The following is a 71,665-nucleotide window of genomic DNA, read 5'->3' as shown; positions in this document are numbered from 1 at the left end:
AGGCAGAGAATCCAACATTGAGCAACACACTCAGCCACTCACTGGGGAGTTCTGGGCAGAAGCTCTACTAACAAGCAATAACCCAGGCCCTTTGCAAAAGCACTCTACTAATAAACTACATCCCCAACTGTTTTATTTTAAATTTTGAGGCACAATCTTACTAAGCTGCAAGTTGACTCTGAGCTCCAGGAAATCATGGGATTTGACATTTTCCTATCTCCCAGGTAGAAGGACTACAGACTGACACTGACTGACATATTTAACATTTTAACAGCAGGATTCTGGTTTCCAAAGTTAACTGAGTGGTTAACTTAAGCAAGAATTACAGGATTTTGAGCACCTTACAGTATGCAAAACTAAATACCAAATTTAGAAACTGGGTCACAACTCAATAAAACAATGTCAGTAGAACCACTGCCAAGTTTCCTAGGGACAATCTCATTTGTTAAGGGCCAAGGCTGTGACATTGGTACCAAACTCTTCTTTATGTCATTATAAAGTCTCAGAGTGAGTTTAGCGTGACCTCCACATTGGCCATTAAGCTCCCTAGTGTTGTGGGTATCCAGGAGAAAAGACTGTTTGGACATGAATTTGACCCAATAAAAAGTCTTTATTAGCTAGCTAGTAGCAGCACTGGGTGTTCAGGATTGAGTGTACCCCTTGAGCCTCTATCAGAGTGAGATTTTAAGCACAAAACAAACAAGAAACAAAATGAACCACAACAAAACAAAATATGTGTTCTAGGTTGGCATACTTCAGGTAACAAAACATTTAAAAGAAACATAACTACCAGATGTCAAAAAGCAATATTAGTACATTTAGAGACTTTCCGAAAACTATTGGCTTTGATGTATTAGTCCTTTGCTTTCATTTTGGCAGGTGGTATTATGTGCTGAGTTTTATGGCTTGAACAGCACTTGCATCATGGAGTCAGTTAAGATAAGCTCTAAGCCAGGCATGGTGGTACACATCTTTAATCCCAGCATTCAGGAGGCAGAGGCAGGCAGATTGCTGTGAGTTTGAGGCCAGCCTGGTCTACAAAGTGAGTCCAGGACAGGCAAAGCTAACACAGAGAAACCCTGTCTTGAGATAAAACAAAAAAACAAAAAGATAAGCTCTAGTAAGGTCTAAGGCCCTGATACATGCCCCACTGGTCTTAGTGAATGAATCAACTTGTGGGCTCATCCTGCTCTAAAGAGGTATAGTTGGTCCTAAGAATTTTTATTTTACTGATAACTGGCCACATAGTTTAAGATGAAGAAGCCAGGCGTGGTGGCACATGCTTTTAATCCAGCACTCGGGAGGCAGAGGCAGGTGGACAAATGTGAGTTCGAGGCCAGCCTGGTCTACAAAGCGAGTCAAGGACAGCCAAGGCTACACAGAGACACCCTGTCTTGGAAAACAAAACAAAACAAAAAAAAGTTAAGATACAGAGTGCTGCCTGTAACTAATCAGACTAAGAATTAAAGTCCCTTCCAGTGCTGATAGCAGTGTATCCTGGCAAGAAGAACAAGAGATCAAACACTGGCATCAAGTATTTGATTATGCCTTTTTCCCTTTATACTTTTGAGTTTTTTTCCCAACAATGACAAGTTCCTTTTTAGTTAATTTTTTTTCCTATTTACTCATGATTAATGGGCATAGAAATGGCAACTTTTTCCCAAAGCCATACATACCTGGGTGTTTTTTTTTTAATCTCATAAGAAGTAATTCTAACCTTCATTAATTTTATAGGACCATTTCTGCAAGGAAATCTAACTATAGTGTTAAGGGAGAAACTGAAGTTTTTGATCCCTCTAGGTCCTTATCGACCTATCTACTTAGTTTGGAAAGCAGCAGAAGGAGAACATTAAGTCTGTCAGTTATTACATGCCCACCAAGTGTTCTCTTCCTTGATTTGATTGCTGGAAGAGGCCGAATCAAGGCACTAGTTCTTGGATGTGGTGATTTGAATAAGAATGGCACAGATAGACTCATATATTTGAATTATTAGGGAGTGGCATTAAGAGATATGGCCTTATACCTTACATAGACCCATACAATGACCAGAAAACTAGCTTTAATTGATCTGTGCATCCTGCACACCTCATACAATTATGTTAGAATTGTATAATGCTTGTGAGAAATTATGTTTTCAGAACAAAATAATCAGCTGAATCAGACCTGACAGGAATCATTCCTTCCTGCAAGATGGACACTGACACCGTGCATCCTCCTAATTCCAGCCCCAAATGACTCTGTTGCTTTTACCAATTAGATTTGGACAGCTTCCTGCACAACACTATAGAAAACTTCTGATCCAATTTGGACCACCATTTCAATCTCCTACTAAGCCTGAAATCTCTGAACATTTAGAAACAGAACCACAAATGCAATCACTAGATTGATTAACCATTCCCTCCAATTTTGGGGGCCCATTCCAAGGTATTGCTTGCCCCAATTGAACCTGAAGACACCTTAAGAGAATAATGCCCCATTCCCTCAAGGGGGGGATTGTATAGGTTGATGTTTGCTCTCTTGGTCTACAAAAGCTTATTCTCATAGGGAGGTAGTCATAAGTCATTATTGGTCTTATACAGAGAAAAAAAATTAGAAGAAACGCAGGAATGTCTCTCTTTGCCTTTATCTTGCATACATAGGTAAGGAGATGGGAGCTGAAAGGAAAGAAAGGGAGATTTAGGAACATAGAGGGAGGACAGAACAAAAGCTAGATGATTGAACCTTCTCCTTAACTCAAGGCCTTAATTGTTACTTATAAGGAAGGTTATGTCTAAGTCATGGCTATAGAATTTAGTATACTGATAGAAAACATGGGCATGCCAAATACTTGGCAGATTTTAACACAAGAATATGTATCCTAAGTCTAACAGATAGATATGACTCTATCGATATATGTGGTAAATTAGTTGAATAAGGTCTTCAAAAGCCTCACACACACACACAGAATATGGCATTTAAAGTTGTTCTCACAATCCTAAACTTCTTCAACAAGACAAATTAACTCCTGACAACACCCAGCCAACCTCAAAGAAGATGATGAGCATCAAAGAACCTCCTTATGGACATGGCTTCAAAGGTGGAAAACCAGCCACTGGGTAAAATGTCCTTGTCCCTGCCACAAACAGATTTTGCCTAAAAATGGGCGACTTAGATGCAGGCAGAGTCAACAGCCACACTCTGCCAAGTCAGGGTAAGCAAGTTCTCAATAGTTCCTGCCCTGTGAACAAGTCTGGCAGAGATATTAGGCCAGAAAGCTGAAGATGAGGCTCCAACATTATAAAGTGTATTGGGTGACTGGTCAGGCAGTAAACTGTCTTAAGTCAACTCATACATTTTGGAAGCTGCTAACCCATACTGCTGGTTCACTCAGGAATTTAAGTTTTATTCCTTCTCAAGTCTCTGAGGGGCATTGAAGACAATATAGTTTTACAACCAAGCTTAGTTGGTTAGGGGACAAAATCATTTTAGATCAAGATAAAGAAGTTAAACTATTAAAGTTGAGATAGGATAGATATTGAATCTCATTCAGAAATTTAGACCCAACAAGACAGAAAAGACACTTATTTCAAATGGGACGAATGCAGATGGCCAGTTCACTATGAATGTAACATGTGTAAAACTCATTATTCTCGTGATTGTCACATGGTTCTCCCTGCTGTATGTAGTTTGTTTTATACATGTGTAATAAAAGCATAAAATTTTTAAAAAGGGATATGGCCTTGTTGGAGTTGTATAGCCTTGTTGGAGGAAATGTGTCACTGAGGGGTAGCCCATTGTCTCTCTCTTTCTGCTGCCTGTGATCCAGAGGTAGAACTTTCAACTACCTCTCCAGCACTATGTCATCCCGCATGCCACCATATTTCCCAACATGATGATAATGGACTAAACCTCTGAAACTGTAAGGCAACCATAATTAAATGTTTTCCTGTATAAGAGAAGCCATGATCGTGGTGTATCTTTATAACAATAGAACACTGACTAAGACAGAAGTTGGTATTAGGGATTGGGGATTTGTTTTGATAGGCCTGGCCGTCATTTTGTTTGGAAGAATATGGAACACTTTAGGACTTTGAACTAGAAAAGTGTTTGGAGATTTTAAGTGGGGCTTACTGAGCTGTGCTAGTAGGAACATGGAAGATAGTGGTGCTGAGGATGATTTGAACTTAGCAGGCCTGGCTTAGGGGTTTCAGAGGAGAAAGTTTGTTGTCTCGAAATTGTTCTTGTGATATTTTGGAGAAGAACATGACTGCTTTTTGTGCATCTGAAAGATCAGCTTGAGGATAAATTGAAAAGTTTTGGATTAATGACATTTGGCATAGGAGATTTCAAAATAGCCTAGTAGTGACTATATAATGTGCTTAAGTAGCCAGTCCTATGCAGATCTATAATGAAAATGAGCAATCTGAGCACTGAAAAATACAAAATGTGTATTACAGAAAATGGAATTAAAGAAAAATTTAGGGCCAAGCCTGGTGGCACACACCTTTAATCCCAGCACTTGAGAGGCAGAAGCAGCTGGAGCTCTGAGTTCAAGGCCAGCCTGGGCTACAGAGCAAGCTACAGGCCAGCCTGGGCTACAGAGCAAGCTGCAGACCAGCCAAGCTTAAGTAATGAAGGAAACCATCAAAACCAGAAATCAGTAGAACTTGGCAGCTTCAGCCACATGGCTCTGACTTTAGAGTCAAAGATATAAGAAAGATGTTATAGACTCTCCTCTCACAACTAAGGAAAGCCTCCGGGGTATGTATCAGGAGTTTAGAGAAGCCTTTGCCTGAAGTTGAAAAGGTGAAGCATGAATTTCCTTGGAGACCCTAAGATGCTGGAGATTCCAGAGTCATGGGATACTTGCCAAGGAAAACTGCTAACAGGTAGTGGAAACAGCCCAAGAGAAAGAAGTATTCTGCAATCAAGAAATCTGGAATAAATTGGAGAACCTGTGAGCTCTTTGAGAGCAGACATATAGGTGTAGAGTTTGGATTTTGCCCAGCTGTTTTTCTGCCTCGATTTGATCCAGTATTTCCTCATTATGGCCCCTTTTCTCACATTTGGAATGGTAATAGATATCCTGTGTCACTGCATATGGGAAGTATATGATCCTCCCTTTTCATATTGATTTTACAGGGTGTTACACTTAAGAGATTGCCACGTGTCTAGAAGAGACTTTGAGCTGTGGACATTTAAACAATGTTGAGACTGTGATGGACTGTGGGGACTTTTGAAGACAGACTACTTCAGGAGATGAACCGAACAAGCCTAGGCGGGGCAAGGGAGTGGAATGTGATGTTTTAATAGGAACATCCTCCATAGGCTCACGGATTGAAATGCCTGTGACCAGGTAGTGGCACTATTGGGAGGGACAGGCTCGTCCGAGGGCGAGTGCACTGAGGATGGGCTTTGGGTTTCAAATGCTGAAGCCGCTCCCAATGTCTCTCCTTCTCTTCCTGCTGCCTATGATCCAGATGCAGACCTCTCAGCTACCTCTCCAGCACCATGTCTGCCTGTGTGCCACTATACTTCCGCCCATGATGATAATAGGCTAAACTTATGAAACTGTAATCCAGCTTGAATTAAATGTTTTTCTTTGTAAGAGTTCCATGGTTATGGTGTCTCTTCACAGCAATAGAATACTGACTAAGACACTGCAAGAGCTGTTACACTATGATTTGAGCAGTTTCAGTCTGGGTGCGGAACACTTCTACCAACTCAGAAAAAGATATCTGTAAAAGCTAACAGGAAATTGCATCCCGTCTTGAAGGATCTTGGTGAAGTCAGTTTTTCCAGAGTTCACCTGTGTATTGGTCTCTCATTCAGACCTCTTCCTGTGTAAGGACTTTTTGTTTTAGATTTACTTGGGCACAAACCTGGCATCTGGCTGAGACAACCTTGAAGTCCAGTCTAGGTATAACATACCTTCATCTGAGCAACTCAGAAAATTTTGTAGACTCCCCAGATAAGTAGCTTGGTGAAGTCAGTTACCAGAGTCCTGCTGGCTGTTTCTGGGAGAATGATCTTTCCCTCTGGTGTCCTCCACTGATTTACCTGTGGTTTTGAGCTGTTCGTCTTAAGCATGATGTCTAGGCAGCATTAGATCAGGGTGTGTCAGCAGTATACCAATAGGCCACACTATTGAGCAACCAGGTCAGCATCCCAGAAGTGGAGGACACAATTCATAAGGAAAGCCAAACAGCCTCTATGAGGGACAAAACTTTTGTTGTTGATTTTAATGGCTTTCCCCCAAGTGGGGAGACACTCTCTTTCTCTATAAATACTATGGATATGCATGATAGATGAAAAAGTTTTGAGGCACCTGGAATTGCTAAGGCTGAAGCCAAAATTGGAGCTCTTTATAAAGCCTCAATGCCTTTTGGTTAGTCTATCAAGATTAGGGGCTGAGTGTTCCTCTTTGTGCTGGTGTATAGAGGCCTTGCTATGTCCATAAACTATGGTAGAGCAGCATGTAGGAACTCAAGAATGTGTCTCTTAGTTTTTGAGTTGGGATCTGAAGTATGGCAGCAATCCTAGACTGAGACAGGCTCCTTTTGCCTCCCCACAGCTGGTAGTAGCCAAGAGAGGGAGCTGATGTACAAAGTTGTATTTTCTTGCCCAAAATTCTGTAGCCTCACTATCTGTAGCTCTTGTAGCAGTCCCTTAGTGCCTCTTTTATAATCCTTTTTCACAGGAAATCTCTGATGGAAAGGCCAGAGAGGAGGTCAGCATTTAATGTCTCATTAAATGGGCTTGTAGAATGTTTAAATCTTTAAGGCAGCCCGGTCCATGTGATTTGTCTGATGTAACCCATCTCTAGGTCTGTCCACTTAAAAGCAAAGATAGGTTGACTTGCCTCTGCCAATGAGAGGCTGAAGACTACATCTTTCAAGTACAAGGCAATGTTTCACCTGCTTTACTGCAAGAATCAGACTCATGAGAATCAGAAGTCCCAGGTTTCTTTTTTTTTCTTTTTTTTTTCTCCTTTATTAATTTATTCTTGTTACATCTCAATGGTTATTCCATCCCTTGTATCCTCCCATTCTTCCCTCCCTCCCATTTTCCCCTTATTCCCCTCCCATATGACTGTTCCTGAGGGGGATTACCTCCCCCTGTATATGCTCATAGGGTATCAAGTCTCTTCTTGGTAACCTGCTGTCTTCCTCTGAGTGCCACCAGGTCTCCCCCTCCAGGGGACATGGCAGGCAGGAGAGGTGTATTTTGGGGTAACTGGTAGGGCACCAGGATGCCTGTCTCTCCAAACTAAGCAATATAGAATGCAATTTTCCCTTTTTTGTCTCCAGGGTCAATGGGTATTGTTTAATATGGACACAGGTAGCTGAACTGGTTAATTGAACAATTATTGGAACATCATGTTGGTCCAGTCCTGGGGGTATTGTTTTTATTCCATTCCCCCTTGGAATCATTGTTGACAATCTGAGAAATAATCTAGGTTTATCTTTTGATTGGAGACACAGCTTTCATCTAGATGACATTCTTTTCACAGAAGGGGAGACACCAAATATTTTCTGGATTTAACTGTATCTCACCATCAGAGAATTGGTTGGTGTCTTTCAGTTTATGCAAAAGTTGTCTCTTAATCAGTTCTCTGTTGTTAAACACCTTTTGAGCTACATCCAGGCACTGCGAGCTACTTATATCTTTAAATATTTTTTTTCTGAGTAACAAAGGAAGTCTTTTAGCAAATGTCTCTAATCCTTCAAAAAAGGACCTAGGGGAAATCATTTAAAATCTCCTTGGTCAGTGTAGCACAGAAGGGAAATTCCATTCTGTACAGGCCAAATGGTCCAGCAGTGATCATCTCTGCCTGGTCCAGGGTTTATTGTACTTTTTTCAGAGAATGGTGAGTTTATTGATAATTTGTTAATAAGAAGATATAAATCATGAAAGAGCACAAAGTGGAACTTCCTCTTTTCCCCTTTTCTGGGACTGCTTAGAGCAGGCAGTGGGGCTGAAAGAATTCGCCCCTCAAGAGAATATTCCTCCCTGTATGTATTCTGCTGAGATGACAGGGAGCCCTGGATGAGAGGCTCAGCCCCTCTCCAACTCCACAGACTCCACACAAGGACCATGAGCCAGAGTCAAGTGACAACTGAGTGCTCCAGGAGTTGAGATGGGCAGAGGATTATTTGAGTTTCTCTGGATGACCTGACAGAGTCAAAAAGATTCAGATCCCAAACAAAAAGACACAAGTCTTTTTTTTTCTTTTCCTTTCTTCTTTTCCTTCTTCTTCTTTTATTATTATTATTATTATTATTATCATTATTATTATTAATTATTCAGTTCACATCCGAGTCACAGTCCCCTCTCACCTCTCCCCCCACTCCCAGTCCTACCCTCCCACCCTGTTTCCCCCAACCCCCTTCTCCTACTCCCAAGAGATGGAGAACTCTACCCCAGCATATCAAGTCATCAAGACTAAGGGCATCTCCTTCCCTTGCGGACCAGCAAGGAAGCCCCACCAGAGGAAAGTGGCAAAAAAAACAAAAACAAAAAAACAAAAACAAAAACAAAAAAACAAAAAAAAAAACCCAAACAAAACAAAACAAAAAAAACAGGCATTGAAGACCATATCAAAGTCAAGCCTCACTTCCCTCACTAGGATACCCACATGACTGAGCTGCCCATGGGCTACATCTGTGCGGGAAGCCCAGGTCCAATCCATGCTTGGGTCCTAGCTAGAGCCCCATTCTCCACAGGTTCCCCTGTATCCTGGTTAGTTGGCTCTGTCAGTCCTCTTCTGGAGCTCCATTCCTCTCTGAGCTCTCCTTCCTTCCACCTACTCTTCCCAAGACTCCCCGTGCTCCTGCCTTAGTGCTCTAGCCTTAAGCCAGTGTGTGAGGTGGTACTTATGCTAGAGAAAGCTACAATTCAATACCAGAAAATAATATTGGCAGAAACAAATAGAAAGACACAAATGTACACAAAGAAACATAGCAAAGATCACCTGGGGTGGCCAGCAGCTGCTATTTCTGATCTCTCCTATGCATCCAACCAAAGGTACCTGCATTCTCTAGAGTAACAGAACTTATGGAGTGAATATCTCTCTCACACATTATATAATATAATATATAATATAATATATAAAATTATATAATATATAAATATATATATTATATATATATATAAATATATATATGTAATATATATAAAGGGTATTTATTAGAATGACTTACAGCAGTGATTTTCAGTTTTACATTAGTGTGACCCTTTAATACAATTCCTCATGCTGTGGTGACCTTCAACCATAAAATTATTTTGATTATTACTTCATAGCTGTAATTTTAATGTAAATATCTCATATGCAGGATATCTGATATGCATACTTTATGAAGGGGTCATTCACACTCCAGAGAGGTCAAGGCACACAGTTGAGAATCACTGACTTATGGTCTGCAGTCTAGCCAATTCAACAAGTTGTGCCTGTAAACAGGAAGTCCAGGAATTCAGTAGCTTCTCAATCTATGAACCTGGATGTTTCATCTGATCTTCAGTAGATGCTGCAATCCTTAAGCAGGGGGCTCTAATGCTGGTGAAGGAGTGGACTTGCCAGCAAGGAGAAGGTAGCCAAACAAAGAGCAAAAGCTGCCTTTTTGCATGTCCTTATATAGGATTCAAGAAGGTGTAGCCCAGATTAAAAGTGTCTTCCTGCCTCAAGGTCTAAGTTAAAGCTGTGTTTCTACCTCCTACCTCAAAGGTCCAGAATATAAATGGATCAATCTACTTTTAATTAAGGGGAAAAGAAGGGAGGGAGGCGGAGAGAGAGAGAGAGAGAGAGAGAGAGAGAGAGAGAGAGAGAGAAACAAGAGAAAGAAAGAAAGAAAGAAAGAAAGAAAGAAAGAAAGAAAGAAAGAAAAAAAAGAAAAGAAAAATCCCTAGTGGACAACTAAGAACAGCCAGCACAGTACCTTAAACACACCCACCTCCTCTCTAGGTAACAGACCCAGTGCCTTTGTAATTTGTTTCCTTTTGAGGTGGAAGTGTCAGACTCCTCCCAAGAGTTAAGCAACAGTTGATGAAAAGGAGCACTGGGGGCTCTGAAACCTCTCAGGTTGCACATGCCTTGGAGCGTCTTAACGACTGGACTCTCCCCTGCTCTGTGGAGCTCTGAGACCCTGAATTTCTCAAGGTCTGGTATCCAGGATCCCAGTGGGACCTCCAAAAATTGTATGGAGTATCCACCAGAAAAGACTGTTCTGGCAAGGGTTTAATCCAGAAGGAGGAAGTCTTTATCAGTCACCCCCCTACACATTGGTGTTCAAGATCCCAATGTAGAACGATACAGAGAAGATTAACACGGCCCCTGCACAAGAATGACACGCAAGCATTCCTGAAGTGTTCCATATTTTTAGTGGTTTACTGCTGTCATTGTCCATGCCTACAGATAATTTATTTTGTATTTTTGAATTAAGACATTTGTACATTCCTGAAAAAAAAAAAAAGATCCCAATGTAACCCTGAGCCTTTGTCAGGATGAGATTTTAGCACACACACACACACACACACACACACACACACACACACACACACACAGTATTCTAGGTTGACATACCTCAGTTAGCAAGAACAGTTAGCCACAAATGGAGCTTTCAGAAGCCAAAAAGAAATGTTAGTACTTTCCCAGGACTAAGGACGTTGATGGATTAGCCCTTTGTCTTCATTTTGGCAGGTGGTACTGTCTGCTTGCTGAATTTTATTGCCAGAATGGAACTTCCACCATGGAGTCAGTTGTGCGAAAGTCTGGAAATCTACTAAAGTCTGGAGCCATGTTATACTAAAAGCCAAATATTGTTTGTTTTTTTTTTAATTATCTGTATTACCTGTATTATCAGTAGATCCAACTAATAATCAAGCAAGACACAGACACTTGTTATATTTTAAAAATAGTCTTAGTTAGCCTGGAGAAGGGCAGATATCAACCCTCTAAGCTACCTCCTATAGTGGGGCAGGCATGGGACCCCTTCCTCAATCCATTGCCGTCTGTTTCTAATAACTTCTATCAAGCTACCTCCCATCTATAATCCCAAATACTTGCTAATATTCTTTATCTCAGCCGGATTCTCCATCCATGCTGGCCATGTGCTTCTCCTCCATCTAACCCATGGCGGCCTTCTTCTCTTCTCTTCAGGTCTCTCTGCTTTCTCCTCGTGGCCTTCCTTCCCTCTTCACAGAATTCCTCTCTCTCCTCTAAGCTCCACCTATCTCTCTGCCCTGCCCAGGTGGGATGGCTTTTTATTAAGCAGAAGGTGGGTCACAGACAGAAAGCAGTAATTAGCATCCAAATACATCAGACCATCCCCCAACATCTCCCCTTTTCTGTCTAAACTAAAAAAAGCCACGTTTATATACAGTAAGTGCAATTATGAAAAATTATAAAAACCAATAGTAAGACTTATACACATAATTTTTAATCAAAATGTATTTAGCATCTTTGCAGAAAATAGTATGTATTTTATCTAGGTAAATCTAAAGTTTTGAACTTAAATCAACGTCTATTAAAGTTTAAATCTATCAACCTAAAATTATCTATCTAGATTTAAAAGTTTCTTTTTAACTTTAATTTTAAAATTAACTATCTGTTCTTTAACCCCATCAGAGACTTGAGAAGGAATAAATTTAATTACCCAAGTAAACAGGAAGTGCAGGTTAACAGCTTCCAAAATGAGAAAAATGACAGAGACAGCTTACTGTCTGAACAGACACCCACCACTCTATATCGTTGGAGCATCATCTTTAGTCTTCTGGCCCAATATATTTGACAGACACATTTGTGAGACAGGAAGTACTAAGGACTTGCTTACCCTGTCTTGACAGAGTGTGGACGTCATTTCTGCCTGCATCCAATCTTGCCCATTTTCAGGCAGAATTTTGTCTGTGGGAGAAATGGATATTTTTGTCCATGGCTGTTTTGTCACACTCAAAGCCAGCACTACAAGGAAGTTTTTCAATTTTCATCATCTTTTTTGTGTTAGGCTGGGTACTGCCAGGAGTTAACCTGTTTTATTGTCAAAGAATCCTTAAAGTAAAAATATTTTAAATGCCACATTCTGTAGGTCTCTGAGGTTTTTGAAGACCTTATCTAACTATTTTACCATATCTATCTATAGAATCATATCTGTTAAACCTTGCATGTATATCATTATACTTGACAATTGGCTTCTATTACTTAATTATCTTAAACAGCATACAATAACACTATAAAACTATGGGAAGTAAACTATGCATTAATTGAGCTGTATATGTACAATACCTCATACTAGAGTAGAAATATATGAAGAACAATACCAAATTTGAAATCCATTTTAATGCATCAAATTAAACCTACTTTGTATCAATATACAAAATTTTATATCAGTGAATCAAAATTAATCGTATTTGTGAGTAACAAGGCCTCAAGTTGAGTAGATTCAATAATCTACTTTTTGTCCTATCAAACCTACATATCTCTATACTCCCCTTTCTTTCTTTACAACCCATATCTCCATACCTCTTAATAACAATATACATCTATACTCCAAGAAAGCAACCAAAAACCTACCCAACCCCCCTTAAAGGAAAAGGGTATCTTTCCTTTAAAGTTTCTTTAAGCTGATTTTGGGCAGAGAATACCTGTAAGGGCCCCCCCAAAAATGGTTAAACAAGCTGGGAACAGTATTTCCGGTCCAGTCTCCAAAATGTTGAGAAATTCCAGGTTTAATATTAGTCCTATGTGGGACAGTCTGAAATGCTGGACCAATTTGGATCAGGAGCCTTCTTTGAAGCTGTCCTTCTCTGATGAGGAACAGCAACCAAAGCACTTGGGCTGGAACATGAAGGATGCAGGATGCTAGTGTCTCAGCATGCTGGAGGAATGAATCCTGCCAGGTCTGATCCAGCATCAGTGTTTGATTCTTTTATTTTAAAAACATATAATTTCTCACAAGCATTATATAATCTTAAAACTATGTATGTATTAGGTGTGCAGGATGCACATGTTTCACCCAGTCTTAGAGGTATTCTCATGTAGTGGAATTACCAATATAAGTTAACTGTTCGTTTTGTAGTTTGAATTTATGTAAACATAGACTTTTTAAAGTTAGCAGTCTCTCTTTTATTCAGGTCTATTTCATTTTGACCTTTTTAAAAGATGAAATATAATATCACCATTAACAATGAACATACAATTATCATCATATTGGAATCAAAACAAGATTGTATAGTTTTAAATGTACTTTTTAAGGCTCTGTGGTGCTTGGTGTATAAGCTACGCTGAAACCTGTTCCCCGAGAAAATGTTTCTCATTTTAGAAACAAGTGGGTTGATGGAACTCACCATGCACACAGCTGCACAGCACAGAAGCAGAGGAGAGGAAGAGAGGAAGCTGACCAGAGTTGGCTGTGTGCCGCAGAGCAGCTCCACAGAGCCTTCCATGTGCACTGCTGCAAAGCTGAGAAAGAGACAAGAAGCCGAGGAGAAGCAGAGAGGAAGCCAAGCAGAGTCTGCTGCGTGCCAGAGAGCAGCTTCACAAAACAGAGCCTGCTGCCCTTCCACACCCTGCTCATAGTGTCACTGCTCCGGAGCCCAAGACTCAGCCCTCTGACAAGGACTGGAGATTCCAAGATGGCAGTGTCTGATCTGCAGGGAAAAGAAAAGTGTCTGGTAATGCAGTGTCTGATCTGCAGGGAAAAGACTGCAGAAACTGCCAGGAGCAACGGACCACCACAGGAGCTGGAGATCACTGGGTGAGAGAGATCTGCACAGTGCAGATCACAGCCCCAAAGGCAGGTCTGACCTCTGGCCATGCAGAGGCACACAGAGGAGGGCAGACTAGTCCCCACAGCCTGGACCAGAGCCTGCCTGAGAGCTGGGAGCTGTGGCCTTGCTCAGCAACACGAATTCAGGAAATGGGACTGAAATCATCCTGGCAGTGAAGCATTAGAGCTCCTGGCCTAGTGAAGTCTCAGGAAACAAGTGGATCTCTCCTCAGACATCTCCACCGACCCCGTGCCAGTCCACAGAAAGCCTACATGCCACATGGAGCCACAGAAGGCTGTGGTCTCTGTGACCAGATTTAGAGCGTCATCTGAGACCTAAGACACTACCTGGAGCTACAGACCAGGGGAGCAGGGGATCACTGTCTGAGAGAGACCCTTATGGGCGGGTCTGACCTCCTGCCAGTCAGAGGCACACTGAGGAAAGCAGACTAGTCCCCAGAGCCTGATCAGGAGCCTGCTTGCGAGTTGGCAGTTGTGACATTGCTCGGCAGTGTGAACTCAGTTAATGGGTCTGAAATCATCCTGGCACTGAAACATCAGAAGGCCTGGCCTAGAGAAACTTTGGGGAAACAGGTCGACCTGTCCTCAGACTCCATCCACCCAACATCAGAAGTTACATTCCAAATCAGAGACAGCAAAATGACTAAAGGCATAAACATATGCCTTTAAAAACATAAACAACAACAAAAAACAAACCAATATGGCGTCTCCAGATCCCAGCTATACCAAAGAAAGCAACCTGGAGAACTCAAACACAATTGAAATACAAGAAAATGACCTCAGATCCTTAGTAATGAAGATGATAATGAAGGAAACAAATAAAATACATAATCAAATGCAGGAAGATGCAGCCAAACAGGTGGAAGACATAAGAGGCCAAAGAGAGGCACTGGGGAAAAAATTCAAGAAAATACAAACAACCAGATGAAGGAAATCAATAAAACAATTCAAGATCTGAAGGCCTATAAAGAGACAATGGAAGAAATTCAGGAATACACAAATGATCAGATGAAAGAAATCAATAAAACAGTTCAAGATCAGAAGATGAAAATGGATACAATGATAAAGACAAAGACAAAAGAAAAATAGGAATGAGGGAGCCTAGAGAGGAAGGCAAGCAACTCAGAGGAGAGCTTCTCTAACAGAATCCAAGAGATTGAAGAACAAATATCAGGGCTAAATGATGCAAGAAGTTGAAATAATACCTTGTATTCTATCAGATCACCATGATCTAAGGCTGGACTTCAGCAATAGAAATAACAAAAAGCCTACATACACATGGAAACTAAACAACTCCCTACTGAATAACACCTGAGTCAGGGAAGTAATAAAGAAATTAAGGACTTCTTGAACTTCAATGAAAATGAAGGAACAACATACCCAAATCTGTGGGACACATTAAAAACAGTGCTAAGAGGAAAATTCATAGTACTAATTGCCTTTATATAGAAATTGGAAACATCCCACATAAGCAACAACACAGCTGGAAGCCCTAAAGAAGAAGAAGAAGAAGAAGAAGAAGAAGAAGAAGAAGAAGAAGAAGAAGAAGAAGAAGAAGAAGAAGAAGAAGAGAGACCCAAGAGGAGTAGACATCTGGAAATAACCAACTCAGGACTGAAATCAATAAATTAGAAACAAAGAGAACAATTCAATGAATCAACAAAACCAGGAGTTGGTTCTTTGAGAAAATCAACAAGATAGACAAACCATTAGCCAAATTAACTAAAAGGTAGAGAGACACTTTCCAAATCAACAAAATCAGAAATGAAAAAGGAAACATAACAACAGGCACTGAAGAAATACAAAGAATCATAAGATCCTACTTGAAAGGTATATATGCCACAAAATTTGAAAATCTAAGGGAAATGGACAGATTTCTTGACCAATTCCATTTGCCGAAATTGAGTGAAGAACAGATAAACAAGCTACATAGTCCCATTTCCCCTACAGAAATAGAAGCAATCATTGATAGTCTCCCAACCAAAAAAAGCCCAGGGCCAAATGGTTTCAGTGCATAACTCTACCAGACCTTCAAAGAATAGCTAATACCTATACTCTTTAAGCTACTCCAAAAGATAGAAATGGATGGAACATTACCAAATTCATTCTATGAGGCCTTAGTCACTTTGATACTTAAACCTCACAAAGGCCCAAGAAAGAAAGAGAATTTCAGACCAATTTCTCTTATGAATATTGATGCAAAAGTACTCAATAAAATACTCAAATATAAGAACACATCAAAGATATCATTCACCGTGACCAGGCAGGCTTCATTCCATACATGCAGGGATGGTGTAATATGTGGAAATTCATCAGTGAAATATACCATATAAACAAAATGAAAGAAAAAAACCATATGATCATCTCCTTAGATGCAGAAAAATCATTTAATAAAATCCAACACCCATTCATGTTTAAAGTGTTGGAGAGATCGGGGATACAAGGCACATACCTCAGCATAAGAAAGGCTATATACAGCAAGCCAATATCCAAAAATCAAATTAAATGGAGAGATACTTAAGGAAATTCCTCCAAAATCAGGGACCAGGTAAGGCTGCCCACTCTCTCCATATCTTTTCAATATTGTACTGGAAGTTCTAGCCAGAGCAACAAGACAACAAAAGGAGATCAAGGGGATCCAAATGGGAAAGGAAAAAGCCAAATTATCCTTATTTGCAGATGATATGATAGTGTATATAAGTGACACCCAAAATTCCACCAGAGAACTCCTACAGCTGATAAACACCTTCACCAAAATGGCTAGATACAAAATTAACTAAAAAATGTCAGTAGCCTTCCTATATACAAAGGACAATCATGCAGAGGAAGAAATTAGGGAAACTATACCTTTCATCATAGCTGCAAGCAATATAAAATACCTAGGCATAACTCTGACCAAGGAAGTAAAGGACTTGTTTGAAAAAACTTCAAATCTCTGAAGAAAGCAATTGAAGATGACATTAGAAGATGGAAAGAATTAACATAGTAAAAATGGCCATCTTATCAAAAGCAATTTACAGATTCAATGTAATCCCTACCAAAATACCTACACAATTTAACTATTTAAAACTATTTTAAAAAAATAATATGTGTCTGTGTCTTGATTACTAGCTGGACCTACTGATAAAACAGGTAATACAGATAATTTTCAAAAAACAATAAATGGCACCCAATGTGGGACATGTATCCATACTCTTAAAAATCATATTGTCATAGTCTGAAAAGGGTTAATAGCTCCCAGAGAGCATCCAGGAACCAAAACAAAGATGGCTACATGCAGGTGGCCAGTTGGAGAGACAGACCTAAGAGACTGACAGTCTTCTAAACTAGCCTGAGGAATGGAGTTAACTGCCTAAAATAATAGTAAAATAAAAACTGCTATGGTCCCTCTCTAAGGCGCCATGACAAAAGGCTCTTGGATCTTTTTCGGCTTTTTTTTTTTTTTTTTTTTTGGTGTTTATGAATTTTTGTTTGCAATGGGCTTAGTTGTAGTCACACTTCTCCTTACATTCTCTAAAAAAGTTCTGGGAGAAAGACAGAGAACGGAGAAATGTGAGACTAAATTACTAACAACTAGAAACGGAGAAGGAACTGAACTCTTCTCCATAAAGGTGGTAGCAGATGGAATTCTAAGCTCCTTAGTGGCAAAGTGTTTATCAGGGCTTGCTGAAAAAGGTGCACCAAAGAGAAACACCAACTAAATTCCAAGGAATGGTGGACAGGATTTCACTAACTAAAGCTTAAATAGGCACAAATGACCCAAGGCTTAGACCTTTCTGGCTTCTTGGCTTAATTTTTTAAAATAAGGTTCTAAAATTTTTGACTAAATTGAGATGAAATAGGTTAAAGAGGGCGGTGGTGGCAACAATCCTTAATCACCACACAATAGAGACAAAAGCCAAGTGGAATTGCTGAGTTCCAACCTGCCCTCCACAGGCTTGACTCCCTGCTGATAAGTTACTTACAAGAGACTGCTTAAATTGACATTTTTTGGTACATTCCTTTTTCTTAATAATGAATTATATGTACTTACTGATCTAAAGGATCGATACATCATCAATCTGAGATTTATATTTTTATAAAGGTAATAAAAATGCTTTAAATATGTTTTGTTGGTCAAGGTAAAGACATAGGTTGAACGAGAAGACAGATGTGAAACTACAGGGCTCCCTCTTAGAGAAAGGGTGAGACAAAACCACCCACAACAAATGTAAAAAGCCAGGAACAATATATCTATGGCCTAAAAAATATATTTTGTTGGTCAAGATAAGGACCAAGGTTAAAAAGAGAAGCACACATACCAACTGCCTACATAGGTATAACAAACCTACTATATACATAAATCCTAAGATAAAATGAAAATCTATCTGATGTTTATTTAAAACTTAATCTTTTTTTTTTTTTTTTTTTTTTTAATGCTCAGGGCAACCGGCTTGTTTCTCTTTCATTTTCTTTTTCTTTCTTTCTTTTTTTTTTTTTAATTTGTCTACTTTAAAATTTTTTTATTTGATTACTTTATTCATAGTACATCTCAATTGTTTTCCTATCCCTCCTGTTCCTCCTTCCCTCCCACTTTCACCCTATTCCCCTCCCCTAGGTCTGTCACCGAGGAGGACCTCCTCCCCCACTATATGGTCATAGAATATCAAGTCTCATCTTGGTAGCCTGCTTATTTTTTCTCTGAGTGCCACCAGGCTTCCCCACAATGGGGAAGTGATCAAATATGGGGCACCAGAGTTCATGTCTGAGTCAGTCCTCGCTCTCCACTCAACTGTGGAGAATGTCTTGTCCATTGGTTAGATCTGAGAAGGGGTTTGATGTTTACTACAAGTTTTGTCCTTGGTTGGTGCAGTAGTTTGAGCAGAACCCCTGGGCCCAGATCTGCCTTTCATAATGTTCTTCTTGTAGGTTTTTAGGACCCTCTGGATCCTTCTGTTTCCCCATTCTCCCATATTTCTCTCATCTAGAGTCCCAGTAGGATGTCTTCACGTCTATCCCAATCTCCTGGTAAGTGAAGACTATCATGTGACATGCCTCTTGGGCTTGTTTCCAACTATAAGTGAGTACATAACATGTGAGTCTTCCTGCGTTAATTCACTCAGTGTGATCATTTCTCGTTCCATCCATTTGTCCACAAATTTCAGGACTTCCTTGTTTTTAATAGCTGAGTAGTATCCCATAGTGTAAATGCACCACAGTTTCTTTATTCATTCTTTGACTGAGGGACATTTAGGTTGTTTCCAGGTTCTGACTATTATGAATAAGGCCACTATGAACATGGTTGAGCATATATCCTTATTATGTGGTAGAGCACCTTCTGGGTATCTTCCAAGGAGTGGAATAGCTGGGTCTTGAGGAAGCCTTATCCCAGTAGTCTGAGATAGCGCCAGATAGATTTCCAAAGTGGTTGTACAATCTTGCATTCCCGCCAGCAATGAAGGAGTGTTCCCTTTTCTCCACATCCTCTCCAGCATGTGGTCATTTGAGTTTTTGATCTTAGACATTCTAAGATGGAATCTCAGAGTTGTTTTGATTTGCATTTCTGTGATGACTAAAGACATTGAGCATTTCTTTAAGTGTTTCTCAGCCATTCAATATTCCTCTGTTGAGATTTCTGTTTAATTCTGAGCCTCTGCCTTGAAAAACCAAAAAAAAAGTAATCAATTGAGAAACGATATTAGTAAAATATTTTGTTCATATTTTAGTATTAAAAATAACAGTAAATTTTGAATACCTTTGTATCAAGTTGATTCACTATAAAATTATAATTAGCGCAAGGAACTAACATATTTTACAAAATCAAAGAACCTAACTAGGAACTTTTAAATGTTTTTTGTAAAAAAATTCAATATTTTTAGATAGTTGATCACACTATCTGTACAAGGTGAAGATGTGATATTTTACTTCTTTTTTTTTAAATTAAAGTATGTGTGTGTGTGTGTGTGTGTGTGTGTGTGTGTGTGTGTGTATGCTCGTGTGTGCGCGCGCGAGTGCGTGCGCACTAACATGTACACATACATAAGCCATGGTAGGCATCTGAAGGTCAGAAGACAACACCTGGGAATTGATTTTCTCTTTCCATCATTAGGGTACTAGGATCAAATTCAGCTCTTGAGACTTGGTGGCAGCACTTTCACCTGATGAGGCAGCTCTAGGCCCCATGATATGTTAAAAAAATTTTTTTCTGTCTCAAATTAAGACTGTTGGCATACTTTTCTCCCTGTCCTGTTTCTTTTCTCTGTTTTTGTAATTTGTACCCTCTATTTCCTCATCATTCATTATCTTAAACACTATATTTTGTACACCTAATACATCTGTGAACCTAATTTGGTTATGCAACCCTCAGGTAAAATATCAGAATACACTTTCATTTAGACATATCCAGTATCTGTTTTCTTTTATTTAAACATATTTTTAAAGTCTCCTAGCCATTTTTATTATTTTAGGATTACCTAAATTATTACCAATAGTGAAAAAGGATGGAAGGCGGGTAAAGGGCAGAGGATTGGAGGAGATAAGTGACACAGCCATCTTGGTGATAAAGGCCACAAAGAAACTCATATGGTGAACTGGCTGCCTCTCATTGACTTGAAGATCAAACAAAATGGAAGAGATAATGAGCAACCTCAGCACTCCCAAATTTAGACATGGTCTGGAAATACAAAAATTCTGTGACTGCCTAAAAGGATCTGCTACCAGCAGGTCAGCTAGAGGCGTGGCCCCTCTGGATCCTGTACATTACAGAAGGGAACTTACTGCCTAGTGTGACTGAAGCAGTTGGCTCATTGCATTGCTGAACTTTCTTATTGCAGGCTAAGGGAGTACACTCACCTGGCGAGGCTATGTAAAGTCTAACAGAAGAGTGTGGCTTTAAACCACCACACAGAATACAGTCCCAGGGCCAGAGTACACAGTGTCAAGTCCAAAAAGTGGAGGGCTGGCCTTTCTTACTTATCCCGCCTGTTAGATAAAATGATAAGGTTAGTTTGACTTGTCAGTTTGACATAACCTAGCAGCCCCCCACCCCAAGAAGGAAGCCTCTTCCTTAAGGAACTGTCTCGATTATATTGGCACATGGACATGTCTGTGGGGATTGTCTTGACAGCCTTAATTGATGTGGGAAAACTGGCCTGAAAGAGGATGACACTATTTCCTGGATTTGGGCTGTGGCTTGTACTCAAGTAAAGAAAGCTGGGTTAGTAGTAAGCATGCATGCAGTTATTCTCTCTGAATGTGATGTGACTTTGTGCTTAAAAGTTCGACTCTGACTTCACCAAAATAACACACAATAACCAGAAATTGTGAGCTAAAGTATACCTTTTCTTTCCTAAGTTGCTTTTGGTCAGAGCATCCTGGTGTTTGTTTTTATTGTTTTTTTTAGACAAGGTTTTTCACTGACCTGGAACTCGCCAGACAGGTTAGGCTAGCTGGACATAGGGCCTCAGGAATTCACCAAACTCTGCCTCTTAGCATTATTTTATTTCTCTCTCTTCTCTCTCACCTCTCTCTCTCTCTCTCTCTCTCTCTCTCTCTCTCTCTCTCTCTCTCTCTCTTTCTGTGTTTTTTTCTTTCCTTCTTTCCTTCATCCCCTCCTTTCTTCTCTCTTTAATGTTAACATTGGCTCTAGGGACTAAATTCAGATACCGTGTCTGCAGCAATCACTTCTCAACTGAGCCATGTCCCCTTTTGTGGTGGTTTTTAGTGAGAAATACTCCTCACAGGCATTTGAACACTTGAGTCTACAATTCATGATGGTATTTGGGGAAATTTAGAAATCTACCCTCAATGGAGTGAGTGTATCACTAGAGGTGAGCTTTGAAGTCATATCTATTCTCCTCTACTTCTGCTTTGCTCTTTCTTATTCCTGCTTGTTTCATGCCTGCCTTCTGCCTTGTCTCCCAAACATGATGGACTTGTAACCATCTGGAACCATAAACCAAAAGAAACTCTTCCTTAAGTTGACTGGTTCATGGTGTTTTATCACAGCAAAGGAAAGTAATAAATACTTTTCTTTTTTTGTTTGTTTGTTTGTTTTTTTGTTTTTTGCCGTGATCTTAGAGCATGCTCAAGCCCTAATTTTATTTAATGAGACATAGCATATAAATAACAGGAGAGGACCTTAATTAAGCTGTGGCTCTGTTTGATTCAATACTAAATTTATGCCCCAAATAAGCAGATAAAATAAGTATTTTAATTCAATTTATTTATTTTCTTTTATTAATTTATTCTTGTTACATCTCAATGGTTATCCCATCCCTTGTATCCTCCCCTTTTTCCCTCCCTCCCATTTTCCCCTTATTCCACCTCCCCCTGTATATGTTCATAGGGTATCACATCTCTTCTCGGTAACCTGCTGTCCTTCTTCTGAGTGCCACCAGGTCTCCCCCTCCAGGGGACATGGTCAAATGTGAGGCACCAGAATACGTGAGAAAGTCATATCCCACTCTCCACTCAACTGTGGAGACTGATCTGACCATTGGCTAGATCTGGGTAGGGGTTTAAAGTTTACCGCCTGTATTGTCCTTGTCTAGTGCCTTAGTTTGAGCAGGACCCCTGGGCCCAAATCTGCTTACCATAAAGTTCTACTTGTAGGTTTCTAGGACCCTCTGGATCCTTCTACTTTGCTATTCTCCCATGATTCTCTCATCCAGAGTCTCAATGGGATGTCCTCCCCTCTGTCCCAGTTTCCTGGTGAGTGAAGGCTTTCATGGGATATTCCCCTTCACCTTCCCTTTTTTATTTGTTTGGTTTTTTGTTTTTTGTTTTGTTGTTGTTGTTGTTGTTTGGTTTGTTTTTTTGTTTTGTTTTTGTTTTTTTTTTCCTCTTGAAAGTACTTCTAAGAATCACAACTTGTGTACACTTTAAAATCCCTCATTTTTCATTTGTGAAAATGCTTGATAGTATTATACAATCAACTTGATGCTTTTCATTTAAGCCTTTATCTTTGATATACATGAAACTATGAAGAACTACTCATTTAATTTTTCTAATAAAATCAATTTCTCTGAAGATTGCTTAGTGAGAGACAATATGTGTTGGGGGCAATGTATTGCAGTGATGTCTTGTTTTCCCTGTCTCTAAATTCACTTTGAACAAAAAATAATAATAATAACTTACCACAGAGATTTTTACACATAATTTTATTTCCACTTCAAGAAATCTGTCTACTTTTTTCAAAATTCATCCTCATAGATGTGAAGGCTTTTCAAATAATACCTTTTCTTAAATGACATATAGCTTATATGGAATTAAATGATGAAAACATTAAATAGTTATTAAAGATTATTTTCGTTAATGACATGAAAGCTATAAGCCAAGAAGTTCTACAAAGAAATTTACTTATCATAAAATCCATCTCTATTTCTATCTTTTATCTTCTTTACAGTTTTATTCTTACAAGTTTCCTACCCTTTCATAGTCCCAAGAGCACAAAACATTCTTATTAATGGTACTTGTTCTGAGCTTATCATGGTGGCATAGGCCTGTCAAGCTAAAACTCCGGAGGTAGAGGCAGGAAGAAAGAAATTCAAGGCCATCTTCAGCTAATTAGTGAATCTGGATATAGCCTGAGCTACACGAGACTATGACAAAAAACAAACAAGCAGAATAAAGCAAAATTTAAAAAACAAGAAGTAACCATATGTGTCAGACATAAAGTCAGTTATAGGATGACAAATCGATGCTCTTCCAAAGAACAGATTTGGTCCCCAGCATCCACAAGCCAGCTCATAACCCTCTATAACTACAGTTCTAGGCAATCAGCACACTCTCCTGGCCTCCATGGACACTTGCACATAAGTGGTGCACATATATACACTCAAACGCGCACACACACACACAGACACACACACCCAGAAATAATCTTTTAAAAATAAAAGAATGAAAATTGTCTCTGGAAACGATGGTGGGAAGAGAGTAGAAAATGCTGATCAGAGGAGAACAGGAAGGATGGGCTGAACACACAGTATTTAGCACATATTAAAACACACCTATAATAAAATAAGAAAACAGAGGAAAGAAGATAAAAATTTATTCCTCACTGTTTGGGAAGTCCTATGTCCAGGATCGTAGCATAGATATTTTTGCTGCTAAAGCCCATGTGCAAGACGAGAGAACACAAAAAAAGGCCAGGTGTGCTGGGGTACGCCTTTACTCCTAGCACTCGGGAGGCAGAGGCAGGTGGATCGCTGTGAGTTCGAGGCCAGCCTGGTCTACAAAGTGAGTCCAGGACAGCCAATGCTACACAGAAAGACCCTGTCTCAAAAAACCAAAAAAGGAAAAAAGAAAAAAGAGAGTGAAAGAGAGCAATTGACTTCCTGGCCCGAAAATGCTCACAAGCTAATCAATTCCCATCCGCCCTTTCTCTCAAATACGTCTATAAGGACTGTCTTTCCGGCTTTACCCATGAAGCTCCTCCCCCTATATCTGCCTGTGTCTTCCCTCTTTCTAACCTGTCCCCTCAGTCTTATCCATGAGCCACGCACCCCTCTTGGCTTTGAGGCTCCTCTTCGAAGTCGTGTCTGTAAGGTCTCACTTTGCAACTTTGTTCCTGAGACTGTTCTTCCTAACCTAGTCTGAGAAATCCCATCTCCCAACTCTGTCTACCAGGCTGCTCTGTATAAGGTCATTAGGTCTTTCCTCACAGCTTTGTCCTTCAGGTCTCTCCTCCCAACTCTTTTAGGCCTTTCAACTCTGTCCATGAGTCCCTCCCTCCAAATTCTATCTTTATGTTCCCCCATGCAACTCTGTCCATGAGGGCCTGTCTCCTAACTCTGTTGCATTGAAAACTGAACTTCAAAAAGCAGATCTTTACGTAGGTACTTATTTGCTGTAGCACCAACTTTGTGTGTGTGTGTGTGTGTGTGTGTGTGTGTGTGTGTGTGTGTGTGTAAGCATTTTTCCAACAGTTTCAGAAACAGAAGCTTTGCTTTTGTTCAGAGTGTGAAGCTCCCTGCTTCCTACTCCCTGCTGGGTGAAGCTCTGCAAACTCTAGTTCATAGCACTACCTGATGCATAGGCCATTGCTTGTTCAAATGAGAATCACTCTTTCAATTTGTCAAGGCCAGTGACATGGGTCAGTGTGTAAAGCTGCATGCCACCAAGCCTGACAACCCGAAGTCCATCCCTGGAAATCACATAACGGAAAGAAAGAGCCAACTTCTAAAAGTGGTCTTCTGACTCCCACACACAGACCCCTGCATGTACACACACACATGCACACATATACCCCTGTAAAATAAATACAATATTTTGATATGTCTTAGCTTATTTCATGTGTGTACCTTTGTGTGCTCGCATGTGTTAGCTTTTATTTATTTTGTATGTGCATACATGTTCATGTCACAATGCTCCTGTGGAGGTAAGAGGCAAACACTTGGTTGTATGCTCTCTGATTCCAGAAGGTGGATCCCAGGGATCAAACTGAGGTGATCAGGCTTGACAGTAAACATCAGTAATTACTGCCTGAATAACTTCATCGGCCTGGTTGTTTTCTTAAACAGTCACTGGGCAATATTCAGACTCAATCTTCTTGTCAAGATCCAATGCAATCCCTCAGGGGAATGGATAAAGCCTTCATTGTGACTGCTGGAAAACTCGGTTTCCTACTGCCAATCCTGCTCCTTTTGCTCTGCCCCCAACCTGTGAATCTAAGAACTGCCCCACTTAATCCCATAAGTAGAGGCAGGAAGATTCGATATTCAAGTTTCTCATCAGCTACCTGATCCTGAACATAGGGTGTTCAAAGCCAGCCTGAGCTATGTAAGTCCTTATCACAAAACAAACAAACAAACAAACAAACAAACAAGTTCCTGGAAAAATATCTCAGACAGTAAAGGAACTTTTCATGAAGCCTGACAACTTGAGTTTGATACCCAGGACTGACATCATGGAAGTCAGTTTCAGGATAGTGGATGAATCCGAATGTCATCTTGCTAAACAATATTGCCATATTTGGAAGACAAATATTGTAGCTTTCCACTGATTCAAAAGCATATATTAAAAGTATAGGGTGAGAACACAGAAGGGAGAGTATTTGAAAGAGGAAGAGAGGGCAGTGTCAGGTGTGACATACATAGCATGTTTTTTTACATATGTACTGTACACAAACAGTACACACACACACACACACACATGTGACATGAAAGTAGAAACAGGGATTGTTTAATGATAGGTGAAAATTGAGAGGAGAAAAGGCTAAAAACAATAAAGTAGAGGTAGGTATGAACAGAGGAAATATATGTGTTATACCATAATTACATTGTATTGTACCTTTAAAAGCTAAAATGGCAGGAGGGGCTGTAGGAATGGCTCAGTATTTTAGAGTAGTAGCTGCTCTTGCAGAGGACCTGGATTTAATTCCTTGGACCCACCTGATGGCTCACAGTGGCCTCTGGAACTCCGTTCCCAAGGATTTGATCACTTCTGAAGGTACCAAGCATTACATGTAGTACACAGATATACATGCAGACAAAACATTCACACACACAAAATTAATTATTAAAAGGAAAAAATTAAGTAAAAAGGGGACTCAGGAGATAGCTTGGTGGCTAAGTACTTACTCTGCAAACCTGAAGAGCAGAGTGTGGATTCCCAGAAACATCATAAATGCCCAGTGGGCATGGTAACGTGCCTATAACTGAAGCCTCAGAAGGCAGAGACAGGGCATCTTTAGCACAAGATGTTGAGATTAGCTGTTTTTGTAAGCTCTGGCATTCACTGAGAGATCCTGCCTCAATGAACAAGGTGAAAGAAACATAAATGATAATTCCTGACGTCAACTTCCAACCTCTGCATGCACCCACACACATGCAAAAACACATGCATGAATAAACGGATAAACCTAAAAAACAACCCAAACCACTAGGAGGAAATGAGGTGATAAGGCAGCCAAAGAGGGCAACAAGGTGGTGAATATGTGCAACACATAAGGCAAATCTAAATGAAAATAACACCAGGAAACAGCCTTTTATCCAGCACATGTATGCTAGTTAGGAAATAATACATACATGTGTGGAGTGAGAGGATGTGAGCAACCAAACCTGTTCATATAAGTAAAGCTATGACACTGATCTTGTGTCCACTGCATCCATAAAAACTGGAGTCCAGAAACAACTTTCAAGTGGATAATCAGTGAACCCATTTCAAGAGACTTGGGTGAGGTCAGTGTACACAGAAAAGATAAAACTGGAACAAGACAAAAATTATCTTTATTTTAAATTTTATTTATGTACTGTTATTGGGGGGGGCACTGATGTGTCCACACATATCAGAGTGATTATCCTTTGTTTCCTGTCTGGCTGTAAGATTGCTAAACTACAGTTGTGAGATATCACATTTGTTTGTTTGTTTGTTTTTAATATGGGCTTTGCAGCTTGAGCTTGTCATCAAACTTGTATAGCAAATACTTCTTACCTGTTGAATATTTTTGACAGCCTTAATAAATTTATTTAGAATTTAAAGTACACTAAAAATCACTTAGGTATGTGTATATATGAGTTGTGTGCGTGGGTATGTTTGGTGCCATCTCACAGAATGGCTCTGGAACTCCAGGTTCTGATGGGAGTGGCAGATCCTGAGCCCCAGGGGTTGGAAATGGAAGCTCCTGTCTCTAAGGGTGATACACATAATGGGTCCTGAGTTTCCAGGATTTGAGGAAATTTCAGGTATGGCTTTAGGCTCTGTGTGAGTTGGAAGTCCCCGAAACAGACGACAAGAACAGTTGTCCCCATGACTTTTAGATGAAAATAAAGGCCTCATGTCTCAGGAATTATGTTCCCTTATCCTACAGGCTTACACAAAAGTAACAAACTAATCTCTAACTAGCCCATTTGACATCAACCCATCCCTCCATTCACATATTTAACAAATAGATTCCTGATCTTCTCTGTAAGCCATGCCTGTGTTGGGTGATACTGAGGACCAAGAGGTCACTCAGAGCTCGGCTGTTACCTCAAAGGTTACTCAGAGTCTAACACGACAGAACACAGCTGAGCCAAGCCAGGCCAAGAGGTCAGTAGGGCTGAGAATGACTTCCAGCAATTCCGGACAACTAGTCCATGTGCAGTGACTGAGAACGCATGAAAGTATGTGCAGAAGTCAAAATGTGCTAACGTATTTTTACAGACACAGCACACCTCTTCTGGCCTTCTCCCTATTGGGAACATCAAACCATAGCTGATATTTTAGCTCGTGGGTAGAGTGCCTGCCGGGCATACAGGCTTCTACTTCCACCATGGCAGAACCTGGGTCCTTTACCAGCACAGGGAGAATAAGATTTATTGCTGACAATAAGATGGATGTCAAATGATATTCTCTACAGCAGTTCTTCTCCATCTTCCTAATGTTGTGACCTTCTAAACAGTTCCTTGTGTTGTGGTGACCTCCAACCATAAAATTATTTTCACTGCTATTTCATAACTGTAATTTTGCTGTTATGAATTGTAAGGAAAATATCTGATGTGCAGGATGGTCTTAGGCCACCTGTGTGAAAGGGTCATTCAGTCCCTAAAGGAATCATGGCCCACAGGTTGAGAGCCACTGCTCTGTAGAGAATACTAAATCCAGGAAATACTAAATCCAGGAAATGCTCTTGTATTCTTTGTTATTTTTTAAATTTCAATTTTAATTAATTCATTTTACATCCTGATTGTAGCCTATCTCTCCACTCCTCCTGGTTCCACCTTCCCTCTCTCACCCCCCCTCCCAGCCTACCCTAGTCCTTAGGAAGGGGGAAACTTCTTACCCTATCATCTGTCCCTACCCTATCAACTCTCATCTGGACTGCCAGCATCCTCTTCCTCTGTGGCCTGGGAAGGCCTCCCCACAGGGGAAAGTCATCAACGAGTGGGTACCAGAGTCCATGTCAGAGGTAGCCACTGCTCCCCATGTTAGGAGACCCACAAGGAGACTGTGCTTCCTATCTACTGCATGTGAGTAGGAGGGTCTAGATCCTCACCAGGCATGGTCCTTGGTTGGTGCATCAGTCTCTGTAGGCAGCGCCTCCTCAGGCCCAGATTTGTTGTCCCTATTAGTCTCCTTGTGGCACTCCTGTCCCCTCCAGGCCCTTCCATAAGACTCCCTGTCATCCACCCCAAAGTTTGGCTGTGAGCCTCAGCATCTGCTTCAATCACCTGCTGTTGCTGTTCCTGTTCCTTCGCATCAACTCTTAGGTGTCTATTCTATTCACTCTCATGAATAAGAGTCCTCCTTGTTATTTAATTTCTTTAGGTCTGTGTATTTTAGTGTGGGTATCCTGTATTATGAGGCTAGTATCCGCTTATAAGTGAGTATATACCGTGTGTGTCTTTCTGGGTCTGGATTACCTCACTCAGGAGGATCTTTTCTAGTTCCATCCATTTGCCTGCAAATTTCAAATGTGTGTGGTGATTGTGAGTGCATCAGTACCCCCATTTTATTGGTAGGGAAATGAGGTATGCCACAACATATTTATCTGGAACCAGTAGTACTGAATCTCACATAGAATATATTTATCCTGCTGTCACATATATTTATGACAAAGTTTAATTTACAGTGTAGGCACAGAAAGAAAGAAAAACCTAGGAGGTGGAGGCAGGAGAGTTGTGGTGAGTTAAATGGCGGCCTAGACAACGTAGTGTGACTCTCTCAGATTGAAAATACGACAGGCTGGAAGTGCTGCTTGGTGCTTTAAAACATGCATGGCTCTAGAACACAACTGATGCTGAGTTCTCAGCACCCACCCTAAGTGGTTCCCAGCTTCTTGTAGCTCAAAATTAGGATATCTAATGCCCTATGTGGGCCTCTGCAGGGACGTGCATTTATATGCATCTTAGTCAAAGTGTGTTTCTGGCCATAGTGAGATCCTATCTAAAAGCAAAATGAAACCGAAAAGCTATGGCAAGAGGCGGGGTGGGGGGGTGGGGGGGGGTGGGGGGGGTGGGGGGGATTGGGGGATGAGGGTGGGGGATGGGGGGTGAGGGTGGGGGATGGGGGGTGAGGGTGGGGGATGGGGGGAGCAGAACTCTTCCCCAGAAGGCTTGCCATTCTGTATTCACTTCACAGTACTGGGAAAAAAAAATAACCCTAGAATATTTGAACAGGCATGTATCTTTTAAAAAAAAATTAAAAGCTCAGTCTCTTGTTTGATTTCATAAATTATGGATAAATAAAATGTCAAACAGCCATTAAAATGAATGGACATGAGGGAACCTTTGGGGGTATGCTATTTAAGACGATGAAGATAAAAGTGATCCTACCTGGAGAGAAAAATGATATTGCACCGTATGCTTAAAAACGTACACAATTCCCTATCTACTCCACTAATGTTCTTAGGTTCGTATAGGCTGCCCACAGTATTCTTCCTACTCTCTGGCCTCTCCTTCTGGTTCGAACCCCCCACTTCCATCCCTGCCCCACTTCCACACATCTCTTTTTCTTTTCTCCCTCTACAGCCCACCAACCCTTCAATCCCCACTATCTCCTTACATTCTCCTCTGCACTCCCTCCTTGGTCTTAGCCCCTACAAAGGAGAGAAGAGGCCTCATTCTTAAGAGTATACCTTCTTACCAGCTCACCCAAGGCCCCAGAGAAGTCTGACCATCAGCCCTGACCCATCTCCTCCTCTTTGCTCCTAGACTCCTGGTCAGCCTCAGGCAACTTGTTTCTGGGTTTGGCCTTGAACACTCTCAGAATTGCCCGCCCATTCATGTTAGCCTCCGCTGTGCTTTGTGGCTCTTGGTCCCTAATCACATTGGACCGCTTTGTTACTCTGGCTATCACTGTGGTTCTTGTCTTTGGGTTTTTGCCTAAGCTGTGCCCTCGGATGGCACCTTCCTCAGAGCTGTCCGCAACAATTCAGGTTTAACTTCTGATTCTCTTGAAGTCGCACCAACAGCCACGCCTTCTTGGCGGATGGTCTGCTGACTGCTGTAGAATCCGCCGCCCCACTCCATCCGCCGCCCCACCCATCCCTTATCTCTTGAATCTTCGGTCTTGACACCCCGAAGTCACACTCCATCACCCTGTATTGGGCAGTTTGTAGCTGGGTCTGATTCCTCCAGCAGACCCTATGCTCGTGTGCAAGGGCAAACATACGGGTCTAATTCACCTTTGAGTTCCAGTGCCTGGGCGGGGAGGAACACTGCGCAGGGGGTGGGGTGGGGGCGCTGGGAGAACCGAAAGGGGTGGGTGGGACTCCAGCCCCTGGTTGAGGAAGGTGCAGAGAGAGGAGAGGAAAGAGAGAACACACCCATCCAGAAGAGAAGAAAAACAGAAAGAAAATGCAAGAATCTTCGCTAGCGAAAAGGCTGAAGATGCAGAAACAGGGAAAAGCAGAAAGGACAGAAGGGAGGCCAGAAAAAAAAAATGACACGGCGGGGAGGGGGCCAAGAAGAGGGAGGATGTCTTGAGTCTGGAAGGGAGGGGAGATGGAGGGAACTGAGGGGAAGAAAGCTGCAGAGATTGAGCGGGCAGTAGCCAAGGAGGAGGAGGAGGAGGAGGGAGGGAGGGAGGGAGCCTGCCTCCACTGCCTCCCAGCCTCTCTTTTGTCCCTTCCCTTCTCCCTGCGTCACGCTCCCCTAGCCCGGCCTCCCCTCCTGCTCCCTCCTCCGCCCTGCTCCTCCTCCCTAGGGCTGGATGGAATTTTTTCCCTTGGACCCGGGCCAGCTTCAGGGCAGGGGGGTGGGGGTGGGGGGGCAAGGCAAGCCGGACTGGGCTGGGCGGTGGGGAGGGGCCGGGCAGGGGCCCCCTGGGGAGGGGGCCGGTCCGAGGCACTGCAGCCCGCGGGGTCTAGGGAGGGGGAGCTGGGGCGCACAGTGCCGGGAGGAGGCACCGGCAAGAGGTAGCGGGAGACCAGGGGCGGGGGCTGGCGGCGCTGGCGCGGCTGGCGGGAGGAAAGGGAGAGGCCGCGGGCGGCTGAGGTGGGAGAAGATGGAGAACCTGGGGCTGGGGCTGGAGCTGGAGGAGGACACTGGGTCCCCGCGACGCTGGAGCTGCGGAGCGGTGAGTCTGAGGAACCAAAGGGGGATGGGACCTGAGCTGGACTCCAGGGTCCCCAAGGGAGGAGGTGGCCAGCCTGGGCCTGCATTTCTGGGTTCTGGCTTGGGTGGTGGAGAAGTGGTGGTGGCGGTTGTGGTTCGGGGAAGAGTAGTGAGCTTTGATTCCAGACTTCTGAATTTTGATAGAGAGGCCTGGAGGTCTACATTCTATGGTCTTCGGGTTTCAGAAACTGGAAGGACCTCTTAGACTCTAGAGGGAAGATGCAGGATACCAGAGTGTAAAGGACTGGTGACCAGATGCCAGATACAGCAGGGGAGGGGGAAGACTGTCTGCTTTTGGAGGAGACTCCAGAGGCCCAAGGGTTAACGTCTGGTTAGAGGGGAGGGGGAGGGGCAGAGATGGGGCTGCGGGGCTTTGCAGGGTCAAGGGTGAGCTGTGTGAGTAGGAGGGTGCCAGGGGGAGGGGGAGGTTGTCTGGGATGCCAGACGGGCCCGGGTCAGCGCCGAGGGCAGGGGATGTCTGGTAGTGGAGAGGCCCAGCTTCCAGGTTCCCCTGCGGACCCGGGATTCCAGGCCTCAGCCTCCTCCTCCCTCAGAGTTCACCTTCCAGCCGGCTGCCCAAATACCACAACCCGAAGTCTTAGCTGTGGTCTGCCCAGGGCCCAGGAGTCTAGGGCACCCAGCTGCTCCTTTCCTCTGACCAAGGAGTCTAACCTCTGCAGTCACCACTTTCCTACACAAGAAGCATAGGGCACCCCCAACCGCTTCCTCTTTCAGAACCCGGGAGTCAGATCCTCAAGTATTTATATATGTTTTCCTTAGCTGCCAGGACCGGGGCATAGGTGTGTGTGTGTCGGGGGGGGAGGGGGTGTCCTTCTGCAGAACTAGGAGCCCCCTACCGCTTCCCTACCTTTTCTTAGTCTCAGCTGGAATCCAGCCCTCTAGGGGTTAAGGGGGCGGGGCCAGTTGGTTACTATGGTGCCAGACTGTTTGGGTCTGCTCTCTGACCCTTGGGGGCTCCCTAGGGTCTGCAGAGAGGGGGAGGGGGACCCAGGCCCAGGAAGAAGTTCACTGCCTACCCCTTCCCCAAAGCAAGCCTGTAAACCAAAGGGTGATGGATCCACGCCTAAGGCAGTGACCTTGAACCAGTCTGGAACCATCTCTCTGAGCCTCAATTTCCCCTCTGAGGAGAAACTTTCTGGGTGTGGAAGAGATGCTCAAGTCGGGAGAATCTTTTAAGATTCTTCCCCGCTTTCCTCATCCCCCTCCTCAGGCCTCAGGCAGCCCCAGGGCATGCTGGGAACCCAGGCCTGGGCTCTGGGCCAGGTTGGTGGGGGGGGGGGGCGCTCCTCCCTTCCCCTTCCTCCCCACCTTGGACTGACTCTCGCCCCCGCCGGAGAGTCTGGGAGGTTGTGAAGGAGGATTTGAGCTGGGGCCGAAAACTGGTCCCAGCTCTCCCCCTCCCCTACACACACACTCCCCCTTTCCTTCTCCGGCTCCTCCCCGCTTCTCCTCCCCCCACTCCTCAGCAGGTTGCTACCCCGGCCCTGGGCCCCTTCTCAGCCCACCCCCACTCCATCCCCAGAGCTCCAGACCTGGCTCGAAGCAGCGAAGGGGAGGGAGGGAGGGAAGTGAAAAGAGAGAGAATGGGGGGAAGGGAGGGAGGAGAAGGAAGAAGAAAAGGGGGCGAAAGAGACAGACCCCGGAGAGGGAACTGGAAGATGGGAGGAGGGTGGAAGCTAGATTGAATTAAAAGTAGGGAGGAAAGGAGGAGTGGGAGACAGAAATTCAGAGAAAATGAGAGACAAAGCTAGGGAAGGAGGAGATGAGACTAAAGGAGATAGTGAAAAAGAGGGCGAGACTTGAGAGCTAGACATGGAAGATGGGACGTGAGGAAGAGAAGAGGTGAACGTCAGAGCACAGACACGGGAGGAGAGGAGGCCGGAGACTGGGGAGATAACAAGCCGAGAAAGAAAGGAAGGGTTAGAAAACGGAAGGAGAAGAATAAAATGGGTGGAGAGAAAGAAACAAGAAGATGGCTATGGAACTTGGGAGCCTCAGAGGGCCATTCTGAGCTTTAGGGTCCCTCCCACCTGCAGCCAGTTGACTTTGGCCTAGCGGTTTCTCCTCTGGGAGGCTTATGGGTGCTGGAAGAGGCCTCACCTCTGAGTTGGGAAGATTCTAGGCGACAGGTATCACTCCTGAATCATAGCTGTCGCTCTAAAGGTTGAGTGTGGTTTTGGAAAAAATAGGATTGTTCTGAGGCACAGGAGGACTCTTTATATCCGGAAGCTCTTTAGGTCAGGTCTGAAACCTTGTGGAGTTACAGAAGCCCGGCTATCAAGACAAACCAGGCCACTTCCCTCCTGCACTCCTGAAGCCAGGTCTCTAACCACTCTGGGCTCCAAGGGAAGTGCCTTACTGAATCCAGGGTCCGTGGGACAACCCTGTGAGGGGCTGAGAGACTAACTAACCCTAGGCTGAAGTGAGAGGGTCAGAGACTGGACCTCTGGGTCTGACAGAGTTCTCTTACTCAGTCTGAGGGCCCTGGGGTCTGGAGCCCTGAATCTGTGGGAGGGAAGGCTGGGACCTGCACCCCTTAAATAAGGGAGGAAGTCTGGAGCTAGTAACCCTGGGTCTGAGGGAGAGGGGCTGAGAGTAAATTCCTGGGTTCCTTGGGGAGGAGGGGGCCGGGGGCCCGGACTCCTGGGTCCTGGCACCCACCCGTAGAACCGACCTTGCGGGGCCTTCGCCGCACACAAGCTCGTGTCTGTGGGTCCGTGTCGGGGGCTCACCTGCGCGGCTGGGACCTCCCGGCCCTCCCCACCCACCCTACTTCTCCTTGTCCCCCATCAATCCATCTGTCAATCTGCCCACCTGCCGCGCCCCCCGGGCTGAGGTAGGAGGTTGTATAGTTGAGGAAGACACCCGAGGAGATCACTATACGGCCTCCTAGCTTTCCCCAGGCTGCGCCCTGCACTGGAAGGGGCCGGCGGGGACCCCAGGTCCACACCACTACCCCAGAGTTCCTGAGAGGCGTGCGGTGTCTTCTCTGTGCACACCCTCTCTCCTAGCCCATTGCTCCGCAGTCTTTCTGCCATCAGGAAATTTTCTCCTTTTCTTTCACTTACCCCACTGTCTCTGGGCGTCTTGAAGCTTCTATTTCTCTAGTGCCTTGAATATCTCTGTAGCATTGCTGGTCTCTGAGCCACTAGATGTTACTCCAAGGTTTCTCATTCATTCTGACTTTGCCCAATTTCTGCCTTCTGGGGCTCAGAGTATCTCTGTTTCTGTCTCTATTCCCTGCTCCCAACTCTGGGGAAGAGGGCTTTGTTGGTCCACCATAACTGCATTGCCGGCCTCTGGGTCCCTGAGACCCTTTAACCTGTGAGGACATCCAGGGTCACAGGTGAGGTTCTTGGGAGCCTGGCGCCTGGCTCAGCCACAAATGTAGGGGTTGCAAGTGACCCATGCCAACCTACCTCTAGATGGAGCCTGATACTTGACCACCAGCTGAAAGGCAGCAATCACTGATCTCTGGCCACAGCTTCCCCTCCCCCACAGTGACCTCACAAAGGTTACTAGCTTCTCCTCAGCCCCAGAGACCCTCTGTGATGTGATGGCCCTTGTTGCACTGGTTGGAAGCACTGTCCTGTTGTTCCTGCTGATCCTCAGGGCGTCCACGTTGGCCTGTCTTTTCTGCTTCACTAACTATGATGAACGCCTCCGTCTCTGCCAGATGTTTGTGGGCACAGAGCGCTCCAAGCTGGGCCAGTGTAAAGATGCGCTCACAGCTGCTTTTGAGGGTCTCTCAGACATGGAAATTAGTGAGGAAACCTTCCTCCCTGTACCAGGGCCCTGGGGGGGGGGGGGGGCAGGAGAGACCTTGAGTGACTCCAGGAAGAAAAGCTAAGTACAGAATCATGGCAGAGATGCAGGAAAGAGAGACAAAGTGGTAACAATGGAAGGAGACGTGTCCAGAGAAGGGTGAAGACAGCCTGGAGACAGTGCCTCAGAGAGGGCTAAGGGCAGCAAGGGCCAGGACAGAATTAAAAGGAAAGAGATGTAAAAGTAGAAAGTAGAAGGAGCATTGTTCAGAGAGGAGGGTACGGATTTGGAACACAGATGACCGGGGACATCAGAGACCTAGAGAGAGGGGACAGAGAACTGGAGAACCAGAGAAATGGACAAGAGACCCAGAGAGAGACAGGGACCCAGAGGGTGGGAGACAGGGACTGACAGAGAATGGGGCAGGGATCTAGAGAGAGACAAGGACCCAGAGACAGGGCAGAGACGCATGGAGTTGCAGTAGAGGCTGACGGGCTTGCGGGGACAGATCAGGAGCAGCAGGGGGACAGAGACAGAGGCCTAGAGACGGAGGAGGGACAGGTACCAAATTGGGGGTTAGAGGTTGAAATTGGAAAGAGGAAATTGATATCTCTCCAGGTAGGGCACATAGAATGGGGGTATAGGCTCTGGGATGGGGGTGAGGTTCGGAGACGCTCAGCCATGGAGCCAGGGGTGTGCCATGGAGCCTCCTCAGCCTGCTTCTCATTCATCCTCAGACTATGATGAGAGGAGCCACCTGCATGATGCCTTCACACAGATGATACTCTCCCTCCAGGAGGTGGCTATTGCTCAGGGTGAGTGCTTATGGAATTTGGCTCTGGTGCTCCTAGGACTATGTGAAAGCATAAGAAACTTTTCTGGTGGGGGACATGGATCTTGAGGCAGTGGTCCTGGAAACCTGTGTGAGTTAGGTTGCTTCTTGGGACAAGAAGTGAAGAGGTGAATGGAGTCAAAGATTGCAAGGAATAAAGGAAATATGGAAGTCAGAGTCTGAGTCCCTGTGGGGTCGAGTACATGTGACCTGTGGGGCTCACTGGGCTCTGAAATCTGGATGTGTTCCTGCCTCACCTGGGATCCATTGACTCATCTGTAAGGTAGGAAACTTCCTTGGCTCTCAGGTTAAGTGATTTTCTTCATCTCTCAAGGTGGAGTGGAATAGTTTCATCTCCTAGTGTGAGGCATGAGGCATTCTCTTTATCTCCCAGAGAAGGCAGAGCTCTTTGGGAGGGCATGGTTCTTTTTTTTTTTTTTAAGCTGGGCATGGATTTTTTTTTTGAATTTTTTAAATTAATTTATTACATCTCAATTGTTATCCCATCCCTTGTATCCTCTCATTCCTCCCTCCCTCCCATTTTCCCCTTACTCCCCTCCCTTATGACTGTTCCTGAGGGGGACTTCCTCCCCCTGTATATGCTCATAGGGTATCAAGTCTATTCTTGGTGACCTGCTATCCTTCCTCTGAGTGCCACCAGGCCTCCCCATCCAGGAGTCATGGTTCTTTTTGAGATAGGTGTTATGGAAGACATAATCACTCAAGGCAAGATACACACACACACACACACACACACACACACACACACACACACACACACCCTTTTCTCACTGCTACAAAAGACAGATTAGGAACAGAGGAGCTAGCCATTCAGGAGACAAACATGGAGATTCAGGGCCAGACTTCTGCTGGAACACTGGGGAAGATCATGCCCAGCTGTGACACTGAGGAAGCGCATGATGTATGGAGCAGACTTTAAGGCTCTGGGGATGTGTTGCAAAAAGACATGATTAGCAGTAATCACACCAGGTCCCCCAAACACAGGGCACACAGTCTGCTCCTTAGATTAGATAGGAGTGGTATAGCAATGTGAGAACTCATTTCTGTTTTAAGAATAAATTGGCCACTTCTAGGATCCAGGAGCTCAAGGCTTCCCCCTCCCCTGCCTGTCATTTTGTTTCCTCTAAGTTTTATATCAGAGCCCTTTGAACAAAGAAAAGGCCCACTCATTTAGGGGTATCCAGGATTATCATGGAAGAGAATTTTTCTTTATGTCCCCTATCCAGAGAAAAGCCCGAAGAACCTGAGACATGGAAGGAATGCAAGATTCTGGAATATGCCTTCTGTTGTTTCCTGGGCTTGCCTCCTTTTTGGAAACATAGAAAAAGCTACCAAGGGCAGACCTTGGGAATAAATCTTTCTAGTGTGGGGCAAGAGACTTGGGGGTAGGTGGAGGCTGGAGTTGGAGAGGAGGAGACCTGCCACAGACCTGGGCCCGTGGTAAAGAGGAGGGACTAGGAAATAGAAAAGTGGGCATGTTTCTGGTGTTCTGTTGTGGGGAAAGGAAAGAGGCAGGGTTACAGGATTCCCTTCGCCTGGTGTCTGTCTTCTTCAGAGTCACATCCTAAGAGGAGAAGCATGGAGACTAGAGCTGGACCAGGGCAGATAACTAGAGTGACATCGCAATAACCAGGAAGGGATGCTGATGACACCCACAAGGCACTTAGACACCTGGATATTGGGATCAGTTAAGGAGACTTAAGACATTGTCCTGAGAGGGACCTGGAAAAGCCAAGGGGCATTTTCAGCAAGGGAGAGGAGCTTCTTGCACTCCACAGAGGGAGAGGCTAGAGACTGGGAGAAAGTAGTACAGTAATTTTCTCAGAGGCTTACAGAATATTCCAGAACCACCTGTGGGGTGACAGCTGGTACCAAAACTGCAAATGGCCTGCCCTGGAGGTGCTTGTATTTAAGGGTGGAGCACAGATAATAAACACCCAATAAAGTATGAGGTTGAAGGTATGGGTCTGCTTAGAACTCAACAGTGAGGTGGCAGGGTTGTGACTTAGTAATAAAACTCTCACTGAGAATCCAGCATGGAGGGGTGCGACGATGGCTAAGGACTTGCCTAGAGGTGCTGGTTCTCCTTTACAATCATTTACACTAATTATTCTCCTAAGAGATATTCCATTACCAGCCCTGTGAGGTGGAGCTTTACAGCCAGACTTTCCAGGTGGAAAAGTTCAGACTGAGATGGACTTGAAGATTTGCAGTCAGAATTTAGGATACTTTATGCATTGGGTAAACCAGGCTAGTACTGACCCTTGGTGGGGTGGGGTGGGGTGGAGCACACAAGTGGTAATGTCTCTGTGTACACATCATAGGTTTATAATATGAGTACTGGTCTAATACCTTTAGTGCCATAAGCTGAAATCTGAACTGTTTCTAAACTAAACGCGGCTTGTCACTGCTACAACGTCAGGGGCCAGATGGGCGTGGGGCTAACCTGGGGAGGGGATAGAAGATTCAAAAGTTTGAGAGCACCTTGGAATACATAGTGAAAACTTTTTTTTTTAAAGGCTAGGGATATGTAGCTCAGTTGGTAGAGTACTTGTCTATTGTGCACAAAGTCATGTTTTGTTTTTTTTTTAATTTCAAGTACTTAGTAAATTCCTTGGTTATGAACATCTGTACTCTCAGCACTGGGAAGTGGAGGCAGAAAGATCTTTTTGACTACATAATGACTTTGAACATGGCCCAGGCTACAAAGACCCTGTCTTAATGGAAAATAAAATGATCCAGGTGGCTTACACACTGCCAGTATTTGGAAGGAGGCAGTAGGATTTAGGGAGCCTAGGTTACATAGACTGATTCAAAGAAAAAGACACAATGAAACAGTGAAATTCATGTGTTCTTACCCATATGTATGTGTGGGTATGAAATGTCTCAAAGTCTAAATCCTTTGAGGGTAATTTTAGCTACATGTAACATCACATGACAGATCACAGGCAGAACTCAGGACCTCGCAAAATAATGTGTGAACTAAACCTTCAGACTGTGTGTAAGGTATTATGAAAGAAGTGAATTTCTACTTTTACTTTTTAACTGAGGGCTCCACTGGGACCGTATCTCTTTACAGTACTATGGTCTCTAGATCATGCTCTTGTGATTAAGTGATTGACCCCCAAATTAATTCATTTTGAACCAGCTTTTTGGCTTTGGCACTTCTCTTTCTTACACACGTCTGCACACCACATTCATGCCGAGTGCCTGAACTGGCCAGTGGAAGATGTCAGATCCCCTAGAGGACAAAGTAATTACAGGCAGTTATGAGCCAACATGTAGCTGTTGGTAGGACACTGAACCTATATCCTTTTGCAAAAGCAGCAAGTGCTCTTAACTGCTTAGCATCTCACCAGCCATTGTTTTATTTTTTTATCATGTGTGTATATGTCCCTGGGTTTGCTGGAGACTACTACAGGATATGTGAAACCCTGTCTCAACAAACAAAAGAATTGGGGCTACAGAGAGATGGCCCAGTGGTTGTTCACTGTGCAATCATAAGAGTGACATTTTGAATCCCAGCACCCTAAAAACAGGCCACATATCCCTTTACCCATCTATAACCCCAGGTCCAAAGCAAGGGAAGAAAGAAGGGTTGGTCGGGCTTGCTGACTTCCAGCATAGCTGAAAAACCATGAATTGGAGTGTCAGACACTCAGAAGAGTAGGGAGAGTGGTATAGAAGGACACGTCGCCCAGGCTGACCTTGATCTCATGATTTTCCTAGCCTCCCCAGGAGCCTGAGCCACCAGATCCAACTTCTCTAACCTCTTCCTGCCTCAGTTTACCTACCTCAGATTTGGATGTAGTAGTAGTAGGTGATACTCTGCCTTAGTGTAGGAAAGTCCTCACTAAAGACTTATGGCACTGTGCAGTACAGGCCACAGGATAGCTCAGAATGAAAAAGATTTCATCTCGCAGAGCACTCAATCCTGCCCACACTCAATCTTTGCGGTAGACATTGCCACCATTGCTGTTTTTGTGCAAGGGGAACATGAGGACCAGAGAGTTGTCACCTGACCGAGCTCACATATGGAGGTAGGTGTGTGATCTGTCCATAGATATACCTCAGCGTGAAACTGGTGTTCATGTATCTGTGCATGCCAGAACTCAAACCTAGTGTCAGAGCTCCTAATACGTGCCCCTCACCAAGGAAACTTTGCACTGTTTCCTTTGCACTGTTATGGTTCACCTGACATATCCATGTTCCATTGACTCTGTTTAGGTTATTTCCCTCCACTCCTGATCCAGTCTGTACTAGACATATAAACTTGCCTCCACCCCTGCACACCCCACAGGCATCTGTGGTGCACTTGGTATGTTCCACCACCCACACCCTCCTGCAAATTTTTGACTTGATATATATGTGTGTGTGTGTGTGTGTGTGTGTGTGTGTGTGTGTGTGTGTGTGTGAAGCCTTCAGGATCCAGGCTCTCACTGAGGGCTCCACTGGGACCGTATCTCTTTACAGTACTATGGTCTCTAGATCATGCTCTTGTGATTAAGTGATTGACCCCCAAATTCATTTTGAACCAGCTTTTTGGCTTTGGCACTTCTCTTTCTTTGTACATAACCCACAATGTACCGTTCTTTATTTAATATCTTCAATTCCCTCCTGACAGTTTCATTCATACATATAACATATTTTGGTCACTACCATCATTGCTGTGAAAGAATACCTGATTCTGTACCACCGACATAAAGAGTGGGTATACCCACCTCTTGACAGGACCAGAGGTTTGTTTCTATGGTGATTCTAAATCCTATGCAATTGGTAATAAAGACGAACTATCATAATTGTCTAGGGTCCACCCAAATAACCTCACTTTACTCCCTCTAAGAGTAAAGTGCTGTCTCCAAATACAGTCACATTCTTCCATCCTGTACTGGGGATTAGGCTTTTGAATATGAATGAGGCTTGGGTAGACACTGTTATAACCATTCCCACCAAAAGGCTGGTTGCTGGGGAGTCACATCTCATGATCTGGAGGTGAAAGAGTGGAGGGTGGGAATGAATGGCAGTTGGGGCAAGAAAGGGTGGTCACTGACATGGTAGTTACTGCCTCATGGCACTGTGGCCTATGTCTCACATCTTTGTATATTTAAAAATAATTGTAAAGCATTTTTATGACCTCAGTTTTGGTTGCTGGCAAACAGTTCATTTACTTATTTTTTAAGGATTTATCTTATTTTTAATTATTTGGAGGGTTGCGGTGGGAGGCATTGGTGCATGTAAATGCCTTTGAAAGACAGAAGAGGACATCAGATGCCCTGAAGTGGAGTTACAGATGGTTGTGAACCTCTTGACATGGGTTCTTGGAAACAAAAGTGTCCTTTCCAAGAGCAATTCGTTGGCTTAACTTCAGAGCCATCTTTTCAGCCTCCTTCCCGTTTTCAAAAAAAAGTGGTATCAAGCTTTTATATGAGTGTCCCAGAGTCGTATATTGGCAACCAGTACAATATATAGACAAAGAAACAAGCTGGGTGGTGGTGGTGTATTACCAGCCCTTGCACCACAGACACAAGTGGATTTCCAAGTATGAGGATTTCTAAGTTCTAGGCCAGCCTAGCCTATTGAGTGAGTTTCAGAACAGCCAGGGCTACACAGAGAAATCCGTCAACAAAACAACCAAGAAGAAGGAGAAACACTTTCCTGTCTGATTTTTATCAGGTCCAGGTGATGCATTTAGGTCTAAGGCCACTGCTGGTGACCTATATAGTTCCTGCTGGATTCTAGAATTCACTCAACATATACTTAGCTATTCTGTAAGGCATGGGGCCCTTTTGTGGGTTCTAAGGGTTCTGTATTCAAGAGAGGGTGGAAAGATTTTTATAATCAGAGGTCAGGGAGCACTAGACAAAGTCGTGTGCTGGGCGTGACAGGACTAATGTACTGCTGAACTCACAGCAGCTGTGGTCGCCTGCACAAGACCAAGTCTGTCAACATTCCAGTGTTGTGGGAGGTGCTCACAAGCTTCCACCCCTAACTGAGGCAGTACTGAAAGCTGATGGCTGGTGGGGGAGGGAGAACCAGTTATCTTCAGGGGTGCATGCAGTCCATGGTAGGTTGGTAGTGTTCCAGTGGATGGTCAGTCCGGATTGGACTGCGTAGTTATTTAAAAAAAAAAAATGACATGAAGAGAGTTGGGAAGAGTAGGAGGTGAGTGGGTTTGGAAGATAGGGGAGGGCATGGATATGATCAAAATACACTGCATGCATATATGAAATTCTCAACAACAACAAAACCCATTAATTAGAAATATACGAGAAAGGAGCCAGGTGCGGTTGTGTGTGCCTTTAATCCCGGCACCGGGGGAGCGAGGCAGACGTAGGCACATCTCTAAGTTCACGGGGCCACCTCACCTGGTTGGTCTACATAGAGAGGTCCCAGCTCGCCTGAAACATTGTGAGCTACTGTCTTGAAACACAACAAAATGCCAGAAGGATTGACTTAACCCATTAGTGTCTGTAAACATCTAATTTACACACACGTATGTGCAATTCCAAACTGGCGAAGCTTATGTACAACGTGAGTTGAGCACAATGAGAGATAGAAATGGGGGACTTTAGTGTCTATTTGGAGTGATCCAAACCGTGGCGGTGACACTTGAGGTGAGGTGGTTAGCTGGGCAAAAGATGTTTATGAATAAATTAAGGGTTCCAGGTAACTTGGAGATTGAAAGTGGACAAGAGGGCTGCAACAGAGAAAGAGGAAACTGAGGCACCGCTGTAGGGCTTGGTAAGCTTTGCAGAGGACTTGGTCATTATCCTCTTGCTTCCACTAACATATAAACGGATAGTGCTCCCAGGAAGCAGAAGAGCACTTTGGAGAAGTCTGCCCTCTTCCCTTTGTACCTGTGGGAGGAGGAAACACACCGTGTGCTTGTGGCGAGACAGCAAGTCACTGACGGGGAAAGGATTCTTAGTCCGACCACCCTGCTTCATCCTCCAGGGTCCTTTAAGGCTGCCTTCCCCAGTGCTGCAGCCAAAATGAAGAGGACCATTGAACAGCTTAAAAAAGGTAAACCGGCCTCCATCTCTGTCCCCTGCAAACACACAACACCACACCACACAGATTGATATTTACACACTCCGGAGCCAGCCTAAATGCTGGGACCGGTGGATTTCCTAGCCTAGGGCAGATCACGTGACAGTTCTGGACCCTCACTCAAAGGCATCTTCTCTAGGTAGCGCTCCTCTAACTGGGCCTGCTAATAATTAGGTTCTGACATCTTGAAGGATTGATTGCGTAGGAGCTACTTCAAGCCCCAAGGGTAAATAATACTCCAAGACTGGTTGTTCCTTAAGGCTTTCTGCATGCCTGCCTTCCCCCCATTCCCACCCCCCCACCCCCAATAGATGGTTAGCTGCAGGCCTTAGGCCTGATACGTGATCTTTCTCCACTCTCTGGATGAAGCCCTGTAGATTCTGCCCTGCCCGTTTGGAACAGCATATTCTGTTCTGCCCTCCCAAGCGCTGTATTAGGAGCCTAGACCTGTTCTCCAGAGGAGAGGACTCCCCACCTGTTGTAATACCATCTGGGGGGGGGGCTTTAGATAGGTCCCTCTGTCAACTACTTGGATCTTAATGCTTCTTTTCTCTCCACAGTCCAGACATGCGTTCCTCCTTGTGGTAAGGACTTAGTCATGGTGACTGGGGTGGAAACTTGGAACTTAAGATGGAGACAGTGAGTGCGTCTTAGAAGCAAATAGGAAAGAGCATGAACTAGGTAGTGTTCAAAACCGTCATAGAAGCAGGACCTGATGGTTCAAGCCCGTCATCCTAGTAGCCACTCCAGAGGCTAAGAAAGGTTGGGTCACATGTCCAAGGCCAGCATGAGCTACAGAGTTCTAGTCCATGCTGGGCAACTTAGGGGGACCCTGTCTCAAAGCAAACACTGAAATGAACGCCGAAGATAAATCGTAGCAGTGGAGTACTTGCCTGGGATACCCAATGCAGGCCTGGGGTGGTGGCTCAGTGGTAGATCCCCTGCCTAGACTCTCTTCAGAGGCTGTGGGGTGAGGCTTAGTGGTAGAGCACTGGCCTAAAATTCCCAGTGAGGGGCTGGGGGCAAGGTTCAGTGGTAGAGAGCTTGGCCAGCATGCATAAATACCTAGATCCCATTCCCAATGACTATAACACCCCACCCCCACCCCCAGCATATATGTATATGTTGTAGGAAACTGGTTTAACAGCCCAACCAAGGGAGTAGGTGACCCAGAGGCTGACTGGGTCTATCTTCTATCTCCCCAGTAGAAGCCTGGGATACCCCCATAGATTTTACAAGGTTCAGGGATTTGGTCTGGAGACTGCAGGGGGCGGAGCCCAACACTCCTGGTCTTCACAGGCGTCCAGGAATTCACTAGGCGTTTCCACTGCCAGGGCTGCTTTTCTACAGTCTGCGACCTCCCTCTAGACTGTCCAGGTGAGGGGGCGCGGCGGGGATACCAGGGAAGGGGCAGGGCTTGTGCGGGCTTTACAAGAGCCGCCCCGCCTTTCCAGTTCAGGACCTGATGGTGAATCGAGGAGACCAGGCTTTATTTTCTTGTACCGTGGGCTTCCAGTTGCCAGAGTCGGAGATCACATATTCCTGGAAATTTGCTGGAGGAGGTGTGAGTCCGAACAGGGCCAGCTGGAGGGCTTAAGGGGTCGGTTTAGTGCAAAAGGAGGGTCCGGGACCTAGGGAGAGAGTGAGGTTAAATTTATGGAAGACCGGTGCTTAGTGTGCATTATGAGTCAGGCTTTAGGGAATGCCGGGAAGGGTTGCTTAGAACAGCCAAAAGAGCCAAAGGCTGAGTCAGGGCTTGGGGAGGAGGTCTGACGTTCTGGCTGAGTCCTGGTAGGTGTGAGCTCCCCAGCTTTAGCCCCGCCATCCCGCAGATCCGGACTCAGGACGTGTCCTACTTCCGTGATGTGCCGGGAGCCCACGGGTACCTGGCGAGAATCCGACCAGTGCAACCCACGCACCGCGGGACCTTCTCCTGCGTGATCCTGCAGGACCAGCGCCCCCTGGCGAGGCTCTACTTCTATCTGAACGGTGCGGGCGGGGCTACGGTGTGAGGTGGGGCCGAGGGCGAAGCCCCACCCCCTAACGTGTGCGTCCCGGCAGTGACGGGTCCCCCTCCGCCCAGCGAGACGGAACTCCAGGTCACGTTTCGGGAAGTGATGCATTGGGCACCGCGGGAGACGGAAATGATCGAGCCCTGGAGGCCCAGTCTAGGCGAGCTCCTTGCTAGGCCCGGGGCTCTGACGCTTGGAAACCTGTCCCTGCTCGTAGCCACCGCCGCATTCCTGTCTGCTAGTGTTACAGTGCTAGTGTGGTGAGTGCCAGCTTCTCCCCTCCTCCAACTCTTGTCCACGCCGCCGCATGCCTCCGCCCCGGAGGGAGACCCAGGAGTCTCGGCTCCATCGGTCGGCCAGACCCCAGGCCTCCACCCTGCCTTCCTCAGAACCAGGGTTCTAGGTAGCAGCCCTCTCTGAGAACAAGGAGTCTAGTTTTCATCTTTTAAGATCTAGGGGGCCTAACGCTCTTTTTTTTCAGACTGGGAGTCCAGGCCCCAGCACTCCTCCCTCAGATCCCGGAGACCAGGTCTGAGTTCTCCTTGCCTAGCTTGAGAAATCCGGATCTTTGTCTTTCTGTCAGATAACCCATGAGTCTTAACACCAAGCCAACTTGGAGACTCAGGTCAAAACTCCCAGACACTTTGAAGCCCAAATGCGTTTTTATCATTGGCCTCTCCTACAACACAAACCGTTTTCTTTTCCCAGGATGTTTTTTCGATGGTACTTAAGTGGCAACTAACAAGGGTTAGCCCTGATCCGACACCTGTCCCTGAAATAAAGAATTATTTCAACTTACTTCTTGATTCTCTGTTTGCTTGCTTGTTTGTTAAGTGGTCACTGAGCATCTAGGGATTAGAACACACAAAATACCCCAAGTGTTCAGGTGAGTGTGGCCCCGTGGTGACAAGATACAAGCTATCCTGATTTGGTAGGCTCTTTGTTGAGGCCTTTGGGCATCAGCTCAGACCCTTCTCTTCTCTGGCAGATTCCTTTATATTTCCATCTGTGGAAGATACCCTTAGCATACTCTGTGCTACAACCCAAAAGAAACAGCTTTTCTTCCTTTCAGAAAAAGGACCTATAGTCTAGGGGTTCAGAGCAGAAACCACTGGGCAGCTCTCCCCACCCTTGACTGGAGGGAATCTAGGCAGGAGCTCTACCATTGAGCCACACCCCAGTGTCTCACTGGAGTATTTTAGATAGGGCCACTACCACTGAGTTACACTCCTAACCCCTCTCAAAGGGGCCAGAGTTCTAATACTGGGCCACACTTCCATCCCGTTACATTGTGGATTCTACACATGTACAGCTGAGCTACATGCCTAGTCTGGTTTCTGTGTGTGTGTGTGTGTGTGTGTGTGTGTGTGTGTGTGTGTGTTTGGGGAGGGGGCGCTTGGATAAATATGTGTACATGAGTATGCTGAACCTCAAGAGTCCTTCTCCAGGCATGAGCCATTGTGACAGGCTTTCGCAATGACCAGGACTTGCCTGCCTAGGATAGCCAACCAGCAAGCCTCAAGGGTCACAGCATACTCCTCACCAGATCTAGAATTACTAGTTAATGCTTTCGACACGGAGGTCCTGGAAATGGACTCAGATCCCCACTAGTTTCCATTTATAGTGTCAGGTGTGTCATGTTGGGTTACTTCTCTGCCCTAAACCCATCAGTAGCTTTTTGTTGTCACTAGAACCAAATCACATTCCTTGTGAAGACGCCCAATGCTTCACACATTCTGGCCTTGCTAGTCTTCCTAGCCTTGTCCCTATCAAACAAGGAAGAGCGTTCACCATCCTACTTTCTTCTCCGTGTGCTATCCATTAAGATTGCTAGCCACCCCAGGGTCTTGCGCATGCTTCCTATTTACAATAATGTGTTTCTTCTCTCCCTTCTGTTATCAGGTCCTCTGTTCCTCTTATCCCCTTGCAACCTTCCTGCTCATTTTCACCACTGTATTCGCCCAGTAAATACCCAGAACAACCCTCCAAATCCAGCACGGTTTTTTTTGTTGTAGTTGTTGTTACTGTTTTGTTTGCATAGTTTCTATCTCTTCTCATATCTTCCTTGTTACTTTTCAACGCTGGTGGCCTTGGCCTTGGTCTCTTAGCTTTGAGAGTCTGTTCCATGTCTGAACCTTCACTCATGCTTTTCCTGCCTCGTGAAATGACTTGCCTTTGAACTGGAAGAATTCACTTTATCTGGCTAGTTCCTTCTTATGCAGTCCACCCCCGCCCCCACCTCCCTGTTCCATATAGTGTGATTGATGGCTAGTTTTTGAGATGAAGTCTCCTTTGGCACAGGATCACCTAACTCACATAACCTTGAACTTTTGACCTCCTGTCTCCAGCTCCCATGCGCTGGTGGGTGTGCACTGCTGTGCTCAGTTTTATCCAGTGACAGAGGCAGCTGTAATGCATTGTGCTTGTTTGGTGTGTGTGTGTGTGTATATATATATATATATATATATATATATATATATATATATATATATATATATATATATATATAGTACCAACTAGCATTCTTCCCCCAGCCCTAGACAATTATGAGCACTCCTCCAGCTTCTTTCCCCTTTCCAATGATAATGACAAAAGCCAAGTCTTCCAATCTTCTAAACATGTCTTAGCCTCGCTAGTGACGAGGCCCTATCTCGCTAGTACCTTTCCTTCCTTCCTTCCTTTGTGACTGAGCTGTGTGGGAGCACGTGTGGGTACACGGACATGGGGAGGACAGTGACTGGCACCAGGTGTCTTCCTCATAATACCTACTTTGTAGGTTGAGGCGGGGTCTCGCTGGGCCTGGCGCTTGTGGATTAGGTTAGACTGGCCTCGCGGACAGAGCTGAGATTACATGTGCCAATATACTTAGATGTTGGGGATCTGGGCTCAGGTCCTCCTGCTTGCATGCTAAGCACTTTCAGATTGTGCCATGTCCCTGTGATGCTTGTGTTAGAAACCATAAACGAGAAATTAAGTAAAATCCATAATATTTATGAGGGAAAAAAATAAGGCAAGGGTTCGGAATAATGTGTGAGAAACAGTGGCAGTTAGCTCTGGAGATGGTCTGACTGGAAAGGTGACATTTGCAGGGTGACGGGAAAGTGCAAGCTATGTAGACATTTGTGAACCTCGATGAGGCGGGTATGTGGGAGGAACTGAAGCAGAATTTTAGGAAATGAACACACTGTGAGGTCAGAGAGCTTGGTAGAAAGTAGAGCTAGACAGTGTAGAATATTTCCCATTGCAAGGTGTCCTGTTTTACTTTGCAGTGAGTCACCAACAGTTTCTGAATGTATTAGTTTTCTGTGCTGTGATAAAACAAGACCAAAAGCAACTTAGAGAAGAGTTGGTTTTAGTTTATGGTTCCAGAGGATGATGGGATATGTGACAGCCGGCTGCCAAGAGATCATATCTCAAAATGCACAAAGGGAGCCAACTGCAAGAGGGTGGGGCTGTAAGTTCAGGAATGCCACCCACAGTGACATACATCTTCCAGCAAAGCTCTACCCCCTAAAGTTCCGTAACCTGCTTCAAAGAGGGAACCAATATGTGAACCTGTGGGCGACATTCTCACTTGAATCACCTTACTGAGCCATGGAGGGTCATGATTTGATTCCTATACAACTACTGTATCGCTTATTTCCCCTTTCCTGTGACCACAGTATCCTACAGAAACAAGAGGGGTGGTTTATTTTGGCACATGGTTTCAGATACTCTGCAGTGTCCTAGTTTTAGGCGGGGTTGAGAAGCTCTGTCAAGGCAGCTGGAATGTGTGTGTGGCTGACCAGGAAGTGGTAAGTTACAGGAGTCAGCAGTCTGGCAAATACATCTTGGGAGCCTATCTCCATTAACCTATTTTGGTGGCCCCCACATCATAAAGGTTCTGTAGTCTCCCCAGATTTTGAGATCTACTGGGGATCCACACAAGCCTGTGGATGACACTTCAAATTCAAGTCTCAGAGGGAGCACTGTCAGGTGCTGCAGAAATCAGGTAAAAACCAAAGCTCTTGGACAAGGTTGAAGGGGGAGTAATTCCTAGTGTAAGGAGAAACTTTTCTTTTGCTGTGATAAAATGCCATGGCCAAAAGCAACTTAGGGAAGGAAGGTTCCAGAGTGGCAGAGTCCCTGATGGTGGGGAAAGCCTGACAGCGGGTAGGGCTAGGCATGGGGGGCGGAACAGGAAGCTGGGGGATCATAGTTCCCTCCACACGTAGGCAGCGAAGAGAAAGCAAAAGGTAAATGGTGGGGTGAGGCTATAACCACTCAAAGCCTCCAGCAAGGCTCTACTTCCTAAAATTCTATAACCTCAAACATCATCATCACTAGGGACTAAGTGTTTAAATACATGGGAACCTGTCGTTAAAGTAATAAGACCAGCTGTGATGAAAGATTTGGTCTATACTTCCTATTGGGTCTCTAGGTGAGGGAGTCAAGGGAGAATGGGGAAATAGAAGGATCCAGGGGGTCCTAGAAATCTACAAGAAGAACATTATGACAGGCTGATCTGGGCCCAGGAGTCCTGCTCAAACTCTGGCACCAGCCGAGGACTATACGTACAGTAAACTTTCAACCCCTACCCAGACCCAGCCAATGGACAGGACACTCTCCAGAGTTGAGTGGAGAGTGGGGACTGACTTTCACACGAACTCTGGTGCCCCATAGTTGACCACGTCCCCTGGATGGGGAGGCCTGGTGGCACTCAGGAAGGATAGCAGGTTACCAAGAAGAGACTTGATACCCTATGAGCATATACAGGGGGAGGAGGTCACCCTGAGTCACAGTCATAGGGGAAGGTAGTAAGGGGAAAATGGGAGAGAGGGAGGAATGGGAGGATACAAGGGATGGGATAACTATTGAGATGTCATATGAATAAATTAATAAAATACATTTTTAAAAAATCATAAGTCCATTCTATCTAGAAGGTGGACCCAACAGGATCTGCAGACAGATGGGAATGCGGGCCTTAAGAGACAAGAAGACATCAAGGAAAGCACAGCAGCATTCTCCAAGGTGGACATGACCTAATTCTATTCTGTCCAAAACTGAAGCAACAGCTGCCTACAATTGGTGAATCACTTGAAAAGGACAAGTCTTGCCTAATAAGTTTATAGCTATGGGTAACTTTAATTAGTGCAGTCTTTGTTCCAGGGCAGCAGAAGTCACAAACACGTGTCTGGGATTTTATATTCTTTTTGTTTGCTTTTTTAGTCTGTCTGTATGTGCCTGCATGTAGATGATAGGCATCTCCCTCAGTCACTCTTCTACCCTAAAAATACTTCTGAGCCAGACTCTTTTTTTTTTTAAGATTTATTTATTATTATGTATACAGTGCCATATGCATGTACACCTGCAGGCCAGAAGAGGGCATCAGATCACAGTATAAATAGTTGTGAGCCACCATGTGGTTGCTGGGAAGTGAACTCAAGACCTCTGGAAGAGCAGTCAGTGCTCTTAACCGCTGAGCCATCTCTCCTGAACCTAGAGCTTACTCATTTAGCTAGACTGGCTGGCCAAGGGGCTCTAGATATATCCTCATTGATCCCAAACTTCCCAAGAATATACTACCACATCTGGGCTTTTAAGTCAATTATGGGATAGGAACCTGTCTCTGTGCTTGTACAACAAGCACTTTATGAACTGAGGTACCCTCCCAGCCTCAATATTTGTTGCCAACAGTCTCGGTTTATAGCTAAAGCTGTTTTGGAATTCAGGATCTTCTTTCTTCAGCCTGCCAAATGCTCAGGGAATCTGTGTAGGACCACATTCAGGTTATTATTTTTATTTTACATGTTTCCTTTTGTTTTGGAGACAGGCTCTCAGTGTCTAACCTAGGCTGGCCTGGCTCTTGGCACCTTCTTATCTTGGCTTCCAAAGCCTTCAGATTATAACTTTGTGTCACTCTACTTGCTTTTTTGGGGTATCTTTAAAAAATTTTTTTTTTAATTAACCATTTATTTCTGTGGAGGCTAAAGTGCAGTGTACAGCGGTGGATTATCCTACCTGGTGATCACAGGGATTGAGGTCAGTTTGCCAGGCTTGATGCCAAGAGCCTTTATGCACTAGCCCCTTGTGTGTCAAAAGACCCTCTCACAGGATCACATATCACATGTCTGACATACCAGACATTTATGTTATCATTCATAACTAGCAAAATTACAGGTACAAAGTAGCAATGAAGTAATTTTATAGTTGGAGGGATCACAACAACATGAGAAATTGTATTGAAATGTCATAGTTTTTTCTTTTTCTTTTCTTTCTTTTTTTTGGGGGGGGGAGGTTGAGAGTGACAGCACCTAACTCATCTTGCTGGGATTCTTCACTGTAGACCACACTTGGAGTGTTGGCAAGGAGGCCATTGTGAACCTATCTATATTTCTCCCCTTGCAAATTAGTAGCAAACTTGGTACATGGGTTTGTGACTGAATGGGCTAAGTGGAAAGCTTCATTGGTTATTCTTATCCTCAGCTTGACTCTTAAGTCTGTTGTTCAGGGAGTGGGGATGATGCCATTCTGTTTCTTGAGACAGAGACAGATTAAGAGGTGGAAAGTCTGGAGTTCGGTGTGAGATGTTGGAAATATCTTGGAGGCTGTTTGTTACAGTAGTTTGGAATTTAGAAGCAAAGCCTAGTCAGACAATATTTGGAAATCCTGTCCCTATGTGTAGAGTGTAAATAGAGTGCTTAGAGCTATAATGCTGAGTACCGAAAGGACTAGCAAACCAGACTCCATCTTAGGCCTGTCTTCCATCTTATCACACACAGAACAAAGGGACCATCTATTAACCAAGGACAGACAGATGTTCCCAGTCCCACCATCGAGTGCCTTTGCTGACTCCACACATTGCTGAACCCCTATCACATCCTCCCAATTCCTGTCTTGTTAAAAATGATGATGCCTTCTGGTCCTGGCCACTCCAGATAAGACTGCCCTCCCCCTTCCTGTACATGCCTTTCTGCTTATAGTTTTTTGCTTTAAAAAGACTGTAGTAAGCTTACTCCTGGTTTGTTTTCAGTTCCAATATTGAAACCATATCCCTGGCCTCCAGTACCTGTTCCCTGGAAAATAAACTCTTTGCTTCACTACAGGATGTCCTTGGTGTTTCGTTTGCTGGACTCCAGACCCAACAGTACCAAGCAGGGCCATGTGTAGATGATGAAAAAAGTGGTTCTCCAATGGCTGCCTGATAAGGAACCACAAGAAAAGCTTTGAAAGATTTGTATGTTTTTATTGAGTGAGGATATGCGTACTCTATTATGCAAATGGGTGTGCATGCCTGTTCGTCCGTCTGGACACTAAAAGAGAGTCTCAGATGTCCTTTATCATGCTCTGTCTATTCTTGTGGGGGCAGAGTTTCTCCTTGAATCTGGAGCTTGTGTTTTCTTGGCTAGGTTGGACAGAGGCAACCTAGAACTCCTGATCCTCCGGCCTCCTTCACTTAACTTCTAAGTGCAGTTAACAGGTTTGCACTAATATACTTAGTACAGGCAGAGGGTGAAACTCAGCTTCATCTATACTAAGCAAGCACTGTAACAACTAAGCAACATCCCCAGCCCAGAAGACAAACAAAACAAACAAAAGCTGAGGGGACAAGTTGCTGAGGCTCCTGTTTCTTCCTGACTGGCAAAGTGAAAAAAAAGCATACCTCAGTAGGAGGGTCATGGTTTTAAGGATGTGGGTATCATTAATGAACTTAATTTAATGACCAATTTTTGTGGAATTTTAGAGAGGTGCAGTGGGGGTGCTGATCATGTGATTGGCTTGGGTTTTCAACAATGGGAATCAACATTCCTCCTTAGAGAAATGGAAATCGGAAACCACAAAGAGAAACCAAGTTGCAGTCACTAGGATACCTTGTAATTTAAATGTTAAATGATACCTTGTGTTCCAGAAGAGGGTGCAAAGATCAGAAGCCTCATCACGGTTGCTAGCAGTGAGATAAAACAGAGTACCCCCTGGCAGTTCCTACAAGAATTAGGGCCTGGAAAGATGTCTTAGTAAGCAAAGACTTGCAATGAAACAGGAAGACCTGAGTTTAAATCTCCAGCACCCATATAAAAATGCACCTAGTACTGAGCCTCTGTAATCCCAGCCCTCCTGTGGCAAGATGAGCAATGGATACAGGGGAATCCCAGGAAGCTCAGACAGTCAAGGCTGGCAGATGCAGTGGTGACTTAGAGAATGCATGGTGAGGTGACATTATTTAACCTCCACATGTATGCACCTAGTCACATGAATGTATACACACACACACACACACACACACACACACACACACACACATATGAACACACCACACAAAATTAAAAGAACTGGCTAGGGCTGTAGATGTGGCTCAGTTAGTAGAGAAATTGCCTAGCGTGCTCAAAGCCCCTAGTTCTATCCCTTGAATATTGTGTCTAGAATTCCAGAACTCGAAACATAAAGTCTGCAGGATCGAAAGCTCAAGGTCATGCTTGCCATGTCTGAGGCTAACCGGTGCTCTATGGGAGCCTATCAAAAAATAGTAACAATTAAAAATAATTAAACCTAGCAGTTCTTTTCCTAGGTTCATACTCAAGCGAATTAAATTCATAGATCCATACAAAAACCTATCAGTGAACATCATACTCCCAAATTAAAGACAACCAAAATATGTGTCAACTGATAATGGGGTAGATGACAATGAGTTGTGTCCCTGATATGATATATTGCTTAATAATAAAAAGGAATAAATCAGAGATTCAATAGCGTGAGTGAGCATTGAAAGTGTTACGCTAAATCAAGTCATAAGAGATCACACTGCCTGATTGTACTTACATGAACTATCTAGGACAGGCAAATGCACAGTGACTGCTTCAGGTGTATGTGTGAGAGGCGTTGAGATGAGCAGTGACCACCAGTGAGTATAGAGTCAGTGTACTAAAATCACATCTTACCGGCATTTTCATGGATTATTGCTGTCCACAGAAAGGGAAGTGACATGGTAGTTCAGGAGTAAAGTGAGGTCAAGAGAGTCTTCGAAGGTTTTTGAGGTAAGATTTCATGTAGCCCAGGATGGCCTTGAACTCCCTATGTAGCAGAGTATGATTAATTTTGATTGCCCATTTGACATCTAGCAAGAGAGTCTCTGGAAGGAATGGTGTGGATTAGAGTGGCCGTTTCTTATGCCTGTAAGTGATTTAATTAGGATTTTAATTGAGGTGGCATGACTCCCCTGACGCAGGCAGCACCATTTTTATGGGCTGGGCCCTGGTGAGCTGAGCACCAGCGTGGTGTGTTAATCCATTGCTCTCTGTTCTTGACTGGGTGTGATAGGAAGTGTTGCATCAAGTTCCTGCAGTAATTGACAGTGGTCCGGAATTTCTTCATTGCTGCTTTTGTCAGGGTATCTTCTCACAGCTAATTGAGAATGGCGGTGAACTTCTGATCCTCCTGCCTTCAATTTCTAGGTGGTGTGCATCACATCGTCCAGCGAACATGTATTTTTTTGAATTTTTATTTAAGATGTATGGGTGCTTTGTCTGCATGTATGCCCGTGTACTATACCCACAGAAGCCAGAAAAAAATACTCTGGATATCCTGGAATTGAAGTTAAAGAGGCTGTTGGCCACCGTGTGGGCACTGGGAATTGAAATCAGGTTCCGTGGAAGACAAGCTCTTAACTGTTGAGTCGTATCCCCAGCTCCAACACCTGTATTTTCTGAAGACAGAACCTAGGTTCCTAGGGAGCTCAAACATCTAAGACTGGACCCTGTGTCTCAAATCCTCAGTGACAAGAAAAATGCAAGAGGTGCTTGGAGGAAAATAAATTAAAAATTTTTATTATAGCTTAATCACTGTACAAACATTAAATAGCAACAGGGAGAAATGGGTGACCTTCTGGCCCTGGTTCTACAAACCCACACCCTGATCAATAAATTACCCCTTCCCAGAGACCCAGAAGTCTGATTTGCAATACTGAAGTCCAGACTGAAGAAATCTTGGACGATTCCCTCATTTCAAAGAGAAAATAAACTGAGGCCAGGGTGTCCCCTTGAATTCCATGACTCCAGGAGCTACCCCGCAGGACCTCTGTTGACTACCCTATATAGCACTCAGTGGATATGGCGTCTTCATGGCCAGATTTCATACCTGAACACGGTAGCCACCGCTCCGACGTCGGCATAGCCTCCTCACACCCACCCAATAGATAGTCAACATTACCACCCAGTAGGTCACATAGGCACCTGCCCCAGCAGCAAGGTGGTAGGCCTCAGCAGCACGGGATGGGCCGCTCCAGTCGGCACTGGCCTCCTGGGCCACACTGCGGGCCAGACCTCCAAGCAACAGTAGAGCCCAGAGTGCCAAGGGTAGCACCGGGACATAGTTAGCAGCCAGCTTCTTCCGCCCCGAGGTGCCCCAGCCACTTTGATTCATGGTGACCAACGCCAGGAACTTGGCGGGCAGCAGACCGCACATGTAGAGTGGCGCATAGAGTGACAACAGCACCATCCGCAGGCAGCCACGGAGCCAGGCTGCAAAGGCCGCCTTGGCCAATGCCACGCCCTGCACGCACAGCAGCACCCAGAGTAGAGCCCACGGGCGCCCAGCGTAGAAAAGACGCAGCACCGTGGCAGCCACGAAGAAAGGGAAGAGGCCTGAGACTACCGCTTCATAGGTCATCCACGCATGGTGGCGGTGCCACCACAGGGCGTTATATAGCCACTCTCGGAAGTAAGACTTGGACCAGCGGGTCTGCTGGCTCAGCCAGCGAAGGAAGGAGGAAGGGGTCTCTGAGTAGCATCTGGACCGTGAGGTATACCTGATAGAACACAGAAAGAAAAGCAGCTATCAGTGTGGTTCTTCCTGAGGCCTGGGCAGGAGTTTTACATTTTAATATTGTACGTGCATGAATGCTTTGCTTGCATGTATGCATACATACATACATACATACATACGCACACACATATGCTACATGTATTCCTGGTGTTTAAGGAGGTCAGAAGAGGGCATCAAAGCCCTTGGAACTGCAGTTTATAAATGCTGTGAGCTGCCATGTAGGCGCTCACAATTGAACCCAAGGCCTCTGCAAGACCAGCCAGTGCTCTTCACTGCCTACCCACCTGTCCAGTCTGTTGGTCAGAGTTTTGAAACTGACCACTTTCACTAATATCGGGGCAAGTTTTGTTTTTGTTGGTGTGTGTGTGTGTGTGTGTGTGTGTGTGTGTGTGTGTGTGTGTATGTGTGTGTGTGTATTTTACTGTATTTGTTTTCTTGTCACTGAGACAAAACACCTAAGGGCTTATTCTGGCTCATAGTTCACAGATCAAGTGTGTCATGGGTGGGAAGCATGGAGGCAGCAGTATAAGGGATCTGACCACATTGCATCTATTTACAAGAAGCAGAGGGGAATGGATGCTGGTGTGTGTGTGTGTGTGTGTGTGTGTGTGTGTGTGTGTGTGTGTGTGTGAGTGCTCCAGCAGCATTTGTGCAGAGTTCAGAGGACCATGTACAGGAACCAGGCAAGGCAGCTTGGCTAGCCCAGCTTTCTTCTCTGTATTCAGCCTGGGGGACTTCACCCCACAAAATGCTTCTGCCCACATTTAGGGTGATCTCACTTTAATGAACCCAATCTAGATACTCCCCAACAGACAGGCCCAGAGATTTGTCTTCTAGGTGACCCTACATCCTGCCAAGTGACAATACTTGCTATCACATTATCTCAGCTTTGGTTTGATTTGATTTTTAAAGATTTGTTTTAATTTTTTTATCTATGTGTATGTGTTTCACTGTGTGTGTGTGTGTGAGAGAGAGAGAGAGAGAGAGAGAGAGAGAGAGAGAGAGAGAGAGAGAGAGAGAGAGAGAGAGAGAGAGAGAGAGAGAGAGAGAGAGAGAGAGAGAGAGAGAGAGTGCTCCTATGTGTATTAATGTGCAAGAAAGCCAGAAAACTGTTTCAGGTTCCCTGAAGATAGAATTAGAAGCAATTGTGAGCCCCTGATATGGGTGTTGGAATTCAACTTAAGTCCTCTGGAAGAGGCCCTCTTAACTAATGAGCCATCTCTCCAGCCTTCTCAACATCCTTTCTATGGGTCTGTACCATGATTTAATATTTACAACAGCCTGGGTTGCACGAAGATTGAAATGCCAAGCAATTTTGAGTAATTGCTCAAGCAATGTGATCTACTGCTGTTTTTACTGTGAGTAATATTGTTACTACAGACATGACTAATATTATAGTCATTGACACTAACACCATCAGTGACATGAGTAAGTGCTGACTAAATTGTCAGGTCCTGCCACACCCATGCAGGTTACATAGAATCCCAATTAAAGAAAGTCCCAGATGGCCAGCGGCAACATCAAAGGCGACACCAAAACTAGTCTTTTTTGTTTTTTTTGCTTCTTTGATTGTTTTGGCTGTCATCTGTGCCCTGATTATAGTCAATGGATGTTTGTTTACATCTGTGCTAGTTTTGACTGTCAACTTGATATAGCCAGCGTAGAATCACCTGAGAAGAAAGCCTCCGTTGACGAACTGTCTAGGTCAGGTTGGCCTGTGGGCACGTTTGATTGTTCACTGGGACTTTAGCACTACATCACAGAGCAGGCACTGGGTCGTGTAAGAGTAGAGAAAGCTAGCTAAATAGTAAGGAGGAGGAGGCAGCCTGATAAGTTCCATTCATTTCTCTCTGCCTTTGAAGGCGACATATCTGGTTGCTTGGGTTCCTGCCTTGGCTTTCAGTGACCTACAGTGATCTGGAATTGCAAGTCAAATAAGCAGCCTCTCCCTTAAGATGTCTTTGGTCGAGGATATTTGTGGCAGAAACAAAAGTTAAAACTTCACCTCTTCCCTAGGAAAAGTCATAAAACATTTTATAGGTTTCCACACCTGACAGATACATTCTCTTCTCAAAGCGAGAAGGAATTCACGTGCCCTTTGCCTACTGCTGAGCCTCTACAGCATCTAAGGAAGACTTAGTAACCTAATTCATATTGTCACCGAAATAATTCTCCTCCAGTGTGCTTCATGGAGATCAGGCACTCTCCTCCATAGGCAGTTGTTGGGGGATGGTCTAATGTATTTTGATGCTAATTACTGCTTGCTGTCTCTGTGATCCACCTTTTGATGAATAAAAAGCCATCCCACATGGGCAGGGCAGAGGAGGCAGAGGTGTGGCTAAGGTTCCAGAGAGAGAGAGAGAGAGAGAGAGAGAGAGAGAGAGAGAGAGAGAGAGAGAGAGAGATAGGATTATGAGAAGAAGAGGAGGATGAAGAAAGAAGACCTGAGGGTCCTGTGAGGAGAGGATTAGAAGGCCACCATGGGTTAGATGGAAGAGAAACTAGTGTGTGGGAAAGATTAAGCTTTGTCACAGGTGGAAGCAGTCTTAGCGGGCTTTACCCTTGGGGCAAGCCATGAATACCTTGTGACAGACTGTTTGGAGCCTTCCTGGGCTTGGAATTCAGGAAGCTGACCTGGGAACCCCACCGTGGCTATTGTTTTCCTAACTGACCCTGGAAGGGAGAAGGAGACCGCCCTTTGCATGTGACTGGGAAGGTGGTGAGAAGACAAAACAACAGATTGAGGCGAGGAGAGCGCGGAGAGAGAGCAAACGGACCAGACCAGCTCTCGGGACAGAGACATCTAAGGACCCCGTGGAACGGATACCGGAAGGTTCATTCTTCTGTCCCTTTAACCTTTTTTTTTCCTTCTTGTGTATGCTAGTTGGGTTGTACAATAAAGTTTAATTGTTAATAAACAGAGCCAACACTAGTGTGGGTGGACAATTCGGCCCAAATGAAGAACATTAGCAAGTATTTGGGATTAAGGATGGGAGGTAGCTTGATAGAAATGATTGAAAGTAGATGGCATGGGAAACTACTATGGGGAAGTAGTTTAGAGGATTAATGTCTGCCCTGCCACAGGTTAACTAAGGCTATTTAAAAATATAACAAGTGTCTGTGTCTTAATTGATTGCTAGCCAGGCATACTGATAATATAATACTAATATAAGTAATTTAAAAACAATAGGCAGTTGCTATTTTTTTTTCTTGCTCTCTCTCTCTCTCTCTCTCTCTCTCTCTCTCTCTCTCTCTCTCTCTCTGTGTCTGTCTCAGGGACACTCACTGGCATTCTCAAACACTTGATCACCTGGTCCCCTCAACTTACTTGGTAGCATAGCCCATGCTGAGCATGCGGTTGGTGAGGTGCCTGTCATCCCCAAAAGTGCAGTGGGTGCCCAGGAACTTCTGGTTGTACCAGGCCTCCAGGAACTGCTGCAGGAGATTGTTCCTGTATAGGCCTAGGTAAAGTGAGGACAGAAGCATCAGCCTCTGAAGTGGCCAAAGTTGTGCTTAACGCATCTCTGTTTCCCATCATCTCCAGCCTGTTCTTAGATTGTCTCTCACCATCTGCACCCCCCCAAACTGCTCTAGTCTTATGCTTAACTCTCTGCCCATTCCAACGTGGCTGTTACCTGACCACACACTGTAAAGACACCACTACCCCCACCATGCCATGGCATTCTCTATGCCCTGTTCTACCCCATCTCTACTCCAAACTCATCTCCCTTCCACAGCCTTTTTTTACAGTAACTTCCCCAGCCCTATTTTTTTTTGCCATCAACTCTAACCTGCCTCTGCCTCTGTTTCTCCCTTGTCACCCACCCCTGAAGCCCTTCAAGGCCTGCTTTCGCTCACCCAGGGGACCACTGATGCAGGACACGCAGTGGAAGTAGCTCTGACAAGCTCGCTCCACGTTGAAGGCTACCCAGTATCGGAGGCTGCTCAGGAAGCTGACCCAGGAGTCCAGAGGGTTCAGGATTCTCACGTCTCCTCCAACAGCCCCCACCCGGGGGTCCTCATCCAGCACCTGCACAAGCTCCAGCAGTGCCATGGGGTCTAGTCTTGTGTCTGAGTCACAGACCTGTGAGGAAGAAGGCACCAGAATTAGACCAGAACCCTATACAGAGTCGGTGCTTGGAAGGGCTTGTAGATTGTTTATACCATTGCCTTTCTGGAATCCTGAATTGTATAAAAAGGAGAAAGTGAGTTGAACACAAGCATTCATCCTGACTGTGGATGGAATATGACTAACTGCTTCAAGCTCCTGCCTTGACTTCCCCTCCATGAAGAATCAGACCTTGAAGTATGAGCCAAAACAAGCCCTTTTTCCCTTAAAGTGTTTTTGCCGGAGTATTTTCTCAAAGGAACATGAAAAATAAAAACTAAGACAGTAGAATATTAGTGATCACAATGAATGGATGAATGCATTTCATAGATGGATGGATGACAAACACCTCAACACTGAAGGAAGGAAAATGAGGAGGAAGAGGAGGAAGAAAGAGGAGAGAGCAAACCCCTGTACAAAAATGGTCCATGAATGAATAAGTGGGTGAGGTCCACACTGGATGTATACATGGGTGGATTTCAGAAGGAAGGAAGCTCCATATTGCATGAAGAAATTAATCAACATTATTATATTGAATGCCTGGATAAGTTAGTGGATGAACGGTTAAGTGAATGAATCTTTGTTTTAACGGAATGGTTCTCTTCACTCAGTGTTGTGGTTTGTATGTGAAATGTCGCCCACAGGCTCACCTGTTTGAACACTGGGTCGCATAGTTGATGGTGCTGTTTTGGAAGGTTATGCAACTTTTACTAGGTGGAGCCTTGGTGGGGTAAGAGGGCCATTGGGGAACAGCTAGCGGGCCTCACTTCCCTTTCTCTGTCTGCGGGAGCCGTGTGATCAGCTTTCTCAAGCTACTAATTCCATGCCTTCCTTATCACCATGGACTATGCCCTCTACCTGTGAGCCAAAATAACCCCTTTCTTCTTGAGGTTGCCTTTGTCTGGTATTTCATCACAGCAACAAGCGTCCAAATGGATAGAGTTGCTGGGTTCAAGCAAAAGAAACGTATTCTAGGTACTACCATGTTATTTTCAGATTCCATTTAATCATAGGGAGAAACTAAGTTCAAAGTCCCAGGCCTTATGGGAACTGGGAACTTCTCAATAGCTGAACAGCCTCTGTTGTGAAGAAACAGTTATCTGAATCTCAGGGACAGCTTGTAAGGACATCTCAAGGAAAGCTTCTCCATCTTGCTGGCGGAGTCAAACATGTTCATGTTCCCAGGCCCAGAGACCTACTTCTTTTCTCATCAATGGAAACTCCCTTGCTGAAGCCATTATGTCAAAATATGATTGGACAGTGCTACAGCCCACCCTGCACACCCTGTGGTTTTGTCCTTTAAATATGCTCTATAACATCTCTTCAGGGTCATAGTTCAACTCCAGAGTTTGGTCTGTGGCCCTGATCCATCAGGAGCAGCTTGGCTACAATACATTTTTGTCATCATAACAGAGTGATTGAGCACTGTTTTGCGTGTGTAGGTAGATGCATGTACCTTTCAAGGAAGGAGAATCACACCAAAAGGAAAAAAAAGAAAAAAGAAATCATATCAAATGTATGGATAGATTAACTAAATGTCCATATTAAATCAATTCATCAATTGTTGATGAGAGAATTGAATTAGAGTTTCTGTCTGAATGTGTGTGGTGAGTGATGAAAGAAGAAATTATTTCAGCCTGAGGAGATGACTAGGTGGAAAACAGCGTTTGTTGTGCAAGCTTGAGCGCCCAGATATGAATCCGCGCAGCATCCCGGTAAAAAGCTAAGTGTGACTGCGTGTGCCTGCCTGTAACATAGTGAGTGCTGTGTGTGACTGTGCATGTAGACAAGAGTATCACTGGGCTTCCTGACTTAAGTTCAATGGAGGGCTTGTCTCAAAGGAATGAGGGAGGGGGAGAGTGATAGAGCTGGATACCAGACTTCCACAGTACACACACACACACACACCCACACACACACACACCATACACACACACACACACACACACATACACACACACACACACACACACATACACACACACGCACACACACACACATACACACACACGCACACACACACGCACACACACACATACACACACATACACACACACGCACACATACACACACATACACACACACGCACACACACACATACACACACACACACGCACGCACACACACACACGCACACGGGAAAACAGGATTGACTCCACATTGAAGATATGAATGCATAGTATATTGGAGCATGAATAAAAGTAGGAATAGCTATAGAAAAAAATCTTTTCACTAAATAAAGACAAAAAGATTTCTTCAAATCTTGAAAGCTTGACTTAGAACTTGCTCCTGCCTATACTTCCCAAGGCCTGTGGTGCACCCTACTCTTTATGAAGTGGAGGGTGTGATATCACACACAAGGGACACAGAAGAACCTTGCACTCACCTGTACGTAGTCCACGGAGTCTCCTAGCGCTTTGAATGCTGTGTACATGACCTCGCGCTTGCCGCCCCAGCGCTGCGCCACGCACACGCACCTGTTCGTCCTCACCAATGCTTCCACCACCAGCCGCCCAGGGTCCTCTGCTTCCACCTCGCGATAGGAACCCTCACCCACTGTGCTTGCGGGCTCCCAGGGCTGGTGGTAGTTGCCGTCCCACACATAGGTTGCAGGGTTCTCCTCTGCGAAAACTTCTCGGAACATGTCCACCATGTACAGATCCTCTGCACGGTTGCCGTCCACCACCATAAGGACACGCAGCCGCGTGCGTGGGTACAGCAGGGAGCGCGCTGATGTCAAGCACTGGCGCAGGTACGCGGGGTCCTCCTGGTAGGCAGAGATGGTCAGGGCCACGCTACGTGCTGTGGCCGCGTCCAGTGGTCCTTTCGCCTTGGCTCGCTGCGCAGCAGCCGCTACCCTCCGGTGCTCCAGGTAAGCAAAGAGGCTCTGTGCCACCAGGTGCGCACTGAGGAACGCCCCGTAGAGGCCAAAGGCAAGGAGGCCATATTGATCAGATGCCAGAGGTACTCCTGTGGAGTAGGCCCAGGTCATGAGGCCCAGGATGAGCAGGGCGAAGGTGATTGTGAGCAACCGACGGCACAGGCTGGAGCAGCGACGCGCTGCCTCTGAGGGTTTCCGCATGCCCTGTGAGAAGCAAAGGAGAAGGATCAGCCTTGAGAGCCTCCCGGAGATGACTTTACTCTTGGTAAACTCCCTCCTAAGCTGCATGGTGACATCTCAGAACTTTTTAATGATCTATCTTATATTTTAAAGGTTTATTTGTTTATTTTTGTGATGTGTGGGTGTGGGTGTTTATCTGCATGTGTGTCAGTGCTACATGTCATGTGCTTGGTGCACATGAAAGCGAGAAGAGGGCATCAGATGCCCTGGAGTTGAAGTTAAAGGCAATCATGAAGTCATTTGGTTTTGGGAAGCAAACTCAGGCCTTCTGCAAAGATAGCAAGTGCTTTTTACCGAGGAGACATATTCTCTCTCTCTCTCTCTCTCTCTCTCTCTCTCTCTCTCTCTCTCTCTCTCTCTCTCTCTCTCTCTCTCCCTCTCTCTCTGAAGCCAGGACTTCTTAGGAAGAAGATACCCAGAGCACCACACTTAAAGTAATTGTGGCTATTGACTTAATGCCTCATTTTATTAGTCCCTCGTCCCTTTTTAGTAGAAAGGGGCCCCCAGCTGGTCTAGAATGCCCAATGCTCCAGTCTTAGCCTCCGGAGTGCAGGGAAGACAGGTAAAGCCAGCAAGCCAGACATTTGCTTGTTGTCTTCTAAAGTAAGTTATCACGCCTTCCCTCCCCCAGTTTTAGCATCTCTTGTGTACAAAGATACTACAGAACGCAACTTCCCAGGCTTTCCCTCTGTTTGTGTTAGTTGCTCAGTGGGTTAATGCTTCCAAGTCTGACAACTGATTTTGAACCTTGAAACCCACAGAAAACTTGATGTTCTCTGATTAAAATTCATGCTTTGGCCTCCCCTTCTCCTCCCCCAAAAAAAGTAATTTTAAAAATTTGAAAAAGCAATAAAGTTAAGAATGACATCAAAAAGAAAAATTTCTGTGTCAAGACACTAATACCATGTACTAAACGGTTAATAGAAAATGTGTGTTAGTACTGTTTTAACCCTTTTATATGAACTTATTTATTTTAGAAAGGAGGACTCCTGTAGCCCAGCCTGGTCTACATGTGGCCAAGGATGACTAGGAATTTCTGATCCTCTTGTCTCAACTTCTGGAGTGCTGGGATGACAGGCATGCACCACCATGCCCAGTGTATGTGGTGCTGGAGATCGAACAATGCTACGCAAGCACTCTACCAACTGAGCTATTCTCCAGCCCTCGGTAAGTACTGCTGTCACACCCATCTTCCAGGCATAGCACAGAAATGCAATGGCCCAAGGGTACACCCAAGATTATGGGGGTTGAACCCAGGATTATTGCCATTTATCAGTCTTTCTATACTGGTTTCTCCTCTCAGGAGAGCCCCCAATGACAGCATTTGCAGTCATGGTATATATAGAAAAATTGAGGGTGGTCAGAAGCTTGTGACAGAGGAGCAGCCACAGATGACAGAATTGCACCCCTGAATTCCCAGAGGCTTGGCCTGTGCCCCCTTTCCACTGTCCAGTTACTTGGCAGGGCCATGTGCATTTGCATGTCAGTGGAGGCCGAAAAGGGCCTTCTCATCCGTAAGATGGGTAAGTAGCAACTTCCATAACCAGACACTTTCCTGCAGCGCTCAGACGCAGTGAGTCTTATTGCTGTGGCTCAAAGCGGTGAATTCTCTCTCCAGACTTACTACTGGAGTGCCAGTAGCAAGCAGAGGACTTAGAGTTCAAACACAGTCTAGCTGCCATGCTTCCTCTATCTTAGTCTACCAGCTCTTCCCTCCCCGACTGACTTGTGGGTTAAGGTATCAACACAATATAGTCAACACTGACCAGAGCTGAAAAACAGCCAGTACGACGTCTGTATGAGTTTCTAATCTTAATTTAAAATGTAAAACCAACAGATTGATGAGATGGGTGAGCATACACAAAGAAGCTGAGCATCTATCTGTAATTCCAGCACCAGGGAAACCGTTAGGTAGGTGCCTGGGTCCTCCTGGCCAGCCATTATAGTTGAAAATGCGACCTGCTGGTTCACTGGAAACCCTCTCTTAAAAGGGGTGTGCGAGGAGCGTGGAGAAGAGATAGAGGAAGACGTCAGTGTTGATTTCCAACCTCCACAGGAATAGGTGAAGCTGAGGGCACACACACACAAAATATACACTCAGAAACATTAAACTGACAGGTCTGGTGATGCATGCCTTCCATCCTAGCTACTTTTGAGGCTGAATGATGTAAGAAGGTCTGAAGTTCAAGGACATCCTGGTTGACCTAGCAAAAATGCTTTTTCAAAATAAAAAAAAAAAAAGAGGTTAACAAAAATGACATAGTAAATAAATGAACTTGCTACCAAGCTTGAGGACTTCGGTTTGATCCCCAAACCTCACGTGCAGGAAAGAAAGAACACACTCCTGCAAGTTGTCTTCTGACCTCCACACTTGTGTGAGCAAACACACACACACACACACACACACACACACACACACACACACACAGACACATAACATAAATGTAAAAAAACAAAGTTAAAAGGTGGTGGGCGTAAAGCTCAGTGGTAGAACATTTGCCAATCTTGCATGAGACCCTCAATTCATTCCCCAGAATTTTCTAAATATGAATACATAATTTAAATGCATAACTTAAGACAAATATTACATTTAGCCCCATCCGCTTCTTGAAAAACCTTGTATTTATGATTTGAGGAACTGTAATACATGAATCTTCTCTTCTTAACTGTAAATTTTATAAAAATCTAAACCTGGATAAACCGTGTATTTTGCAGTCTTAATCTGGAGTTGGGTAAGAAAACAAGAGGCCTCATTAATATTTTGTTTTGACAAAACATTGAAATGATTATTTTGTTTTCTGGACAAGGTTACATGGGCTTGGCTTCACTGTGTCTGAGAATGACCTTGGGTTTCTGGTCCTTCTGCCTCTAACTTGAGGGATGTCAGAGGTAAGCCACCACACCCAGGTTATTTGGTGCACAGATTGAACCTGGGGCTTTATGCATGCTGAGCTCTCTACCAGCTGAGCTACAGCCCTAGTCCCTAAAACAATCCTGGTCCAAAAGCATTTGTTTGTTTGTTTGTTTGTTCATTTATTTGTGTGAAGGTGCATGCCATGGTGTGTGAGTGGAAGTCAGGAGTCAGTTCTTTCCTTCCACAATGTAAGGGGACAAAGCCACGTAATCAGGCTTAGCAGCAAGTACCTTTGTTCATTGAGCCATCTTGTCAGTCCCAAACAATCATACTTTTAAGTAGACAATAGTAGTTAGTATACTAATTCCCACTACAACGTACAGATAAGTATATTTTTACACTTGTAATTTTTTCAAAGCTAAAAGAGAAACAAAAATGTTTCGCAGAGCAGGAAAGTTACATGTAGCTCAAAATTCCAGTGTCCTTAACCTGAGTGTGATGCCACAACACTGCACTACTCATTTACCCACTGTCCATCCTGGTTCTGCAGTAGACGACCAAGACTGAGTTGTTTTGGCAAAGAACGCAATGCGGACAATGCAATGTCCTCAAACGTTACTGTCTCCTGTTTGCTGGGAAAATTTATAGTCCTCTCAAGCACTGGGTTGGGCCAAATAAATGACTGGAATTAATTTTCTCTCTTTTTCCTTGAAAATTACATTTTCTTACTTTGTGTATATGTGTGAGCATTTGCATGTCACAGTGCATGTGCCATGGTGTGTGTGTCTAGATCAGAGGACAGCTCTGGCTCTCTTTCTACCATGTTGGTTGAGGAGACCAACCTCAGACTGTCAGGCTAAATAACAAGCACTGTTACCCGCACAGCCATATTGTTTTTCAAGATTTAAAAATAATATATTGCAATTCAGTTCATGAATCTGAACTGTATTTGTGAGTTACAGTTTTTATGGACTTTTAAAGAAGACACAGGGTCTCTTGTGTTGTCCAAACTGGCTCAAATGCCTACACTCAAGCATCTTCCTGTCTCAGCCTCCCAAGTATGTGAGACCTCAGGTGCGTGGTATCTAACTTGAGGTAAAACTTTTAAATACTCAATAACAATTATTCTTTCTCTTAGACTTTTTCATTTTTCTATTTTTCCCCCTCAAACACAGCCCTACCTGAGCCCTGAAGTGGTCCAGCTTAGAAGGAAGTTTTTGATGCCAGTGATATGGGCATCTCCATCTCCTGCTGTACCCAAAACATTAAGAGCCACACAAATGAAAGCTCCTTGTTCCACAAGATGATCATGTCTCAGGTTGAGCACAGGGATGCTGAGACAGACATTCACAGGACCTGAGGACACGGACTGAGCACAGGGATGCTGAGACAGTCATTCACGGGACCTGAGGGCATGGGTTGAGCACAGGGATACTGAGACAGACATTCACGGGACCTGAGGACACGAGCTGAGCACAGGGATGCTGAGACAGTCATTCACGGAACCTGAGGACACGAACTGAGCACAGGGATGCTGAGACAGGCACTCACGGGACCTGAGGACACGAACTGAGCACAGGGATGCTGAGACAGTCATTCATGGGACCTGAGGACTCGGGCTGAGCACAGGGATGCTGAGACAGTCATTCACGGGACCTAGGGACACGGGCTGAGCACGAGGATGCTGAGGCAGTCATTCACGGGACCTGGGGACACGGGCTGAGCACGGGGATGCTGAGACAGTCATTCACGGGACCTGGGGACACGGGCTGAGCACGGGGATGCTGAGATAGTCATTCACGGGACCTGGGGACACGGGCTGAGCACGGGGATGCTGGGACAGACATTCACGGGACCTGAGGACACGGGTTGAGCACAGGGATGCTGAGACAGACATTCACGGGACCTGAAGACACGAACTGAGCACAGGGATGCTGAGACAGTCATTCACGGGACCTGAGGACACGAACTGAGCACAGGGATGCTGAGACAGTCATTCACGGGACCTGAGGACACAGGCTGAGCACAGGGATGCTGAGACAGTCATTCACGGGACCTGAGGACATGGGCTGAGCACAGGGAGGCTGAGATAGTCATTCACGGGACCTGAGGACACTGGCTTCAGGATCAGGAAGAAAAAATACCAAGAGGATATAACAGCATGTCAATAAACACCCAGGCAGCCACCAAGGGTCCGGGGTAAAGGAACAGAAGGAGAAGATTTCAGAAAAAATACTGAACAGTTAAATGAACTCCAACTATATGAAATTGCTATTTTCACAGATCAAGAAAGGTTGAATATTGGTGACTGAATGTAGTTCAGCTAAGATTCTGAACCCATAAAATCAAAACCCAAACACATGTTTTACACACAGGCAAAACTTTCTTTCCTTCCTATGGCATTCCAACGTAAATTTATAGACTCATAGACATGTATGATTGGCAAACATACGGCAATGAACACAGAAGGAAACTCATACTACACCTCAGGAATTTACGGAACACATATGTTATATGTAGAGACACATGAACTTATCACACACACATACAAGCACATTCTCACTAGTCCCCGATACACATGGTCACACATATGCTAGCAATTACCCCCATGCCAGCAGAACACACACACACCCACACACACACACACACACACACACACACACCTGTCTCATAGCTGTGGGTCCTCCTGGAATCTCTCTTCTCCCTCTTGCTCTTTAATCCGAGTGTGTCTGAAGCTAGCTGGAGGGGGGCCATTTGAAGACCAACACGTTGCGGGGGTGGAGGAGGGCTGACGTCAGACAAGCCTGCCCAGGGGCTCTGAGGTCAGGCAATCCTACGACACAGCTCCACCCTCTTCAATTCCCGACATTGCCCTCATCCCCCCGGCCAGATAGAACCTCCCTTCCCAGCCTCTCAAATTGGCCTTTCACTCCCCTTTCTCTCTCAGCCGTTTCTCTCAATTTTCTCTTTCTCCTCTTTTCTCTTTATCTTTCCTTTGGCCCATCCATATATTCCTCCCAGCTTCCCCTTCCCCCAATTCTGTCATCCCTATCACCTTCAGCTGCCTCCCTTGGAGTTTGTCAGTATTTGTCTCCATTTTTACCCATTTGTCTTACCCCTGTCTACCCCCCCTCAATCTCCCTGTACTCTTGCCCTGCCCCCACACCTCATTACCACTTTTTCCTCACTTACTCTCATCTCCCCATAGCCCTGCCCCAGACTCTCTGCAAATGAGTCCCCCAGGAACATAGTAAAGTGCATTCACACGAATGTCTGTGGGTGTGCCTGTGTTGCTGGCCTGTGTTTTACAACAGCCTAGAGCTACAGTCAGAAGTTCTACTGCTTGCTGGGCTGATGTCTCTCCACCCTTCTGAACCCCCACTCCCCGTGTGTCTGTGTCTGTGTCTGTGTCTGTGTCTGTGTCTGTGTCTGTGTCTTTGTCTGTGTCTGTGTCTGTGGGGATATATGAGCACACATATGTTCTTGTTAAAGGGCTTGGGATGAGGGCTGGGATACTGGAATCTGTCTCCTGAGGGACTTTAGTGACTCCAGGGAGTGGCCTGGCCTCCGTGCTTGGATACACATCATAGAGCTTGGGTCAGCACACAACTGGTAAGAGATGATGTCCAAGGGTGTGTATACTCCAACTGTTTGGCATCGAGAAGGCCAGTGATCCTGTTGCTCTTTTATATTCTTTTTGAAAAAACTTTTTTTTCTTCTTTAAGTTCATAAGCCTTTCTCAAAGTTCCTCTCACTACCCATTGATAGGTAGTGTCCAGTCTGCATAGTACCTGTCTCTTCCTGCATCCTCTGGTGTGAAGGACACTGATAAAGTTGACATTCCCTCTTCCTCTCCTTTTGACCTTGATGCTCTGATTCTATTTCTCTCCCCATTTCTTCCTCTCTTCCTTCCCCCCCTCTCCTAGTCTCATCTCTATTATTGGTTGTCACCTCTCCTCTATTACTAATCTACAATCTGTGTATACATCATACATCTGTTCCACTGTCTGTCTAGGGCTCTAGCTCTTATCTGCCTGCTTGCCAGTCTCTTGGTGATACTCTCTCATGTTGGCATACTTGTAAATAACTGTCACATGTTTACATATAAAGCAAAAATTCCACAACACCCTCACTTGCCTCTTCCAGTCTGATTTTTATTGTCTGTTTCTTCCCTTCTCCTGCTGGTTTATCTCATTTATCCATTCAGCACTCTCCTAGACAAAGCTAGGAGAGAGGTAGGTGCAGTACCAGGTTGGGCCCTTGCTTGAACCTGTCCAATGGGGAAAAGGTCTCAGGTAGTGGGAACCTGGGCACCATCCACCCAGCAGGGCAGGGGCAGACTGTGCCTGACACTGTTGCTGGGAGCCTGTGTTGCCTAGTATTTGGCTGTGTCAGGAAAATGGATCCACTGATGGAGACCAACCCAGAGCAGGGGAAAGGGAGAGTTCCTGTGGCCAGAAGGGGATACCCCAAGCTCCACCCGGGAGCTGAGCATTTGACTGCTGAGCTTCAGCACCGCCCTTATTGGGTGGAGCAGCTGTATAAAACCAGATGTTTCTAAAACCAGAGAGCACAAGAGACAGACCAGAATTTCAAACCCTTGGGGGGTTTTCTCTGCCAGGACACAAGAGACCAGGCCAGAGACTCTTCCTCTAGATCCAGATGTGCAGGCCTCAGTCCTCCTCTGTTAGGTTCAGGGGCACAGTTCCTACCTCTCACCCCTCAGATCCAGGATTTCAGAGCTTAGCTTTCCCCCCTCAGACCTGGAGGTGCAGTATTCAGTCCCTGCCTTTAACCTCAGGAGTCTGGAATTAGCCCTCCTCTGTCAGAAAGACACAAAGGTCCAGTCTTCTATAATTCCTTTCAAGCACAACTGCACAGAACTGAACGTAGCGAAGACAAGATGACAAGGGCAGATGAAGCTGAGCACTCTTTCCCAGATCCCTCCCCTCCAGTGGGGGCTTATAACTAACTGGTGCCTGTCCTGGTCTACAGGCAGGGTCACCATCACCGAATTTCACCATATGGCCAGAAGAGTAAGGGTGATAGCCCAAAATGGAGAAGCAGAGGAAAACATGTATTCATTATGGGGAAATCTCTTGAGCTGCTGATGGGTGGGGTCCTGGACTAAATGGTGCCAGGCACACAGAAATGACTCAGCAGGGGGCCTTGCCTCTGAGGAGATGCCAATGGGGCAGAGAAAACAGCTGTGTAAATAGAGAGTTGGGCACTAATGGAGTCATGGCACGACTCAACTGGAGCGGCTTCCAGGAGGATTGTCCTCCTGCCTGATGAATTAGAGGAGTG

General features: G+C 44.9%; 2 protein-coding genes across 4 annotated transcripts; one reads left to right on the top strand and one right to left on the bottom strand.

The window, feature by feature from the left end:
- Nucleotides 1-35,146: 35,146 nt before the first annotated feature.
- SPACA6 (sperm acrosome associated 6) lies at nucleotides 35,147-60,163 on the top strand. Of its 3 annotated transcripts, none has more exons than XM_084771955.1 (9): nucleotides 35,147-35,562; nucleotides 36,301-36,378; nucleotides 43,371-43,439; nucleotides 44,027-44,050; nucleotides 44,766-44,843; nucleotides 44,921-45,030; nucleotides 45,299-45,455; nucleotides 45,528-45,738; nucleotides 46,187-46,276. In XM_084771955.1, exons 1-9 carry the CDS (start codon nucleotides 35,355-35,357, stop codon nucleotides 46,218-46,220), a joined length of 969 nt encoding a protein of 322 aa, XP_084628081.1. In that variant the 5' UTR covers nucleotides 35,147-35,354; the 3' UTR covers nucleotides 46,221-46,276. The 3 variants fall into 3 exon arrangements, with proteins under 3 accessions (XP_084628081.1, XP_084628082.1, XP_084628080.1); XM_084771956.1 differs by having other exon boundaries at nucleotides 45,960-46,276; XM_084771954.1 differs by lacking the exon at nucleotides 46,187-46,276 and adding an exon at nucleotides 60,109-60,163 and having other exon boundaries at nucleotides 35,167-35,562.
- Nucleotides 55,221-70,472, bottom strand: HAS1 (hyaluronan synthase 1). The gene is made up of 5 exons (XM_084771944.1): nucleotides 69,022-70,472; nucleotides 62,770-63,468; nucleotides 60,134-60,359; nucleotides 59,604-59,736; nucleotides 55,221-56,258 (listed from the first exon to the last, which is right to left on the bottom strand). Exons 1-5 carry the CDS (start codon nucleotides 69,028-69,030, stop codon nucleotides 55,583-55,585), a joined length of 1,743 nt encoding a protein of 580 aa, XP_084628070.1. The 5' UTR covers nucleotides 69,031-70,472; the 3' UTR covers nucleotides 55,221-55,582.
- Between the last annotated feature and the right edge of the window lie 1,193 nt (nucleotides 70,473-71,665).

This window comes from Acomys minous (genome assembly GCF_964271855.1).
Source record: "Acomys minous genome assembly, chromosome: 2".
NCBI lineage: Eukaryota > Metazoa > Chordata > Mammalia > Rodentia > Muridae > Acomys > Acomys minous.
Note: the sequence above shows the minus strand (reverse complement) of the source record. Positions and strands in the feature narration are given on the sequence as shown.

Excerpts from the sequence above, each read along its gene's own strand:
- SPACA6 (XM_084771954.1), top strand. The coding sequence starts at position 35,355 with ATGGCCCTTGTTGCACTGGTTGGAAGCACTGTCCTGTTGTTCCTGCTG. Across the intron at positions 35,563-36,300 it reads TCTCTCAGACATGGAAATTA|ACTATGATGAGAGGAGCCAC; the intron begins GTGAGGAAACCT and ends ATTCATCCTCAG. Across the intron at positions 45,456-45,527 it reads GCTCTACTTCTATCTGAACG|TGACGGGTCCCCCTCCGCCC; the intron begins GTGCGGGCGGGG and ends GCGTCCCGGCAG.
- HAS1 (XM_084771944.1), bottom strand. Across the intron at positions 60,360-62,769 it reads ACTCCGTGGACTACGTACAG|GTCTGTGACTCAGACACAAG; the intron begins GTGAGTGCAAGG and ends TCTTCCTCACAG. Across the intron at positions 56,259-59,603 it reads AGCATGGGCTATGCTACCAA|GTATACCTCACGGTCCAGAT; the intron begins GTAAGTTGAGGG and ends GTGTTCTATCAG.